At 39.9% G+C, this 52,092-nt stretch overlaps 4 protein-coding genes across 9 annotated transcripts; 3 read left to right on the top strand and 1 right to left on the bottom strand.

The window, feature by feature from the left end:
• Nucleotides 1-1,473: 1,473 nt before the first annotated feature.
• Nucleotides 1,474-17,203, top strand: dcaf11.L (DDB1 and CUL4 associated factor 11 L homeolog; the record flags this gene model as incomplete). Its single annotated transcript, NM_001087275.1, is given in 15 exon segments — nt 1,474-1,528; nt 3,828-3,994; nt 5,878-6,005; nt 6,348-6,466; nt 7,079-7,134; nt 7,210-7,310; nt 7,699-7,845; nt 9,832-9,886; nt 10,046-10,114; nt 12,581-12,638; nt 13,075-13,260; nt 13,334-13,487; nt 14,877-15,029; nt 15,132-15,238; nt 16,596-17,203. Coding segments are annotated over 14 exon segments (1,578 nt in total). The 3' UTR covers nt 16,683-17,203.
• A 1,271-nt stretch (nt 17,204-18,474) lies between these two features.
• fitm1.L (fat storage-inducing transmembrane protein 1 L homeolog) lies at nt 18,475-24,539 on the top strand. Its single transcript, XM_018259373.2, has 2 exons — nt 18,475-19,928; nt 21,440-24,539. The coding sequence occupies exons 1-2, from the start codon at nt 19,735-19,737 to the stop codon at nt 22,077-22,079; spliced, it is 834 nt and encodes a 277-aa protein (XP_018114862.1). The 5' UTR covers nt 18,475-19,734; the 3' UTR covers nt 22,080-24,539.
• Nucleotides 24,540-27,010: 2,471 nt separating this feature from the next.
• Nucleotides 27,011-37,437, top strand: psme1.L (proteasome activator subunit 1 L homeolog). 4 transcript variants are annotated; one of them, XM_018248108.2, is made up of 12 exons: nt 27,011-27,087; nt 28,250-28,361; nt 29,715-29,747; nt 30,156-30,218; nt 30,350-30,445; nt 31,729-31,774; nt 34,779-34,876; nt 35,036-35,104; nt 35,203-35,270; nt 35,754-35,808; nt 36,661-36,747; nt 37,238-37,437. In XM_018248108.2, exons 2-12 carry the CDS (start codon nt 28,323-28,325, stop codon nt 37,316-37,318), a joined length of 735 nt encoding a protein of 244 aa, XP_018103597.1. In that variant the 5' UTR covers nt 27,011-27,087; nt 28,250-28,322; the 3' UTR covers nt 37,319-37,437. The 4 variants fall into 4 exon arrangements, with proteins under 4 accessions (XP_018103597.1, XP_018103614.1, XP_041437680.1 ...); XM_018248125.2 differs by lacking the exon at nt 27,011-27,087 and adding an exon at nt 27,578-27,624 and having other exon boundaries at nt 28,212-28,361; XM_041581746.1 differs by lacking the exon at nt 27,011-27,087 and adding an exon at nt 27,606-27,624.
• A 146-nt stretch (nt 37,438-37,583) lies between these two features.
• Nucleotides 37,584-47,639, bottom strand: emc9.L (ER membrane protein complex subunit 9 L homeolog). 3 transcript variants are annotated; one of them, XM_018250500.2, is made up of 6 exons: nt 47,378-47,639; nt 40,306-40,513; nt 40,123-40,199; nt 38,384-38,453; nt 38,200-38,297; nt 37,584-37,876 (listed from the first exon to the last, which is right to left on the bottom strand). In XM_018250500.2, the coding sequence occupies exons 2-6, from the start codon at nt 40,498-40,500 to the stop codon at nt 37,696-37,698; spliced, it is 621 nt and encodes a 206-aa protein (XP_018105989.1). In that variant the 5' UTR covers nt 40,501-40,513; nt 47,378-47,639; the 3' UTR covers nt 37,584-37,695. The 3 variants fall into 3 exon arrangements, with proteins under 3 accessions (XP_018105989.1, XP_018105981.1, NP_001089747.1); XM_018250492.2 differs by having other exon boundaries at nt 47,403-47,636; NM_001096278.1 differs by lacking the exon at nt 47,378-47,639 and having other exon boundaries at nt 37,592-37,876; nt 40,306-40,504.
• Between the last annotated feature and the right edge of the window lie 4,453 nt (nt 47,640-52,092).

The following is a 52,092-nucleotide window of genomic DNA, read 5'->3' as shown; positions in this document are numbered from 1 at the left end:
TCGCTTGCGCTCTCTGCACTAGAAGAGCCGAATTTCCGGGTTGAAAAGCGTATATTTGGCTCTTAGTTACCAGGAGAGACATTTTTGCTGCCCCTGGCAAACAGGGGGGCGCTGTTGCCTGAGGTGAGTGCCTCAACTTGCCTCATTGGTGGAGCACCCCTGTAGATGTCACTACACTCCTGACATTCCCCCATTTTCTTTAGCATTTAATTGTGTAACCAGTGCACGGGGATGGATATCAGGTCCCCCATTTTGTTGCACAAACAAGATTCTGAGATGATGCAAGGCTTGCCTTAATAACAGTGTCCACAAAATGGCTCCTGTCTGCTTGTTATAATTCTGAATTCCCAAAGCAAAGGAAACAAGATTCAAATAATTTATATTTATAATTATTAACAAGATTTAAATAATTTATATAGTGTAATTAAAGTTTATTTTGCTTGACTAACAGTGATGATAGGATTTGTAACATTTTTGTTGGGTGATGGGTCCACTTTAAATCGCCAAAGCGTTGCAGGAAGGATAACCACTGTGCCAATTTCCATGATACCCTCAAACACAGGCTACGTGCATATTTTGCCCCAGGGTTTCATCTAATTTATAATACCAGAACATTTGACAAGATAAATAGAACGCCAGTGGAATATGCTGAAGAAGGCTCTTCGGCACTTTCCGTGGCACAAGCGGAAATTGCCGAAAACCCGACCCGAAAGTGGGAGAGTTTTAATAACAATACGGGAGAACGGAACGTGGCAGAAAACCCGAACAGTTTTATAGTAAGCAGTTTTCTGATAATAAAACACAGGGAGAACTATACTAATGGCGATTCAATAAGTCTTGAAAGGGCGCCCCGATATTAGCCCAATCTGCTATGATTCTGTGCCACTGCTTGTCTGTTTCACACACACATTCTTTATTTCTACGATCAAGTAAACCTTACTGCTGCCAGACTGAGTTTGCTTTCGCTTTTATGAAATGTTAAACCCTATTTTATAACGGTACATAAACAAGATTACATAAGTACGTCTTCTCGAACAAACGTTAGCCAATCAGCAGTCGCAGCCTTGATGTGAAAAACAAGAAGGCGGGGTTACAGGCGGCCAACCAATGCGAGGATTTCCTACTCCATCCGCTGGCGGACCAATGACAGGCCTGTCACCTGCTTTGGGAAGCGGAAGTGGAAGACGGGGGACATGTAAACAGTATGTGAATGTATAATATTTGTGCGTGCTCGTGTCACTGTATAGTCCAAGGGGGAAAGTATATTTGTAGGTATTTTAATGAACGCGCCCCTCGCTGGGGTAGTGTTAAATATTAACCGGGTCACATGGTTGTAGACTGCATGCGCTCACGGTCTTATCGGCTATAGAGTTTGCTGTCAGCTGTCATTTATGATTTCGTTTTTCTTTCGGGGAGTCGGCAATTTTGTATTTGATCTTATTAACAAATATTCACTGTGTTATTTGTCTACAGCTGTATGCGACAACGTTTGGCACGCAAATAAAGAACCTTTCGGAGGATAGCCCAGGTGAGTCGCTCAAAATGGAAACAGAGTTCAGACATATTAAAAAGAAAAAACTAGCTTGCCCTATGTGGAATAACAGTGATTTTATTTTTGAATGGCTAAAATAGGCTTATAATACACAAAAGCCATGAATATCTTGTAAATTATATCCTTATAAACGGTGAATAGTGATGTCATCAGTTATAAACGGTGAGTAGTGATGTAATTTCTGTCACATGACTCACTAAAATTTGTGTATTATAATTAATAAAGTACCCCCAGTTGTAAAATATGAGGATATTATAAGTTACCTCGGAGTTCCATGACCTGTATAAAAACACTCGGCCTTCGGCCTCGTGTTTTTATATGGTCATGAAACTCCTCGGTAACTTATAATATCCTTATATTTTACAAGAGGGGGTACTTTATTCACTATATATATATATATATATTTCCTTTGATTTCTTACATGTCTATAAGCAAATGACTCAAAAGTGCAATTCCACTCTGACTAAGGTGTTAAAGGAAAACTATACCCCCCAAACAATGTAGGTCTCTATAAAAAGATATTGCATAAAACAGCTCATATGTAAAACCCTGCTTCATGTAAATAAACCATTATCATAATAATATACTTTGCTAGTAGTATGTGCCATTGGGTAATCATAAATAGAAAATTGCCATTTTAAAAAATAAGGGCCGCCCCCTGGGATCGTAGGATTCACTGTACTCTCAAACATACCAACAAACCATACTTGTTAGGTCACATGAGCCAATTAACAGACAGAGTTGTGTCTTTTGCTTCCACACTTCTTCCTGTTACAGTTAGAGTTGTAGTATTTCTGGTCAGGTGATCTCTGAGGCAGCACAGAGACCATCACGAATTGGTGGCTCAAGGCAAGAGATGTAAAAGGACAATATTTACTTTAATATATATTCCAGTTTGGTAAGATTCTTTAATATGCCACTTAATATGATATGAACTATCTGTTGCTTAAGTGTTCATTTTGGGGGTATAGTTTTCCTTTAAGCGAATGGCAACAGGATATTCCCGACTTAACTGAAAACTGGGAAGAGACCTTAGACATGCTTTATGAGGGGATAATAAGTGCGAAGGATAAAATGACACAATTAAACTACTTGCACTGGACATACCTCACGAGCCAGAGATTGCATAAAATGCATTCAGATGTTAGACCGGTGTGTCCTAGGTGCTCTTTTTCACCTGCAGGGTTCTTTCATATGGTATGGGACTGCCCCTGTATACGAAAGTTCTGGGGGACAATTATATATCCGATTCAAGGAAAAACTGATATTCCTTTACCAAAAGACCCCAAGGTGTTATTGCTAAATCAACTAGAGGAAGTGGTCCCTGTACGAGCTCAGAAGACACTGATTTCAGTATTATGTATGTATGCAAAAAAGGCTATAGCAATGAGGTGGAAGTCACAGAGTGACCAGACACTAAAATAATGGGAATAGTTAATTGCAAAATCCATACCTCTCTACAAGCTTACCTATATGAGAAGGGGATGCCCCGGAAACATTTAACAAAATATGGGATTTGTGGGTGGAGATGGAGCCTGATGTAAACCCACCTTGAAGGACTACCCCTCCCACTTAGCTAAATCTAAAGGGAAAATTGAAACGAGCAGTGACTATGTCTGATTGAATCAATGCAAGGCATTTAAGTATAATTTAATAGAATGACAACACCAAGAGAGCTGGTTAGGAAAATTGTGAGAAACCAGAAGAACCTTATACCAGCCCTCTTCCTCAATTACTTTATGGTCAGAAACTGATTAGCAGGTGGCACCGTTGTAACCAAATTCATTCATATTAGTGATGTGTGAGTCAAAAAGTTGACCAGCACCTGACCGACTGTAATCCGAACCCGACCCCTATGCGACCTGGCATGGCACCTCAACCCGTGCCCAACCCGCCCCATCTGTAATCTCACAAAAGGAGCGGGACAGGCTCACATCTATAAATAGAGCCTGCCAGAAGCAAAAGTCGACAGGGAAAGGTCAGGGTGGGGAGAGCTAAAGGAAGAGCTCAACCCAAACATGCCCACAACCCAGAAGCTCTGTGCGTATGTCAGGCTGAATGCAACTGACCTGTGGGTTTTGGGCCAGTTCGCACATCACTAATTTATATTAACACTACATGTATCGATTGATATCTTGGAATTAAAAAAATAATAATAGTAAATGTAAATTGCTAAAGTGCTTAAAAATAGCACAATTTTACATTAACGTATTTTAAAGGTTTACTTATCCTGTAAGTGTGTGTGTACTAATATATTGTTTACTGTATATTGCAGTGATGGAGCATGGGAACACGCAGTAGTAGCAGTGCAGGAGGTGGGGAAACTCCAGGAGATTCTCCAGAGGACTCCCAAAATAGTCTAGGGTCTCATGGTCTTCAGAATGATGATGATGAGGAGGAGAACGTTGACCTGGCGCAGGTACTGGCGTATCTTCTGCGCAGGTAACAAGACCCCTGACATGTCCTTCTCCATAAATTTGTCCAACTACATTCTTAACAAACACAGAAGCATAGGTAGGGCTTTTAGTTCACACACTGCTTCATTTGTAAAGATAATTACTGGCTTGAATAGATAATGAAATAGACAATAAATTATATTCTAGTGGACTATTTTATCTTAGCAATATTGCATGATGGCCCTAGGTGGTCATCTAGACTATTGCATTTTATAATAATAACAGTATAATGCACTATACTGCAGATGGGTGGAACATATAGTTTGGTTAATATATTACAAAAGCTGTTTGTAATCCATATTAGAAAAGTTGTTTTTAACCCTAAAGTTGTTTTAATGCTTTAAGTGTCAACCACCATAGAAACTACTGCTCCATCACGAAAAAAAAACCCCATCATGCTGGTCCCATAGATTCTACATTTTCATGGTTTCTCTTTGATGTATGCAACGTGTTTACTGGTAACGTGCAAAATGGACATATGAAAAAAAACCTGTGGAACACAAAGGGGTTAAATAATGTTAGATCATTTGTAAGTAAACAACTTTATATTTTGTCACGGGATGTAACCAATGTGAATAGAAGCCATATAAATAATGATAACGGCTTTCTTGACAAATACCGGTAATTGTATTTCAATTCAGAATGCAGATTATGTCATTGCATGGGTAGTTGTCGGTGCCATTACATGATGCTTTATACATCCAGCAGTAGGGTTCTCGTGTTTGTTGCTTATCTCTTGTTATATTTTAAAAGCAATTAAGAACTTTTTGACAAGGTACATAGTAAGCAGGCGCAGCACAAAGCAGTTCTACATTGCTCAACCAATAGGCAGGGGTGAAAATCAAGCCACTGGTAAAAAATAATGTATAATTTTCTGTTTGGTTACTCTACTCATGCTACCTCCACTTCATCTAAAAACCTCTGATTTCCTTATTCTTTCAGTCTTTATTTGCATCTCATTTATATTTCATCCCTTTTCTTCAGTTTTCTCATATGTTCCCTCAGAACAGTGCAGCCATAAAATGATTGTATTGTTTACTATTGCCCTAGGACACAATTCTTCACAAACCCCCTTATTCACCTGCCTAAAAGAGACATCAAACACAATCATTTCTCTGATACACCAGTCAGTTATAATTTCTATAAGAACCTAATGAAAATGATACATTGAAACAACAATTTTACATACCCTGGCTCTGAGTTTTCCCATATTTGACATATTTTGGATAATACATTTTCCCTGATTAGACACAATTTTTTCTGGTCCCCTGAAAAAACATAAAATGGGGGTTTTACTTTTTACAACCTTGTTTTTGAACACAAAGATTCTGTTCATTAACATTTGCCCACACAATTCTCCATTTTAATTACTCACTTGCAGGGCAGGGACTAGCCGGCCGGGTGCCCTAGGCAACTTGGCCCCCATGTGCGTGCAGAGGGGAGGGAGGGGAGAGTGGCAGAGGGGAGGGAGAGTGACAAAGGAGAGGGAGGGGACAGCGGCAGAGGGGAGTGACATGGGGTAGTCAGAAGATAGTTACCTGCCCAGTGCACCCCTATAGTTGTGCCCTAGGCAGATGCCTCTTCTGCATACCCCTAGTTCTGGCCCTGCTCACTTGCAGCCCTTCACAATTTACACCAAATCATCCTTTGAGCAGTCTTTGCATCAACATGTTGCGTTAGAGCTAATGTGCACAGTATGCATTACACAAAAGTCTATACTGCGTGTAAATTTATCAAACTTTATTGATAAATCTGTCATTCCAGACCCTTCAATTCTACTGTCCTTCAACTTTTGCTTCCCTTCTGAACCCCAACCCCTTTCGACTGAGGCATTTTTTTCCTGACAAGTGGTGTCCTTTTCCATCTTAGGGGGCAAGTGCGATTAGTGCAGGGAGGGGGCCCTGCTAGCTTACACCTGGTGCAATCTATGTCTGACTCAGATGATGACAATGACAGTGCCTGGGAGGGCTGCTTAGGAGACCGCTATATTCCTCCTGGTAAGTTGTTTTGTCTACATACTTAAAATCTGGAAAATCCACTGTAAGTAACCTTCACCACACGCTCATGCTGAGTATGATACCCTTTTAAACCTTGATTGCTCATTATAAGATAATTATAATAAGATTCTTCTTATTCTTACTCTAAACCAAGCAAGCTCATCTATCTTGCTGCTAGTTAATATGTGAAATTCATTAATTTAAAACTTGGTCTTCTGTGTGTGAATCTAGTGTAAAAAACTAGAGTGTTTTCTACAGAATTGTGTCTCTGGTGGTGTGCATTGCTTCTTGAGTTGATATGTCTGAATCTCATTTGACTGTTTCATTTTCTTTTTCCTGAAGTTGATTCAGCCCCAGACACCACATTACTCGATCAAAATCAGATCAGAACACAGATTCTTCTGGCCACAGCGAGACAAAGCACACTAAGGCAACGTAGCATTACACGTCTGCTATTGCAGGTATGACTGGCCTATTTTTATTAGTTGATGTGGGAGGTATACACCATGTTACACCCCTAGATCTTATTGTACATTTTCCATATAAAAGTAAGGAGCATAGTGATATATACAGTATTTTGGACATAGACTATGAACATTGTGTCCAATAGGTGCAAAGTGCAATGTCTTTGCTTGTGCTGCATCCTAATATGGCTTATTCACACCCACTGTCGTCAGGTACAAACCTTTGCACCTCCAGTATGGGGGTGAAAAAGATTTGCACTTGTCTGTGATATGCTGCTGAGTAAAGCTTGCATCCACCATATGAGAGGGAGTATGTGGATGGTACGAGTGCTTGGATGGCCCTTACCAGCATGCCATTCTGCAGCTGAAATCAGGATCACATAAAGGCAGAAGGCTTGTATGGCTCATTTGCACTGTTCTTTCAATTGTCTGCTATACTGTTTTAGTATATTTTCTTTCTGGGATAGAATTCTGCCCAGTTCCTATGTTATTCTGCAAGATACTGTACATCAGAAATGAAGCAGTTGCACTGTGGAAATTTCTTAAACCTAGAATTTGCAGTTCCTCTTCTTTTTTCCCCCCATTGTCACTGTGTTATTATGTATGCAGAGAGAGCGGGCAGGATGCGGATTTACTGTGGGAGAACGATGTCGTGTAACATCTCAGTGAGTAGCAAGGGCTTGTGTGTTTGATAGATGAGTGATTGTTTATCAAGATAACTGCCTTCTGTCTTCTTTCAGTTTCCTCCCAAATCATGTATGTGCCACAGACTCATACTCCCAGAAGGCTTTCTGCGGGGTGTATTCCCCCAATGGATCCGTCTTTATGTCAGCATGCCAGGGTAGGTTGAAGTCTTGTCCTCAGCAAGTACTGCAGCATATTCTTATCATGCATTAAAGTTCATATTTCTTAATATCTCCATACTCTCGAGCACATCTGCTTTTGTTCATTTTTTAACCCCCCCCAAAACTTCCTAATCCTTTGATTTTATATTTGTGTATTTTTGATCTTTATGTTCACATACCATTTTCTTTTTATCTTTTAATTTTTTCTTTGTTTTTTTTGTTTTTGTTTTTCAATCTCTTATATGGAAACCTGTCCAAAAAGCTCTGAATTACTGAAAAGCCATCTTCCATATTTCCATGGTCCCCTTATTTGTCATAATTTTACCCTCATATAAATCACAATGTTTCATTACTGCCAGGTCACCAGTATATTTCTTCTCCTAGATCAAAACATTCGCCTATATGATTGTAGAAATGGTGCCTTTAAGAAGTTCCGCACTGTTAAGGCTCGGGATGTGGGCTGGAGTGTCTTGGATGTGGCATTTACCCCGGATGGAGGACATTTTTTGTACTCCAGCTGGTCTGACTACAGTGAGTATATAAGAAGAGCATAGAGAGAAGCTGAGGACAGGTCCTTGTCCTGCTTATTGTTAAAGGAAAACTATACCCCCAAAATAAACACTTAAGCAACAGATAGTTCATATCATATTAAGTGGCATATTAAAGAATCTTACCAAACTGGAATATATATTTAAGTAAATATTGCCCTTTTACATCTCTTGCCTTGAGCCACCATTTCGTGATGGTCTCTGTGCTGCCTCAGAGATCACCTGACCAGAAATACTTCAACTCTAACTGTAACAGGAAGAAGTGTGGAAGCAAAAGACACAACTCTGTCTGTTAATTGGCTCATGTGACCTAACATGTATGGTTTGTTGGTATGTTTGTGAGTACAGTGAAGCCTACGATCCCAGGGGGCGGCCCTTATTTTTTAAAATGGCAATTTTCTATTTATGATTACCCAATGGCACATACTACTAGAAAAGTATATTATTATGAAAATGGTTTATTTACATGAAGCAGGGTTTTACACATGAGTTGTTTTATGCAATATCTTTTTATAGAGACCTACATTGTTTGGGGGGTATAGTTTTCCTTTAAGCTTGGGTTAAATAGTGATGGTCAAAACTCACCTGTTTTGCTTTGCCAAAAATTTGTGAAATGGCAAAAGCATTGAAGTCAATGGGCTGTTTTTTGCACAGCATTTTTTTTTACTAACCATTATAGTCTATGGGTGGTTTTTCTTGGCAAAACACTTCAAAATATTTAATATATTTTAGGTTATTTTAGATGACTTAGGGACTTCTTCAAAAACATTTGTCAAGTCAAAACAGCACATAAAAGTTTCATCCAAATTTTTGTTCTGTAATTGCAAGTTTTTCTGCTTGATGAGGCATTTTTCAATATTTTGCCACATGAGCTTAGTGTTAGTAATAATTCGACTCCAAACCAATCATTGCTGCTCCCACTAAAGGTAAGAAACCAAAAAAATCAGAGCAGTTTCAGAAGCTGCTTCCTACATCAGTAGCTTAAACCTGACCGTTCTGTCTTGCCAGACCCAGGCAGAACAACGGGGGGCAATCCTGTTTCAGAATCAAATCACCACTGAACAACTTCTATCTTGAAAACTAGAAAAAATATGCAATATGAGCAATTTTACAATGTTTTATGGGTGGGTATATGGGTGTGCCAAAACTTGTGGTTGGGTACAACTATCAGTGATATGATTAACTTGCAGTGTGAAAGTAAGCTCTAATCTCTTGTATTGTTTTGGTTTTTTTTTTGTAATTTGTACACCCATTTATTGTACAGTGCTGATGTATATGTGTGCACTTGGAAATAATACAACCCAGTAATGATTTGCAAATCTTCCCATTCTTTTTATTTAAATGTTACAGTGTCCTACTGGGGGGTTGTAATAGTGAAGGCCATGTATGTATTTTGCAATTAACTCTAGCATTTTAAATAAGGGAAAATGCTAGTTTCATCTCAGCAGGGCAACCTAAGGCTGTACATCTTATATATAATATATATATTACCGTAAAACACAGTATCCAATCTAAATCTAGCTTTAGCTTCCCATAGCAACCAATCAGATCTTTGCTTTTGTTTTCTAACTTGTAGGTGACTGTTGATATCTAATTGCTGATTGGTTGCTATGGGCAACGTCACCTGTGATGTTTTACTCCAATGTTTTTTACAGCATGATCTATATACCCCTAAATGTGTTTCAGAAAACTGTTCTGTAATGTTGAAGAAAAAAAACTTTTCATGTAACCACCCAGTTGGGAAGTACGTGATATATGAAGCTGTAGGAGGTGCTATGAAATTGATACCATTTGAACTGAGATTGAAACCATTTAGAATCCTATTTGTACCATCCTGCTATCCGTTCTAGAGAATTTTTCTTTTAATACTTACATTTTCATTATTGCATCTGATATTAATAAATGACATTGTAAGTGGTAGTATTAACCCTAATATTAATATGACAATATTTTTCTTCTTCGATTTTAGTCCATGTCTGTAATATATACGGAGATACTGACTCACACACTGCTCTGGATCTGAGGTACTTTGCATACTACATACATATAGATACAAAATATTCCACACTTTTCTTAGCAGTTTGATACTTTGTTAACTCATTTTGGTATTTCTGCAAATCAAGTTTTGTCCCATTCTATGTCTGCTTTCCTATTTTTCATACCTGCTACTGATCTCTTTACAGACCCTCAGAACGTCGTTTTGCCGTTTTCTCCATCACTGTATCTTCTGATGGGCGGGAAGTTCTAGGAGGGTAAGTATATATTAAATATCTGCCTATTTTTATATTGCATGCATGGTAAATGTATGAACTTTGGGTTTTCTTTATGAATGCAAATTTACTCACAAGGGTACTTGCATCCATACATGCTTCTTAGCATCATGCAGGAGAACCAGTGTACCCCCTCAGCCTGCTCTAATAAATTGCATGTGTAGATGCATGGGAAGCCTAGAATTACCAGCAGCCTTGATATGCCAGTAACTGCAGGGTTTCCTTGTTACTATCAGCATGTGGCATTAATGCAATTTTTCATGGTGCTACAGGAAATGCATACTGATTTACAAACGCAGATTCTAATTTGGGTCTGTATTGTTGAATAATATGCAAGTTGCTGTGGCCACTACTTAGTGGGCAAGAGCAATGATGCAGGACTTCTGGGAGGGTAAAGTGCATTATGGGTAAAAATTATTTTGATATTCACTCCCAATATTTCCATCTCCACAGTCCATCCATCCCTGTACAAACCTCACTCTTTGATGGGGCATTATTATGTTGAAACAGCAAATGTCCTTCCCAAACTGTTGTCCAATGCAAATTGTTGCTGCACCTGTAATACTCCTGCAGGGGTGGGTGCAGATCTCCCTAGATGTCATCACTTTTCAATTCTGCAAATAATGACAACTTTTTTAAAAGAGTCGCACAAACACCATGTTTCATGCAGGCAGGGAGCTTATCCGTTTTTTTAGTCACCTCCTAACAAGGGCAAGGGTGAGCCCCCGAAATGTTGAGTCACAGGTGGTCACAATAAAAGAGATAAGTGTCTCATCTGCATGAAACATGGTGCTTGTGTGACTCAATTGCCACAAAATAGGAAGCACAGTCTTGTGATGGTGTTTCCCACTGCAACACAGTTGGCATTAAACATTTTGACTGGCACCATTCTCTTGGCATCTGCCAAATCCAGACCCAGCTATCAGTCTACCAGATGGTGACCTTTAAGCCATTTCAGCTGCTGCTTGTTATTGCACTTGGTGGAGTTGTGTTTGTGTGCAAATGTTTGCCCAAAATAATCCTAGGCTCCTCACCATTAGTCTTTTTTGCTAATGTAGCTTCCATAGACAGTTCTGAAGATAAATTATTTTAGAAAAGGTGTCTGGATAATACATTTTGTGTGTATATATAGCTTTGATGTATACATCTGTGTATGGCAGGGGTGTTCAAACTTTTTGTAACGAGGGCCAGATTTGGTGAGGTGAAAATTTTCGGGGGCTGACCATTCAGCTTAACATTCAGCCTGACACTGATATCCCTTCTGAGGTAGCTAATTAGCAATTTAGGCCCTAAATCTAAATCATACTGAAGGTTAATTAAAAGTTGAACAACCCTTTAATTTAGCCGCCATGCCCAATTCTCCTCTTCATCTAAATCTTCTGATCAGAGGTGATCATATAACTGGTTAAAGAAAACCCCACACATTCTCTGTAGCTACTGTTCCTTTAAATCGCTCATATTTGGCACTCTGACTGCACCTTCTGTTGCGGCTGGCCATAAGGTATCAGAGGACACTAGAGAACTAATCGCTAAAACTGGCGTCAAAGGCAGACAATGGTCAATATTCTTTTTTTTCACTTTAATGGGGATGCCACGTGTCCACATACTGTCATTCTTCTCGGAAGTTGCCGTGCGCCTGAGGGACCGAGCACTCAGCGTTGCTTTACTCCTTGCGTGGCTCCGTCATTTCACCTCAAAGGGCACTTACTTGGCTCTGTAGGTTTTGCTCTTCCGTGTCAGCCATTGGTCACACCACGCAGCCACTTCGTGTCAGTGTAATAGAACGGCGCGGTCGGCCGCTAACATTACATGAGAGAACTGAAGCCTCGGCCTCGCTAGAACTATTTGCTAAATTGACTGATGCCACCAGATGGCGCAACGTGGCGTCCACTGTGACTGAAAACAATGTGTGTGTGTTATGTTGCAGTATGACAGGGGCTGCTTTTAGAAGCTGTACATCATTTAATATGGGAGGGGAATTGGCTTCCTCACTAGCTGCTTTCTCCAGCCACTACACAATGCTCTGAAAGGCAGTGGGCGGGGCGAGAGCAGCTCGTTGTTACCTGCTGCGGCCAATTAAAAATAGATTGCGGGCCGCAGTTTGGACACCCCTGGTGTATGGCGTATATATATACGTTTGTGTATGTGTGGTGGAGTGCCATATTTGCTTTAGAGGTAGGCAACAGCCTTTCTGCATGTGGTGCTCATTTTCCCTTCTGGTGTGTGGGAAATTCTCATTAGATGTACTGCTAGAGGGAGTTATAGATAGTCATCAACAGGACAAATTACCTGTGCTTCATTGATATAACTTTTAAATATTTTTATCCCCAATTTGATTTCATAAATGCCAGGGCCTGTGTATGGGCAGCGTAATGTACATTCTGTGTTTGGGGTGGTATCTTAGCTCAGTGATATATCAAGTACAAGATTCTTGAACTGTCTTCACAGGGCCAATGATGGATGTGTATATGTGTACGACCGTGAGCAGAATGTTCGAACACTCAAGGTATAGTTTTTTTTTTTATTCTGTTTCAGTGTTTCTGTCTGATGTTTCCTTTCATTTTAGTTCCATTGTGACATTCCAGAACCTCTGTCCCCCCTTTCTTTATGACTTTTTATATATTATATTGTATATAACAAGTTCAAGTCGTTACACTACAATGACTGAACAGTGTTGCCTTAAAGGGCTGCCTACTGTGCTGGAGAAGTAATGGCAGGGAATTTTCTTGAATGTTTGATTGACTGTTTTATTGTAAATGACTTAGTGAAATTATGCCACTGGTACTATCCCTTTGTTTTGTTCATTTTACATCTATGCATACTGAAAATGATCACCCGCTATATATACCACGATGTTACTCTTAGTTCCTTTTCTATTTTTATATCTACTATGACCCTACAACTCCTCAAAATCTTCCATCTCTCCCTTCAATCTACTTTAGATTGCTTCCCATGAGGATGATGTGAATGCTGTCTCATTTGCTGATGACAGTTGCCATATAGTTTACTCTGGGGGTGATGATGCACTATGTAAAGTGTGGGACCGCCGAACAATGCGAGAAGATGATCCCAAACCAGTGGGGGTATTAGCTGGCCATCAAGATGGCATTACTTTCATACATAGCAAGGTAAGAGCAATATTCTGGCTCATTTTCCAACACCCGTGCTACAGTACTGTAATATACTTCTGTATTTCTTCAGGGGGATGCTCGTTACCTACTCTCTAACTCAAAGGATCAGAGTATAAAGCTCTGGGATATCCGGAGATTTTCAGGGCCAGAAGGACTTGAGGCCTCACGCAAGGCAGTTACTCATCAAAACTGGGACTACAGATGGCAGCAAGTTCCCAAGAGAGGTGAAAATTCCTTCTAACGAAGATTGGTTGTGTACCATATAAAAAATAACCGTAACTATAGCATATATGGTGATATTTGTAATTGAAGGATATGATGACATCCAAGACTGCCTCCTTATGGTCTTCTTGGTATTCCCATGGTTTAAGGGTGGCTATTAGACAGTATGCTAAAGTAGGCATGTTACCCAGGTATTTTTGGATATGCATGTATTTTCAAATCTCTCCTTCTTTGTGGCCTTTGGAGGACCTAACCTTTAAATTATTTTATATAATTTGTATTTATAATTATTTTAACTGAATTTGTATAATAGTGACATTAGATTGTAACTCCACTGGGTCAGGAACTTATGTGAATGCTGTCTGTGTAAATGTGTTGGCACTATATAAATAACAGATAATACTGCCTAAGTGCACAGCCTAGGGCAGTAGCAGCATCCTGGAGAAAGGAAACAGGACTCTAGGGCTCACTAGAAGAGTTCCCCGGGCCAGTGTAAAGTTAGCAGAATTAAGCACTGAGGGGGTACCTAACAAATTGATACCCCCAGTGATTAAACCTTTCCTTTAATAAACTCAAGTTTATTTCAAGTGGCTCATAATTTCAACACGAAGAGTGCCACATACATCTCCTAATACCCATTTGGATATCAGACAACGTAGCAATCTGCTTAAATAAACAAAGAAATATTCAATCATCTCCAATGGTGATATTCCATGATCAGAGGGGCATTTACATTGTGTTCAGTTCTGTATGTTAAATAACCCTTACATTTCATCTGTCACACAACATGTTGTGATTTTTTTCTATATGTCATGTCCTATTTCACACTTATGGTCTCACAGCATTTCACATGTGGCAGTTGGTCTTAGTAGGCAATGCAGCATGTTCTTATCTTCTCATTCATTTAAGTTTATTATCCATTAGCAGTAGGGATGCACCGAATCCACTTTTTTGGATTCGGCCGAACCCCGAATCCTTTGCAAAAGATTCGGCCGAATACCGAACCGAATCCGAACCCTAATTTGCATATGCAAATTAGGGATGTGAAGGGGAAAACATTTTTTACTTCCTTGTTTTGTGACAAAAAGTCACGTGATTTCCCTCCCGCCCCTAATTTACATATGCAAATTAGGATTCGGATTTGGTTCGGCCGGGCAGAAGGATTCGGCCGAATCCGAATCCTGCTGAAAAAGGCCGAATCCTGGCCGAATCCCGAACCGAATCCTGGATTCGGTGCATCCCTAATTAGCAGTTTTACTGAAATATAAATTATGTTGCCTTCCAGTTGTTTGCCCTGAATTAGCAGCCACAGGGCATCATTGTCGGGTTCAGTTCTGGCTTCCCCTTCTTGTTACCTAACAAATTTGTTCACAGATGCTTTATTCTTCTAGCTCTCAGGAAGAAACGTCTAACAGGAGACACTTCCCTAATGACATACCGTGGACACGGTGTCCTACACACACTGATTCGTTGTCGCTTCTCCCCTGCATACAGCACTGGCCAGCAGTTTGTGTACAGTGGCTGTTCCACAGGTCGAGTTGTAGGTAAGTGCATGGATTAAGAGAACACACGTGATGTGGCAACTGTGATTTTTTATGGTGCAGCTTAAAATTTTTCTCTTTTTTTTTTTCCCCCCTCTTTCTCAGTTTATGATTTGTTAACGGGTCAGATAGTGAAGAAACTGACAAATCACAAAGCATGTGTAAGAGATGTAAGCTGGCATCCATGTGACAACAAGCTTGTGAGCAGCTCTGTGAGTAACATATGGAAAAAAAACGGAAGGCATTGGGGGTATTTTGGAGTGCAAGATAGGAGCACTAAACATATATTAGTATAGGATTATAAAAGCTAGATCTATGGCAAGAGCAAAGAGCTTGCTCGCCTTACCCTAATCATATTATCTGCCAGGTTGTTAAGGACACGGCCCTGCAATCAGATAAGAAACATTCACTTCCCCATTCTGCTGGCTCTGTTATGAAGCTACTCCATGTTATTGTGCTTAAAATGGTTATATTATAAATTGAATGTGAAGCCAGAGTTGTTCTAATATCTACTGACTCTTTCTGATGTGGATACAAATCTTCACATTTGGTCACATACATTTGGTGCTCCTGAACAAACTGGACACTCAGAACTCAGAAGAAATCAAAAGATACTATTGCCACTGTACTTCATTTCACAGACAGCCAGTTTGCCTGGCTACATTTTTTTTATTGGGAATAAGCCTTTAAGCACTTGGAATCTTCATCATTTTGGGCTCGTTTAAAGACATACTGACACCAGAAATGAAACCATTTTTACATCTATCATAGTATTGGCCTTGTTTGCTACAATAATTTTGCCATAAAGTATTTGCTCAAAGCTTTTACATTACCCATTTGACGCCCTGTGATCGTCTATTGGGGGGCTGCCATATTCGTGCAGCAGGAGTCCGTTAGCATTAGAAACTTTAAGTAACAGGCTGAGATGGGACAGTCACGTTGGCAAAACAGTCAGGTTTCGGAACATAAACTAAAAAATATTTACAAAAACAGACCTCTCAGCAAAAAATTATCAACATGACCTATAGGTAACTTTTAATGTACATTCATATTTTAAAAAGTGTTTTTTTAGGGTCCGTATCACTTTGTCTAATAAAGAGTGGAAGACCTCTGAGCTTCTTGAACGTTCAGTCCTTTGAAAAGATTAAACAGAATACAAATTGCTAAAACAAGTATTCTATAAATACCTGCAGCAAATGGTCAGGAGAGATTCAGGCTTTCGGGGGAAGGGGGTCAGTCAACACTTTCTCTGGTTTGCCCTTTGCCCTTTTACAGTCAGCACTCACCACATAATTTCAGGTACACCACTCTCATATTTATCTAAACACCTCTGTGGGCAACCTATAATAAAAGGCTGTAGGATTTTCAGCAAATCGGAATTACTAAGAAACTCTGGTGCGATGTTAATTTTTAAAAAAGAAAAAAAAATTCTGTCACTCACTGTTGCTTGTTCATCAAAATATACTTCTTTAATGAACAAGTAACCGTGAGTGTTGTTTATTCTAAACCATCTCATTTATCAACTCCTGTTATTTTACCTTTTTTATTCTTTTCGGTCATCTTTTTTAGTGGGACGGTAACCTCCGTGTCTGGGAATATCGCCAGGCTGAGTTTTACCCTGAAGACCTGCGTACCCCTCCAATGGAATCTAGCTGATATGTGCCATGACAGAGATGTATATGTGTACACTAGAGGGGAAAGGACGGCATAGAATTGTATAAAATGTGAGGTGCTAAATCTCTGATTGTGTGAACAAATCTATATATATATATACACACTCAAAGTTAAAAACAAAATACATAATGGACAGCATTTTGATTCTACCTATTTTGCCACAATATATGCAAATCTTTGACTTCTAATTTCAGGATTTACTTTAAATGTATGTTTAAGTTCAGTGGAGAAGAATTTATGTTAGGTATGTACATTTTCAGGTGTGCAATAATTAGGCATGAATTCTGTACGGCATGTGTTTACATGCAGTTTATGTTAGTAAAACAGCATGAAAAAAAAGGTGACACTGTTGATATACTAACAGGTGATATTGAATGCAGGGCCGTTACATGTTAGGAAGATGGGGGGATGTTAATAATATGTGATACATAATGGGGGTGGGGGGCTTGCTGTATTTCTGATCGCTTTTAAGGATTCTCTAATAAACCTTTCTCAAACATTTAGCCTTGCTTTTTTTTTTTTTAACTCAGGGTAATAATATTTTTTTGCTGGAAGAGATACACTTGCCATCTTGTGGTTTATTATCTCTTGTCTTAAAGGAGCTTACATCATACTTTTTGTATATTATGAGCTAAAATGATATGGTGAGTGTACCTGCCAATGGGTTATGCAAGTGGATCCATTTAACCATGTGTGACTGGCACATGCATCTGTGTAAGAGGTATTTGGCAGGAGCTTTATGACTGGCACCTACTATAGATTATAATGGACTTTGATAGGTTCTTCCAGACTCTATACTAAGCCTGTGGATATTTTATACCAGCGAGTAATAGAGAGTCTGTGTTACAGGGTTTGCTAGTGGTCCATACTGGTCATGTATGATTGGCTTGCCAGAGATTTATATAAAGGACCTGTGTGAGAGAGGTATTCTGTAGAAGTACATTAGATTTGTGTTATTGGTACTTAACAGAAAGCTGTCCAGACCTGTGACATGGGTCAAAATCAAAGAAAAAGAGCCAACCATATCTTTATATGCGGATGATGCTTTGGTTTACCTGGTGGACGAGGGACAGTCCCTTACAACACTGTTGAGGCTAGTCGACCAATTTGGGGTAGTCTCGGGGCTTCAAGTTAATTGGCAAAAGTCCACTTACATGCGGCTAAACCAACCAATGCCCTCTATCCTAGCACTCCCAACAGAGCTAAAATGTGTGGGAAAGTTTAAATATCTGTGAGTGTGCGTCAGTGCAAACCCATATAGATACAGAGAGTTAAACATAGATCCGGTGGTACAACAGCTAGGTACTAACATTATGCACAGGTCGAGCCTCCCATTCAATTTATTGGGGCATGTAAACCTCATGAAAATGGTGGTGCTTCCTAAACTACTATACTGATTTCATAACTCCCCAATCCCACTCCCAAACAGCCTATTTACTAGACTTGACTCCGTAATATGCTCCTTTGTGTGGAATAATAAACGACCCCTATCTGACAATCTATGTTTTAAACGCGGAACAAGACCAGGTACGTTCTTACATGTGTTCTTGACCTACCCACTAGTCGATGCATTTTGGAGAAAAGTGGTGGCATTTGTAGTGGAAACATTAGACATGCCAAACGCGCGAAGCATGTATATTGAGCTTAGTGGAGAATATAGTCATTATGAGGAACTCCAGTACTTTTAGCCATCCATTTAAAATACCTATGACTCAATATACTATATTGAGTCATAGGTATTTTAAATGGATGGCTAAAAGTACTGGAGTTCCTCATAATGACCATATGTTAGTATAAGTCACCGTGTGCAAAATGGAGACACTGTCTATATCTTCCTAATTATATATTTTTTTGCCTCCTGCACCGCCAAAAATTGTTGGTTGAGTGAGACTAAATTATAATATTGGGTGAGTGCTATGCCATTTTTCATATTTAATGGAGAATATAGTCCAGGACGAATACCGGCGCACCCTCCTGAGGCTCCTTTATTATTATGCCAGGAAAACTATTATCCTAACTTGGAAGTTGCCTGCCTCACCCACCCTAAAGAGATGGAAATCTATAATAAACCAAGCACTCCCCTGCTACAAGCTAACAAATATTAGTAGAGGCTGCCCAGATAAATTTACAAAGTCTGGGCTGATATGACTGATACAAACACACCCCAGGAATCTATTTAGCAAAACCACCTACATATTTGGGAACATATGCTAACGCAAACCCACACGGCCTAAATCACCCACCCATCCCTGTTCGAGTGATTTATAATACAAAAATTAAGGGTTTGCTCTTCAATTGTGGAAACCATTGATTCAGAGATGGCTCTCATTTTGGTGAAGGGTCCCTCAACCCATGTGAATAATTAATGTACACTTTATATATTATTGTAAAATGATCCTTTATTTCTGTATGTTGAAGATGCAACCAATACATGAAAAACTTTAAAAAAAAAAAAGAGCCAAGGGCATACAAAATGATATGAGGCATGTTGGTGTTATTTTAAGAGTAATTGTGAGAGGTTTGCCATCACAATATTTATATGTTATATAGTGTCAATCATGCCTGAACTGGATAAATGCTTTAGCAAATAACAGAGAGTGACTTTATGCTGCAGAGAGTGACAGCATCTGTCATAGGGATGGGGTCCTGGTGTCGGTCATATGTGAGGGACTCAACAGCTGATAGGGGGAGGGGACTGGAGCCGTCCTTCTGAGTGGGTGAAGGGCAGGATGGCAGCTGTTGTGGAAAAGTGCCTATACTGGATGGCTTTTCTCATTTAAAGTTTGCCTATCACTCTGTTCTCAAGTCTTGCTCTAGTTGCTCTGAATGATCTGATCTTTCCAGAACTGTTCTGTGGCTCCTTCATTTCACCCTTCTACTTCAGACCAGTTCATTTTTTTCACTTTAATTTCCCCCAGCAAATTTCAGGATCTGTCTTGCCTGCCATTTCCCACTGTCTCTGTGCTCTGGCTAACCACTTCACTAGCACTATTCCTGCAAGTTTCTTTTTCAAATTTACATTCTGACCCTGAGGATGATTTCTCTGACCAACTGTTTGTGTGCCCTGGTGAGTTTATGTTCAGAGGTGTGTGCCCGTGTGGTGGGCAGTGTGTGTGTGAGGAGAGGATATCATTTATGGCTGGCAGTGCTCGTCAGTCTGGCCCCTCTTCTGCAAGGACTAAGCAACCCTAGAAGCATCTTCTCCAACAGCAACAATTTCTTCAATGTGTAAGTATATATATTTATGATGTGCTGGAAAATATAACCTTAGCATGAGCACACACATGCTTATTACTTTTGGATCTGAATAACTATACCTGATACATAGACTATGAACAGTGGCATATCCTGACATTCTATTGCCAGCACACATAAACCATCACAGAATGTTGTTCATTTACTAATAATGCAGCACCATTAACACTGTATAAAGAGATGTTTTGGGAAATGTTTGGAACTGGACAGAGCCAATGCAGGTTGCTTTGTACAGAGGGTTATTATAATATTCACAGCTATGCAAAAAACAGCTTCCAGACATAGATTTTTAGAAGTGAAGATATTTAAAATTAAGACCGGGAAACTAAAACATGTCCATGGACCCTGGAAATTCTATTCTGAATCATAAACATGTCCAATGTGAATATTGTCCCCCTCCCACCTACATGTGGAGAAGGGCTAATCTAGAGATCCGGTGTTTTCTATCACTTATTTAGCTCCAACATTTCCACAGACTTTAAATAGGACAAATGTTCAGTGGTCAGGCATTGGCCATATATTGAACAGAAAGGAAGTAATAACAGCTGAGGGTGACTGGCTGCTTATTATGTCCTTTGTGTTTAGCACACGGTAATGAATACAGTGCATGCATGTGTCCCTGTTGACCCAATATATCCATAAAAGCATTGATGACATCGTATAACTGCATGGCTACTGCTATTATTTTTTTAAATTGTATCAAATATTGCTGTACCATGGCAGCCCAGACACTTTTTATATGGCAAATTGGCTCATTCAAAGTACATTGCTTCAACTCCACAGTCTCCATCAATAAAAATGTTCACATGATAAATATCCCTACGGGTAGGACTCCACGAACGATTTTGGCGCGATCCAACGCGCATGCGACAAAAATAAGGTAAAATAGTATTGTTGCATGGTGTCGCAGTGTTGATCCGACGCGACACAACTGTCGTCTTACCCTAAAACATAAAGAGCAATGACAAAATAGGCAGGATATTTAGGTAATGTCATACTGATTCGTACTATTTTTGTCACTACTAGGAAGCCCCACAAATGCTAGAAATCGCCCTCCATTCAAAGTCAATGGAAAACACAGGGTCCTGTCTAATGACAGATTTTGTAATTTTGAGCGATACAGTATGTGCCTGTCACTTGACCAGGCATTTAGTGCTGATTATACTTTAAAATTTAAGGAGCATGAAATGAAGGGTTGACACAATTTAAATAATCCCTGAACAAAGCATTGTTAGGCTCTGTTGCTCAAAATGAGAGATATATCTTCCTTCCAATGATAATCAGGCTTTACTTCCCCTTAGCATAGTCCAGGAATTAGAATCTCCATTCCTTGTTTCCCCCCCTTCTTTCCCACCACATATAGAGAACACTTGCATTTGGACCCTTCTTCATTCTTACACCCCTATTTTATTCATTCTCTGTACACCCCTCATTCACACATGGTATTAAGGAGCTTGCATTCTAATTGTTCTACTTTTCCACAGGAAGTTTGTGCATTGCTCCTGTGGCTGGACCTTTCTTCTGTTATCTGGATTTGTCTTGTTGGTGTCATTTGTGCCCACTGGTCGACCATTCCTCACTGTAATGCACCTAACAAGGTTGGGAATTGGTACAGCATTATGCCAAGGGATACCCCACCTCTTCCAGCTGCTAGAGGACTTAACTGGTTCCTGTCACCAGCCTCTACCACCCGGTACACTTCTCCTAACAAAACTAATCGACAGAGCAAGCTGTCAATCCGAGGGGCACCAATGGCAAGGTTATCACATATCCCCTCAAACGTTCACGCTCACACTATGCAGCTTGTCGATGGCAGATGAGCTGGCTGTATTTGTACGGTATCTACGAAGAGGCTACCCAGCTAGCACAGCGCTGCGCATAGTCTTCCTATTGAATGCCAGCCTCCTGGGATTGTATAACTTGCTATTGGTGTCTACGGCTCTGTATGCTCCAAGTTACACACAAAGTGTAGTGGGAGCTGCAGCTGGCACCCTGTTTTGGCACTTGACTTATCGAGTTTGGTACCGTCGTACATTTTATTCACCAGGTCCTCCTGGTCATGGAATGTTCCCTAAAGTGAGTGGAGGAAGAAAAAGTTTGGACTCAGAAGGAAATTTGCAATAATATTTAAGATGGATTCTGCCTGTGACACCTTTCCAACTGGTGTGTGCTCCTTGTTAAATGGAGTGCCATATCCTTTGTCGATTTACAGATTACACTACATGCTTGGTATCCTCATCTCATCACTAAATACCTATAGACCACAACCCACTTGGCATCTGTTACGCCACATTGTGCTGTTTCACTCAGCAATTCAATCAAGATATTATGAATAAGGCCTAAGCCACGTTTTTTCTTGTTAATCAGGATAGCTAGTAGGTAGGAGCAGCGGGATTATTCTTCAAGCAGAGTGACTCTTCAGACAGTCTTGCAAAAAGAACATATGCTACTTTTTTGTGATGGATAGTTTCATTCTTGGAGGACTTCTCTTCTATGCAAACAAAGATACCCAATTAAAAACCTAATGTTCAACCCAGGATTCTGGGACTGTTGGTGATTCAGTGATCAAAACTCCCAGAGTGGCATAATCCTTAAATGAATACACTTCATATGTATCACTGAATTAAGATTTTCCACTCAGTTCTAATATGCTGGCTGCTTAACCCACCACAGCACTGCCTGCCTTTTGACATACAGTGGATCTATCTGATATACTATAGGTAGTTTGGCTTAGGAGTTGAACTACTTGGTCACTAAGCTCTGGCATTTGTGGTGAGTATTCTAGATGTTAGAAAAGGGTAACTGCCAAAGCACTGTGATACAAACAACTACTCATCTGATAGATGTACAGGGCTGGCCATAGGGTGGTGGAGGCAATGTTTCCAGAGCAACATATGCTTGCTGTTCCATAAACACTGCCTACAGCTTTCCCTGTCAAGGGACTCTAGTGGCCCATCTGCCTCCAGCCATAGTGGAGCACTACAGGACTACAGGATAAGCTTTCTTCTAGCCCCTGGACCTGAACATAGAATCCACTCGTTGTTATTATTATGTAGGCATCTGCTCCATAAAAACCAGCATAACCTGTTACATATAGCAAAAAGTCATGTTATTATTACATGGGCATCTACTCCATAAAAACCAACATAACCTGTTACATATAGCAAAAAGTCATGTAAAGGGATATGTTTTGGCTTATGTTAAAAAAAAACCATATGACCTTGTCAGCTGCTAAAATTAGTTTTGTCAGTGCCTTTTTAGTTTTACTTTGTCTTTCAGTGCTTTATTAGCCTTAAATGTTTGTCTAATACCATTTCAAACTTCTAACAATCGCTTGGTGCATTTCGAAATTATCATGGTACTGTACAACACAGCTCAAACAAGGGACATATAAAATCCTGTTAATTGCTTATTTTGGTGAATTTGCGTGTGAAATCTAGAATAGTCTACATTTATTGTGGGTTGGCTCCTAAATATTAAGATAATGAACTTTGTTTTATTACAACTAATTTTGTTTGTCTTAAAATAAACTTCAAATATAATGTAGACAGGTAGAATGTCTGCAACTCTGTAACTTTTGTGTTTTTTTGTAATTATTTACCTTTCTAGTCTGTCTAATGCAGCATAATGTTGTATGTGTATGTACTGATCTTACGTTACCAGCCCACATGTTCAGCAGCCGTATAACAGTAATGATCCAAATTTTGAAAGATGTCCACAGGACAATGTTGTATCTTGTATTTTGCGAACCAGTGGTACTGCACATGCTCAGTGTGCTCTGGGCAGCTGTTGATACAGGGGTCTTCAGAATTTATTAAAACATTAGCGAAAGTGATATTACATCTGTCATAGTAGCTGATGCTATAGGGCTGATTGATAATAGATAAGGCAATTTAGAAACTTTTTTACATGTTAATTTTATATTGTGTGTGTGTGTGTTTATATATATATATATATATATATATATATATATATATATATATATAGGTTCCAATGGTTCCAGCACACCGACGCTGAGGTAAAATATACCCAGGTGCTATTCCATGCCAAATATTCAGTAATCCACAGAATCAGGAATGCACACTGGGAATTTAAAATATCTTCATCTTTATTTAATCATCTTTAAAAAGAAAACAGGTCAACATTTCGGTCCCCTGCGGCATCATCAGGCACAAACCCTCACTACTAAAGGCCTGAGTTGCCTTGGGCTGGTACAGAATCCCAAAACGTAATGTACAGCATGTATACACTAATTATTTGTAGGACTTCATTTCTTCTGTACCTAATTCAAACCACATTTGCAGAAGGTTATCAAAGCAATTTACTGTAATACCTTATAAAATGTCATGAGAAGTGGCTTTCAGGGACTGTATGTGTTCTAATATGTGCAATATATGTAGCTGACTAAAATACAAAGTGTGTACAGAATGTAACATGATTTGCCCATATGTTTAAAACTGTATCAAAGTACAAATAGCCACTTATGTCATTAGCCTATTGTCTCACTGTCACTAGCTTTTCTCTGTCTGAGCAACTGTTTGTTCAAATTAAATGCAAAAGTTAATAAAAAAAAAAGTAAATCTATTTTATATTTATACCCTTCATAGGGGGCTGTCATAGTGCAAATTGGTAACCAGGCTTATTATTATTATTATGATGATCAAAACTTTGAGCAGGGGAAAAAAATATAGTTTTACTATGCCAGGGAAAGTTCTTTCAGATCTATGATGGCCGATTGAGCATGACTGAGTTGTTTGCAAAAGGAAAATAAGTGTTGAGTTGAAGGAGCACCCTAATAAACCATGTTAATTTCTGAAATACATTAATGTCCTTTCACACTCATCTAAAAGTGCAAGCGGCCAGCTTAAAGTAGTACAGGTATAGGATCTACTGGAGCTTTCTGGATAACAGGTTTCCACATAGGGGATCCCATTCCTGTACAGTGCACCGTGAATGAGGCACACTTAAACATTCACACAAATAGGTGCAACCTCAACACAATACTGACAATACCAGGCCTGGCTGAAACAAAAATGAATGTATGTATACCAAGCCTTTTACTGATACATTTTTTTTTTTAATCTAATTCTAGCTGTATAGAGTTAATAAAGTGTGGCAGGTAAAATAAAGACAAGGGTATATATAATGTACCAGAGCCAACTACAGTAAAGGCCTGGATTACAGGAAGCTTCTTACTCAGGGAGAAGTGTCAGTGATTGAATTATTTGCCAGGGAGATTGTACTAGGCTCTTGAATGTCAAATTCAGCAACTCTAAATATGGGTGGTCCAGAGATAGAAGGTATGTTTAAACTTTAATCCATTCTGGCATCAGCAGCGGAAAAGGGAACATGTTTCTGTGCCGGGGTGTTTCCTAACATTCAAAAATAAACACAAAAAGCTATGGAATAGTAGCTTTATATCCCTAAACAAGGAATAGTTCACTTTTAAGGATAATTTAGGTATATTATGGAATGTCCTGTTCTTAGCAACAGACCAACTTCAAATTGTCAGAGACAGTTTTGTTGCTGATCTAGGGCAATCAGGACTATGTCATTCCTGTAGAAACGGGTTACATAGCAGAGGCTGAGGAATTCAAATATTTGTATCTGTGCCCACAACATGCTTATTTAAAGCTAAAAAAAAATCAATAATTGTATTATCTCTCTCTCTCTCTCTCTCTCTCTCTCTCTCTCTCTCTATCCATTATGCAATATTTAGCCAGAGCCATCTTTTGACTAACAAGCAGACAAGGTCCTTAAAGGGGTTGTTCACTTTTCAAATGACTTTTAGTATAATGTAGAGAGTGCTATTCTAAAACAATTTGCAATTGGTCTTTATTTGTTTATTATTTAGCTTTTTGTTCAGCAGCTCTCCAGGTTGGAATTTTAGCAGGCTGCTAGGGTCCAAATTACCATAGAAACCAGGCAGTGGACTGAATGAGAGACTGGAATATGGATAGGAGAATGTCAAAATGGAAAGATAAGTTATACAAACTAACAATAACAATAAAATTGTAACTTTAAAGAACAATAGTGTTTGGCTGCTGGGGTCAATGAGCCCCATTTGAGACCTGGAAAGAGTCAGAAGAGAAAAGAAATTGCAAAGTTGTTAAGAATTGGCTAACCTATAATGTATTAAAAGTTAACTCAATGGTAAACCACCCCTTTAACCTGACTAATATTCATTTTACACATACATGGATGACTGAGTTCAAAGGTTATAAAGGAGTTGTTTACCTTTAAAGTAACTTTTAATATGACATAGAGATATTCTGAGACAATATGCAATTGGTTTTCATTTTTTATTACTTGTGGTTTTTGAGTTATTTAGCTCTCCAGTTTGCAATTTCAGCAATGTGGTTGCTAGGATCCAAATTACTCTAGCAACCATGCATTGATTTGTATAAGAGACTGGAATATGAATAGGAGAGGCCTGCATAGAATGATGAGTAATAAAAGTAGCAATAGCAATTCATTTGAAGCCTTACAGAGCATGTGTTGGTTAAATGGGGTTAGTGACCCCCATATGAAAGCTGGAAAGAGTCAGAAGAAGAAGGCAATTCATTCAAAAACTATAAAAAAGAAAAAATGAAGACCAATTGAAAAGTTGCTTCCAATTAGCCATTCTATAACACACTAAAAGTAAATTTAACCAAGTAGTATGACTTCCATGCTAGTAAAAGCTGAGAACACACCACACCATAGCACATTCCATATTAATATTCAGTAATCATCGTGAGAAGCACCCTAGCTCACAAGGGCACTACTGAATCTCAACAAGGAAACCAATCACACACCCCAAAACCACACACACGTGTGATTTACACCTTTATCAAGCTATGGGCTATTCACTTAGGAAATGCACTATAACCTCCAAGATTTGTCATTCTGAGCTATTGTTATGGCCCCCTTCCTCCCTGTGGACTGCTGATAAATGGGAGTTCTGAATCTCGTACTGTGGACCTAGTACTTCCTCGTGTACAGCAGCCATTAGAGGGTTAATTCTGAATATTCTTACTTGGGGTTAATTAGCATATAGCCTGCTAGGAAGCCCAGTGGGAGAGCTTAGGCCTGAAAAGAGAAAGAGCAGAACGAGCAGCAGTGGCAAGGCACTTATTTTTATACAACAAAGGTAGAGTGATTTGTTGGACTTTATTTCGCTGCTGGAAATCTCAGTAGGGGACTGGTCCTATTGAGGAGTTAAAGTTGAGGCAGATCAAGGGAATCCAATAGGATTGGACAGGATGTAGGGAGAGTTATAAAAGTTTTTGCCCCAGTCTCAGAACTCTGAAGGCCATACTAACAGTAATGAACATGGCAGCAGGCCCGGACTGACAATCTGTGGGTTTGGGCAAATGCCAGAGGGGCTACTGTAAGGTGCCATAGTCATTATTTAGTGGGCTGCTGGGGGCTGTTTGGGTCTCTGTGTAATTGAATTGCCAGGGCCTATTTTAAATCCCAGTCCAGACCTGCATGACAGCATGAAGAAAACTGGGCAGGTGGCAACCCTAGCACTGATCCTGGGCACCTCTTCTTTCCAATGCCAAAATTGTGTCCTAATACAGTATTACAGTAATACAGTAATAAATCCACTTCCTCTGTGATTGCACCTTCTAGAATGGGTGGGCCAGACAGGAGCGCCCCTATCTACAGCCAGTAGCACTAACAGGTAGGGGAACACAGTTTTTAATTTGATTTACCTCTGACATTTCTGCAGCCAAAGCTTTCTCAAAAAGTTTGATGCATTTTGTGTGGTTGAGGGGTGAAGTTCATTTGTAAGTGTGAATGTTTAAGAACTGGTAAGGTTTTTTGTACTTTTATAAATATTACTTTGTATAGAATTTTGCTTGACGTTTGCTAACTTTTAAAAAAAAAAAAATTACATTTTCGCCACCTAATCAGGGCATCCGATGGTTAAAAATGAATATTCAGTCAGTTGACACACAAGGAGATACTTTCCCACTGCAGCAATTTTAATTTTACAGCAGTGGTGTAACTAGATGTTACTGGGCCCCACAACAAATTAATTTTAGGGCCCCCAACATATCCAGATGTTATCATTTTTTACAAATATATGTTGAATTGCTCATTAATTAGGGCCTCATGGGGCCCCCTATACCCCTAGGCCCCCCTGTAGTCCCAGGGTCTGCTTCCTCTGTAGTTACGCCCCTGTTTTACAGTATATTTTGCATATTTTCCTTTTGATCTTGCACTATTTTCCTATTACCATCTCCTCTCCCCTCCCTCCATCTTTAGAAAAGCCCCATTCTTTTTACTTTCACTTTCAACTAAAGGCTCAGACGACAAAACCAGACGCTCACAGTGAGACAGATAAACGACCTACAGGCTATCTGAACATTCTACAAGATGACAACTGTACATATACCACCATCTGCGCAGGAAAAAGTGTGTATTTCTATATCCTATATTTGCTATATTAAATAGTAAGTGTAACCGTGACTATGCAAAACCCTGAGTGTGTGTTAATGTGTTTGTGTCTGTGTACTGTAACTATGTAACTGCTGGCATTGTAAATGTAAGTAAATGTAAAGTACATCAAGTTATATATGCTTGGATTTACAGGTGTATTTTGTATGATCAGGCCAGGGCTTTGATTCTGTGTAATTAAATTCGATAGTGACTGTACATTACAGAGACAAGATGAGGCCTGTGGTTTCATTTTGCCGTGCTGGATTGAAACAGTTCTACTTACGGAAGTTCAGTGTTAAAGCTATTAGCAGGGATATCTGGCACCAATGGTGTAACTGCCTGAAATAATATCTTCCTAGATACTGTTTTTGTTCACGCTCTTGTAAAACATGCAGTGTTCCAAAACAAATGGCGAAACCTGAACTGTAATAACACAGACAACAGTATTTTATAGTCAGATATAAGAAGATTATATATCCAACAGATGTCCGATAAAGCGTCTTGAAAAAATATAGTGTGTATGTATTGTTAAGGTTGAATTATTCTTTAATTAATATCCAGCTACCTCTAGAAATACAGTAGATATCGGTACACTGTGCACGGATACATACATAGTCATACAGTCATTTATAAGGATAATTGAAGTCGACAAGAACAGATAAATACATTGCTCTTTTATTGACAAAAAGTGTTGGTAGGGGTTGGTAGGAGTTACTGTACAAAAAAAAATGTAGTACCTCATGCATTCCGTATACATATCTAATGAAGATCAATGGAGGAACCTAGTGGCACTTCTAATCTATTAAAGAGGAGGGGGTGGGGTTATCTTATTTCCTATAATACACCAGAACCACTGTGCCTAAATGTAACTAATAAGCAACCTTATAAGAATGTCTTATGTAGTTCTTGCCTTGTGTCAGGCCCAGACTGGCAATCTGTTGGTTCTGGCAAATGCCAGAGGGGCTGCTGTAAGTTGCCATAGACAGTCACTATATATTGGGCTGTTTTGGCCTCTGTGTACCTGAAATGCCAGGGCCTGTTTTGAATCTCAGTCCAGGCCTGCCTTGTGTATACTGTACTATGGATTTATAGTTTAGCAGCATATTTGCAGTTAGGAAAGCATAAACAGTGACAAAATCCACCTATAACCCGGCTCCTCTTCACCTGCACCAACATGATCTCGCAATAGCATTAATCACTGCTTTGATTACGAGTGTTCCCTTTGCTTCTTCACTACTAAAATTCTATTGTATACATTCTATATACTGTGGCCATTAGCTTTTTTACTAGATTTTTTATTGTGTGCTAATGCAGATTTCCATGTTGCAGGTTGCTGCATTTCAGAAGCAGTTTTCTAAAGAGGTGAGACAATAACACAATTACATGTATGTGTGTGTGATGGGGTTTTATTATTTTTGATGTTCCATAAGTATGGAGACCAGGTCCCAATGCCATTATCCAGAAATTAAACAATAACGTTTCTGCTATGGCCCATCTGTTTTTGGTCAAAAGTAAGAGATTGTCTAAATAAGAGCAGTTGGTCATGGGTGTGCAGTGTTCATCTCCTGAATTATTGTTTAATGCCTACCAATATCCTTGGTTCATGGTTGCTATCTAGTTGTATCTCGGCACCTTCCTTAAGTCCTTAAGAGTTTATGTTTTCTAGATTTCCAATCAGCTCTGTGAAGTGTTAATTTATATTACAGTTACGCATCAGCTGGTTTCTCTATAAAATACAGTATATATATATATTCTCTTTTTTTCCTGCAGGCAGATAATCTAATTACAGTTGGAATTCCACAAAAGATAAATGAGCTGGACCAGCTTCTGTCTGTAAGATGGGATTGAGGGTACAGTACGGGGGTGGGGGAAGAAGCTACAGCTGGGGACCCATTTTTTATTGAAAAAAATAGTTTCAGTTCAGTACTGATCAATGTTTAATTTGTGGTATATTATCCCTTTAGTCTCCAGAGCTGAATGTATCAGATCTGAGTACACTTCGAGCTGAACTGGACATACCAATTCCTGATCCAGAGAAAGAAAAGGAGAAAGAAAAACTGGTGAGTGAAGGGTAAATGACATCTTGATTGTATCCAATTATTAGCCATTTAGAAGAAAAAGAATGGTAAATAATACACAGTTAAATGGACCCCCCCCTCCCAGTGGTTTCTTATTGGCAGAAGCATTTTAGTTGCTGAGTGGCATTGTCTAATTTAGAAATGCAGATTGAACAGTAGTGTTTGATAGCACCCCGGTAACTATCTACCTCTTACGTACTACAACTTGAGATCCCACCCCCAGACAGCATCAGTATCCAAAAAGTATATATCATGGCGCACTCCATAAGCCAGGATACTATTAAAACTCCATTCTTTATTTATCCATATAAAAACATAGGCAGTTCAAGGTCGCAATCATATCACAGAACCATACGCTTGACATGTTTTGTAGCCTAACAGCCACTTTCTCAAAAGCACAAATGGTTCCATTATTTACACAAATTTAAATACCTTCAAAGCCCACCCAGTAAAACCATTAACCCTTTACCCTCACTTTGCTAGACAAATTAACCCTTGTGTGCAAAATTACAAAGCATAGCATATAGTGATTAGGTCCATATAAAAAATGACAAAAAATAACTGTTGGGAGTTCCACAAGGATTTACATATTCATGGAAAAGATATATAAAATTATAAATATATAGTGAATAAAGTACCCCCTCTTGTAAAATATAAGGATATTATAAGTTACCGAGAAGTTTCATGACCATATAAAAACACGAGGCCGAAGGCCGAGTGTTTTTATACAGGTCATGGAACTCCGAGGTAACTTATAATATCCTCATATTTTACAACTGGGGGTACTTTATTAATTATAATACACAAATTTTAGTGAGTCATGTGACAGAAATTACATCACTACTCACCGTTTATAACTGATGACATCACTACTCACCATTTATAAGGATATAATTTACAAGTTATTCATGGCTTTTGTGTATTATATAAATATAACTCGCATCAATAATAAAAAGATAATTCCCATTCACGATTCATACCTTCATAATCGTTTTCAGGTGAAATGGGAATTATTTTGTTATTATATGGAGTGCTCCGTGATACTGTACTGTATATACTTTTCGATCAGAAATGCAGGTTGGCCTAGAGAAAAAATGAAAGCTTGTGTAAGGAATTTGTATGAAACTCATGGCCCCCCAATTTTTACCATCTTAGGCCCAATCATTTATGGCCTGCCCACAAATCTGGGCCTTTTTAACTGCCCTTGTACTGTATGGGGCTTGCTCAACTGATATCTGGTTGAAAATCTTCCTTTTTATCTTTAGAAGAAAGAAAAAGATGAGAAAAAGAAAGATGATGAAGAAGAGAAAGGTAAAAGTGTAAAACCTTAGGATTTTTTAAAACCAAAAGAACAATTAAAACCACCAGAACTTTTCTTTATAGGGCATAACACTGATGTGCCCCTTCTCATATCCAACGACCCAATTCTTATGGCACTAAAGTAAGAGATTTAAGAGAGAATCTGGGGAGTTGAGAAAGAAGACAGGTTACTGCTAATATATTTTCAATGGTTCCATGAATAAACTGGTTGCAGAATAAAGTTGCACATGGCACTCACTGTAGTGTGGTAGCAATTTTTTATTCTTCCCAGATGTACTTCTTGCAATCATTTGGCACTGTTCTGTTTGAGTTTTTACACATGGGAAAAAACCTTTTTCATACTGCATATTCTTTCAGCCCTTTGAGCATGCACATCAAAGGGCAAATATACCCTCCCCCCTTCTTTATGACTAGCGATGCACTGAAATCACTCTCTTGGGAGTGGCTGAATTCTTCATCAAAACTGAAGCCAAACCATAATTTGCAAATCAGGGCAAGTAAAGGCTAAAGAGAACTGTGCACACTGTGCGGTTTAAAATTTAACTTCTTTATTTATGTGAAAAAAAGTCACAGGATTTATATGGTTTGGATTTAGTTTGGCTGGGCACTTGGATTCGCCTGAATCTTGGCTGAATCCCGAACCGAATCCTGATATGGTGCTTCCCTATTGGTGACTTAAGTTCATTCAGTTGGTAGAAAAGGTGAATAAAATAAACACTGTCGGAACTTCCAAATATAAATTATTTATTTTTCACATACCTACCTGATTCTACAGATTGAAACTGAAAGGAATCCATGATACCTGTACAACCCATTTTCCAGAACCCCTTAGGCTCAAAGTTTCATTCCCATCCCTCACCTTCTTCCATTAAGAAGTAATGGATTTTGAGACTTGACATCCCTCCAGAGAATTTGTGTACCACCCACTAAGAACCATATATGCATTGACCGACCTGGCATATCAGAGACATGTTCTTTAGTGATCCAGAGACCTGTGATTTCAATTCATGGGACTAAAGTTGACTTTTTGCCTTTGGGGCAGTTATTTGGATAATTTTACATTTGAATATTCTATTTAAAGGGGTGGTACATTTTGGCTTGTTATAGAATGGCCAATTCTAAGCAACTTTTCAATTGGTCTTCATTATTTAGATTTTTAATTACATGACTTTTTCTTCTGACTCTTTCCAACTCTATAATGGGGAGTCACCCCATCTAAAAAACAAATGCTCTGCAAGGCTACACGTTTATTGTTATTGCTACTTCTTCATCACTCATCTTTCTATTCAGGCCTCTCCTATTCCTATTCCAGAACCATAGCCATATCAGTTGCATGGTTACTAGGGTCATTTGGACCCTAGCAACTAGATTGCTGAAAATGCAAACTGGAGAGCTGTTGAATAAAAAGCTAAATAACTCAAAAACCACAAATAATAAAAAATTAAAAAAACAATTGCAGATTGTCTCAGAATATCACTCTCGAAATACTACATGTTGACTCAAAGGTAAACAACCCCTTTAAAGGGAAACTGTCATGGGAAAAAATTTTTTTTTTCAAAATGAATCAGTTAATAGTGCTGCTCCAGCAGAATTCTGCACTGGAATCAATTTCTCAAAAGAGCAAACAGATTTTTTTATATTCAATTTTGAAATCTGACATGGGGCTAGACATATTGTCAATTTCCCTGCTGCCCCAAGTCATGTGCTCTGATAAACTTCAATCACTCTTTACTGCTGTACTGCAAGTTGGAGTGATATCACCCCCCTCCCTTTCCCCCCCCCCACCAGCCAAACAAAAGAACAATGGGAAGGTAACCAGATAACAGCTCCCTAACACAAGATAACAGCTGCCTGGTAGAGCTCAGAACAACACTCAATAGTAAAAACCCATGTCCCACTGAGACACATTCAGTTACATTGAGAAGGAAAAACAGCAGCCTGCCAGAAAGCATTTCCCTCCTAAAGTGCAGGCACAAGTCACATGACCAGGGGCAGCTGGAAAATTGACAAAATGTCTAGCCCCATGTCAGATTTCAAAATTGAATATAAAAAAATCTGTTTGCTCTTTTGAGAAATGGATTTCAATGCAGAATTCTGCTGGGGCAGCACTATTAACTGATTCATTTTGAATTTTTTTTTTTTCTTCCCATGACAGTATCCCTTTAAGTTGATTTCAGGCCAGTATTCAACCAATCAGTCTTTTATGAAGGATTAAGTATTCTGACTTAACCAAAAGTATGACTTAAGACATCCCTATAGTAAAGCAGTTTGTGCAATGTTTGTCGCCTTGAACAAGCACAAATCTATTAAATAATGTGTTGTTTCATTCTAACACAAATACCTGAATGTTTGCATCCACAATTACTTTTTTTATATAAATATTTATAAGGCCCTTCCAAATCACAGGTCACCTGGGTTCCCCTGTATAGAGGAAGCAGACTTAGTACAGGTAGGGCCGGATTTACACAGCGTGCACCCCTAGGCCTGCTGTCGGTCGTCGCCCCCGTCTCCTCCTTTTTATTCATCAAATTTTCATCATTGGGACCGGAGCAATGGGGATTGGTGCACGGGAGATTTTAAAAACTTGCTCATCCCCAGTGTTTTTGAACCAATGTGGTTGTGGTTGGGAAGCCACCCCCTAAAATCCTGCCGCCCTAGGCCTGGGTGGCCTCTCCACAAATCCAGGCCTGGGCCCAGGGTCCTCTACTCAGTCCTCAACTGGAGTTATCGGAACATGTCTATCAGGCCATGAATGAAATAATGTGAGGAGCCTGTGGAAAGCAATTGACTGCAGACCACATATTTGAGCCAGGGTATTCTGCTTCATCAATATTTGAAGAAGCTGTGAAAGATTTTTGTTTCGGCCACATGCTAGAAGATATTTCATGAGGTTGTGATTATTGATTTTTTTTTTAATTTTGAATCCAGCCATAGCAAATTATTAGTGATATAAGCATTTTCATGACCATTTCTATTATTCTTTTTCACTTTCAAGGCCCTCCATGTGGCCCTGTTCCCAGCAATGAGAAAATTGCCAGTCTTCAAAAAAGAATTAGGAGTGAAATCCAGGAATCAAAAGAGAAACTGAACATGGTAAGAGAGGTGGGCAGTACAAAAATCTCAGGATGGATTAGATAAGATGTAGTACATAATTTCAGTGCAGTCAGTGAGCCAAAGGTTAACTTGTTATTTATAGGAGATATAGGGTTGATGAGAATAATGTGCTTAGAGCAGTGTACTTTCTAATTTTAGGTCACTCTGTGGCTGCAGCTTCAGATTCCCCTGATTGAAGATGGGAATAACTTTGGAGTAGCTGTACAGGTAATCAATGCAGCAGTTTTAATTAGACTGGTGACCACCTATATAATAGTTATACTTTACTATTCTAATTTTTGTTTTCCTTTCTCCATTTTACTTAGGAAAAAGTGTTTGAACTGATGACAAACGTGAGAACCAAGCTTGATGCATTTCAGACCCAGCTTTCAAAGTAAGTTTATCTACAAGTCAGTTATGAAAATGAGCCACTTAAAGAGGAAATCCTCCCCATATTTACAAATGACCACTATACTTACAAATAACTTTGAAATCTATAATGGATTTGCTTAGAACTCCATGTCAATGCAGGTACTGTATCTCTGGGCTCCCTAACAAGCTATTTGGACAATCCAACAATGGCGCTAGATTTTTATATAAATGGCCCACAGAGGACCACAAGTTGGGTTGTTTCTCACTACTTACTATTAGAACAAACCATAAAGAGTCAAGAAGATATGTTTTAGCTGCTGTAGCCATGAAAATATAGCAATTTCAACAAAACAAACAGTTCCTACACCTACACCGTAGTAAGAAAATTGTATATGTGATGCCGTTATGGCTTTAATTTCTGATTTGTAGCTGTATTTCTAGAAAAGAATTAATCACTGTTAATGGAAACCTCCCTGTCTTAAAATGCAATTGTTCCCACCATCAGATATCTCTCTGAGCGAGGTGACGCAGTGGCTAAAGCAGCGAAAAGTCCTCATGTGGTAAGAACCTTTGGCTACTTGTAATATTCCAGTGAATGATTGCATTATATCCTATAGCGAGAAGCCATTCAGGATCGGTCCTTGTAGATATGGAATTCTAGAGATTAGTGCTGCTACTTAGTGATGATGTTATACAAACAAGTCTTCTGAACCAATGGATGTTTTGGGGGCCTTATAGTATGCAATTGTAGTAGAGTATGTTACTTTCTGCAGTGGGTTTAGAGCAGTGGTCCTGCCTTGGGTGTATATAAGTTTGGCTTGACACTACCAGTTAGTATGTATGTCATTAGGTGCAAATCAGTTGCATCCACACACTTTGCCCTTATTCAGAATAAGGGAAGCAAACGAGGTTGCAAGCACCTTTTTTAATATTCATTTTTCTAGTGATTATATGTAAAGCAGGTCTTGCCTTAACTTATAATATGGTTAGTATTTATATAGCAATAGAAAAATGCTCTCATCTATTTGTTCTGGGCCAACTGTTTGCTCCCATTGAAAATTCATATTAGCTCCCTTATGTTTGCCTTTCTGACCTCCTGTTTATTCCCATGTTACATATCAAAGTGTGAAAGAGATTTTAAATTTAGACCACTGCATACAAATATTTTTAAGTGTCTCCACAGTCAAACAGGTTTGATTTTCCCATCATGGCAAGAACTGCACTGGTGCATTGATGTGGTCCTATTCCAACAGCCTAAATTGGTGGCCTTTATGATCTGACCAGCCCAAAGTGGACATATCAGGGAAACATCTGCTCATTTAGTGACCTCGCCAGTTACATCGTACTCCCCACAACTTGTTTCTGTAATGCAATGAAACATTCTCCCTCTTAACCACATTTTTTTTTTACAGGGAGATTATCGAGCTTTAGTACATCAACTGGATGAATCTCAGTATTCAGAGCTCAGACTCACAGCCCTGGAGATTAGGAATACCTATGTAAGTGTTACTGCATAAAGTGCATCTGCCCAGTAACTGCCTCAGCCTGTGGAAAACCACAGACCAGGAATTAGCCCCAATGCTGATATTGGCTTTCTTCTTTGCCTGCACCTGGAACGAATACATCGGCCAGGGTGCAGGCAAACATGGGGGATTTTGGTGCTGAAATGTGAGAGTTTGCAATTTTAGGCTAAAATCTACCACAGTCGTTCTGAGTGCAGAACGAGTGTGTTCAGCACTTGGATGCACCTGTATGAGTGCAGCACTATTGGTTAGATACAGGCTGCATTTTGTTCTTAACTTCCCTGTGGTGAAAAGCCCATAAGTATGAGCCTTTAAATTGAATTCTAACCACTAATTGCTCTTATGAAAAATCCCCTCCTCATATCAGTAAGGCACAGAATGTAACAGACATATGATCTAGGAATGCCTTGCATTTATGAGTTTGTTCTAGAAAATAAAATGTGATTTTTTTTTTTCCCCCTTTTAGGCTATTCTTTATGATATTATTAACAAGAATTATAACAAAATCAGGAGACCACGTGGGGACGGCAAGAGACTTATCTACTGAATGTACCTGTGATTCTTACTTGCCCGGTCAGCTATGTGGCCTCACTATAAAAAAAAATGCAGTCCCTTGCATGATTATGTAGAATTTCTTTAACTATAATAAAGTCTGGATCAATGCTATAGATTCTAATCTGATTAAAGGATGTGGCTGAAAGGAGCGAAGAAAATGATGTACATACTGATTGAATATGAGGAGCAATGAAGAAAGATTTGGAAGATGTACGCAGTGTGCTAATTGTGTGAGAAACCACAAATGTAGCCGTATACATACTAATAACTTATATTTACATTTATAGGTATACACTTGGTGTATGCTCTTTCATGTCCAAAAACTGGAAGCCCTGTAACAGACTGATCCACTCCTACAAAATCTGAAGTTCATGCACTGCCATTGGCAGCTGCTGCCAGATGTGCTATCTCGACGTTTAGTTCTTGATTGGTCCAGTCAGCTCTGATATCTTCGAGATGAGTGTCAAAGTCAACTAATTTGTTGTAAGCCTTAGCTTGCATGAGCTGCCTGGTGATTCTTTGGGTCTCTTCCCAGTGACCCCACATGACCCTGAAAAGACAAATCAAACCATACTACAAGGGCAGGGGTAATTATATACACAAAATAGATTCCCTTTTTATTAAACACACACACACTTATCTGGGCATCACAAGGGTGACCCCGGAACACTTACTAGCTTATGAGCCATGCAAATGTGCAATATTCAGAATTCAAGATGGACAAAATTTCAAACAGAAACCTCAAATGAGTGCAAACCAGCATGAACATTGCGATTGCCTTATAAAGGGTTTTCTAGCCTGTTTAAAATGGTGCGAGAACCATTCTGGGAATGTATATCTTTTATAAAACAAGTCTCTTGGGGGCATACTTACAATGTCTTCTCCTTTGGAACCCACTGCTTATTGCTGTTTTGATGCAGGACTGTTAGTGGGGGAATTCCAGGATTCAGTGTCATACGCTCATTATCCAGCTACAAAGTCACAAACGCAGATTAGCAAAGGAGTATCAATAGATTTGCTAGCTGTATATGAGAACCACAATAAATACAGAACTTACCAATATTAACACAGCATCTTCTTGGTACTCCGCTATGAGGGATGCTGATCGTATTGCAGTGCAACTGAGACTGAGCAAAAAGCAGAGTTAGCGAGACAAACGTGATGCTTGAGATAATGTGAATGATGACCCTATTCCTAATATGCCTTTTACACTGAGCAACTGCTCTGCATAATCCCAAACAATGCTTTATATTCCCATCTACAGTCTAATTATTTAAAGAGAAACTATACCCCCCTTTTTGACATGAGCTCATTAGTGGGCTTATGTAGAAATGTATCTGAACTTCTGGGTATAAATACAAATTTTTTTTTTTTTTTTTTTTTTTTACACAAAGTGATCTGATTTTACATATTAGAAGACTCTCTAATATCTTGAACTAGTTATTTCCCAAGATCCCTTAGGCAGTGCTGTCCAACTTCTGTGGTACAGAATTTTCTAACCTACATGGTGGAGGGCTGATAATGGAAGTCAGTGTTAGCCACTCCCTGTTTTACACCACACCCACTTTAAACCATGCCCATGTTACCACAAGAACTTTTAAGACCATGTCCACATTAATGGCACACCATTTTAAGTCATACCATTAAATCCATATGCCTCATCCTCCCCTATGGATAGCACAGCACCCTCCAGCACATGATTAAACATCTCAGCCCCCTAACAAAGTATTTCTAAATGCTAATAGTAAGACTTGGGGGGGGGACTGGCAAACAGACAAACAGCAATCACACTGACAAGCTTTTATGGTTTCAATCTGTGTAATCAGGTATGTCTGTGTAAGAATAAAAAACATTTATATTTAAAGGTTCACATAGTATTTTTAAGTCCAACTGAATGAGCTCAGGTCAAACGGGGGATTTTTTCCTTTCGGGATTGAACCAAATGCCTATAAAATGTTAAAATTATGCAAATTAAATCCTGAACTTGGTGCATTTCTGATTCTAATAGTAGATGTATTTCAATACAAACACAGAGAACAAATAGAAAGGAAGCCACAGAATAAACATTAAGGCTACAGTGATTGTAATCACTAAACTAGTAACTGGGACCAGCTCTCTTTTATAAAAAAAAAAAAAAAAAAAAAAAAAAGAACTGGACTATTGTTAATTCGGCAAAGTGTGCTGCTAAAGAAAAAACTATTGCTTGTGCAGATCAATCCCTGAGGGTCCCAGGATAGCAATTAGAATCACGGGGGTGCAAAGAAATATAGAACCCAACAGTAATTTTTCCTTGCAGTGTCATTTGTTCCACCAATGTGGCCCTTGATTGATAGATATCTGCCAACTATGTGGCCACATATGTGTGAAAGAGGCAGCCAGGCATACATACATACATACATGGACAGCTGAGCCGTTGATTCATTATAAATGGACTAACTCTGCTGTTTAAATCTGCCTGTGTACGGTCAGTTTAAGCATTTGTATGACTGAGAAGTCAAGTGTGACCCAGACATTAATTTTCCAGTAGACTGTTCAAAGCAGGTTGCTATGGATTGCTGCACGGGGGTAACTTGATTTATAGACAAGTAGGGTTGCCACCTTTTCTGGAAAAAAATACCGGCCTTCCTATATATTTATGTCTTTTCCCTATTAATAACATTGGGATCAACTGGCATTTTTACCGGCCAGGTGGAAACCCTATAGACAAGTAGCTCCACACCAAGACATACAGCACAAAATGTACACTACACAGCACAGACAAAGGGGTACAGACAAAGTATTTTCAGAGCTTGTCACCTGGTGTCTCTCAGGCCAGAGTTTGCTTGGTAATAACCAGCAATTACCAGTCCTTGGAGAGCACTCCATGAATCGATCTGTATTACAGCAAGAGAGAGAAAAGAGAGAAAGCTACAAGTGTTTGGAACAGTGTGAAAGCAATTTGGAATGGGTAAGAAGAGTGCCTATAGAATGGTTGCATACCTGTGTTAGAGCCACTTCTAAACTGAGAGACAAAGGCAGATAAAGGTGACAGATTGGGACACAGTCACTCAGAACGACACATCCATGTTGTGATTTGTGACCCAGGAGAGCCCCACACACGGTACTGTGAGGGTAACGTGCTGTGTGTAGAAACATCTTGACATAAGCACGAGTGGTGAGCTCAACTTCACACATTTTCCTGCAAAGCCTAAAACAAATGAGAGCACACAGCAGAACTTAAAGCAAATGATACATGATATCTCAATTTCTGCAGGCTCTGTGCTTACATAAGTATTTGTCACTGCTGTACAATATTTGTTTAAACTGTTAAAGGAAAAATATATGTAAATTAGCTTGGGCATGTCAGTTTATTAGACTACCGTAAAAGTCTAATTGCTGCCCCTTTACTTCCAATTTCTGTAGTGCACATGCACCCAGCTTCAAGCGGAGCACGGGATGCCTGGAAAGGTACAGCATCCTGAGAAACTACCCAACAAAAAAAAAGCCACCACTACACATTTTACCTTAACCCTGGGTAGCAATTTCACAATTACAACTGTTTGGGGGGTTGCCTAGCATTGTAACTACCATACAGCAGTCCTCCAAGACCATGGGAGGGGTTGTGGGGTCTGTTGTTTGGTTCCCCCTCCTCAGCCACTGCCCATTGCAAACAAGCAAATGAATATGTAAGCATCTCTATGATCAAACTGCGTGTTAGTTCTGAATAATTTGTATGATTAAAGGATAAGGAAAGCCACATTCATTGGGGGTGCCAATATGTCAAGCACACCCCAAGTGAATTCAATCACTAATTGTTTGACCCTAGGCCTGCTCCATTTAGGAAAAGAAGTGTACCTGCCAGGACAAAGTAGTGTAATGCAGCAACACAGTGTTTCTTACCTTTCCCATGTATTCCTAGTTCAGGCTCTTCTGAGTAACATTACGGTATTTTAATGTACTTTGCAAGTCTGGCCATACATTGAAAGATCTGCTAGTTTAGTGAGGTCACCAAACAAGTCTATGTTTCCTTGATATGCCCAACTTGAGGATGCAAACAATCAGAATACAGCAACAGGAATGGCTAGGGTAAGGGCCGCATCAATGAGCCAATGGATTTTTTAAATATGCCTGATCGATATCTGGTTGATTTTCGGCCTATTAGTTGGGCACGCCTGGCAGAGGGCCCTATACATGAGCAGATAAGTTCAATTGGTAGCTGAAATCTGCCCAGGTATGACCATTTTTAGGTGAGGGCACACTGAGTGGATCATCAGCTTTTCTCAGTCTGCTCTTTGTACATAGACAAGGGAAAGCAGATCCACGGTCATCCACTCTATCGTGTAGCCCCACTGACAGGCATGCTGTCCGCCTGTGTGGATCCGAGTGGATATTGGTACAGAAATACAAAAGTTTGCATTTTCGACACAGTAACTGTAAATGCAGCTGCACAAAGGAGCAGATGATAGTGGATCCACATTCCTCTGCCTGCATACAAAGCACAAACTGAGGATAGCAGATGATCTGTCAGTGCTCCCTTGCCCTAAAGCTGGCCATAGACACAAAGATCCGTTCATACGAATCGAGGATTCGTACGATTTTTGGACCGTGTGTGGAGAGTCCCGACATTTTTCGTCCGGCGGAGATCGGTCGGTTGGTCGATCAGACAGAAAATTTCTGTCGGCTGCCGATAATATCTCTGCGTGTATTATTATTATTAACATGTATTTATATAGCGCCAACATATTGCGTAGCACTGTAAAGTAACTGTGATTATACAACTACATCACATGAATTACATACATAGAATATATGGAGTAACAAACATCACAATCAATACAGGTACAAAGAGGTGAGGAAGGCCCTATGCATAGGCATACAGTCTAAAGGGAAGGGAGTAATACACAAGGTGTGGGAGTGGGCAAGATCGAAGTAAGTGGGTGAGAAATGTGGTGTTGTATGTGGTGTTGCGTTTGGTAGTTAAGCAGAGTGAGGGTAGGCTTCTTGAAAGAAGTGCGTTTTCAGAGATTTTTTGAAAGCAGAAAGGTTGGGAGAAAGTCGGACAGATCGTGGGAGAGCGTTCCAGAGGAGGGGTGCAGCCCTTCCAAAGTCTTGAATGCGAGCATGTGAGGAGGTAATGAGAGAAGAGTTGAGTAGCAGGTCAGTAGAGGAGCGAAGTAAGCGAGTGGGTGAGTATATAGAGATGAGTTCAGAGATGTAGGGTGGAGCAGAGTTGTGAAGTGCTTTGAAAGTCAGTGTCATTAATTTGAATTTGATTCTGAAAGGTAACGGAAGCCAGTGCAGGGATTGACAGAATGGCGAGGCAGAGGATGAGCGGTTGCTGAGGTGTATGAGCCTCGCAGCAGTGTTCATTATGGACTGGAGAGGTGACAGTCTCTGGAGGGGGAGGCCAATTAAAAGAGAGTTACAGTAGTCTAGACGCGATATGATGTGAGAGTGAATAAGAATTTTGGCAGCGTCTTGGGTGATAAATGATCGTATTTTGGATATGTTCCTTAGGTGGAAGTGACATGATTTAATAAGTGACTGGATATGAGGAGTGAATGACAGGGCAGAATCTAGGATAACCCCAAGGCACCGGGCCTGGGGAGAGGGGGTGATAGTGGAATTGTTAACTATGATGGATACTTCGGGGATGCTACTATTGTTTCTTGGAGGAAAGAGAACCATTTCAGTTTTAGAGAGGTTTAATTTAAGGTAGCGTTGCGACATCCAGGTAGAGATAGCGGACAGGCAGGAGGAGACGCGAGTTAGGAGTTCTGGGTTGAGATCAGGAGATGAGAGATAGATTTGAGTATCGTCAGCATAGAGGTGGTAGTGGAAACCATACGAATTTATTAATTTGCCAAGGGAGGAAGTATAGAGGGAGAATAGTAATGGTCCCAGGACAGAGCCTTGAGGAACTCCAACAGAAAGAGGTAGGGGAGAAGATGATACTCCATTGTAGGAGACACTGAAGGAACGATTGGTGATGTAAGAAGAGAACCAGGACAGGGCTGTGTCACGAAGGCCAAGCGACTGGAGGGACTGGAGGAGGAGAGGGTGATCTACAGTGTCAAATGCGGCTGAGAGGTCAAGCAGTATTAGTAGTGAGAAATGATTGTTGGCTTTAGCGGTTAAAAGGTCATTAGTTAGTCGAGTCAGTGCAGTTTCCGTGGAGTGTTGTGGCTTAAAACCAGATTGTAGGGGGTCCAGCAGGTTATTGTCAGAGAGGAATGAGGTAAGTCGGTTGTAGACTAGGCGCTCAAGTAGTTTAGAGATGAAAGATAGCAGAGAGATAGGTCGGAGGTTGTCAAGATTGGAGGGATCAAGAGAGGGTTTTTTCAGAATGGGGGTGACAAGAGCATGTTTTAGTTGAGAAGGAAACAGTCCAGTTGAGAGCGAAAGATTAAATAGGTGAGTTAAGGCTTTGATTAGACAAGGATTGGTATTGCGGAGAAGTTTCGAGGGAATTGGATCAAGCGGGCAGGTGGTAAGGTGAGAAGAGGCCAGAAGCTTTGAGACTTCCTCATCAGTGACAGGGGTGAAGGAGCACAGGAGAGACTGGGCAGTGTGCAGGGAGGGTGGTGGAAGTCTAGGGGGGTTGAGTAGTGTAATGTCCCTTCTGATAGTGTCAATTTTGTTTTTGAAGTGCTCAGCAATATCTTGAGCAGAGACAGATGTGCATGGAGGGGGTGGAGAAGGGGAAAGGAGAGTGTTAAAGGTGGTGAAAAGTTGTGCTGGTTTTTTAGAAAGGGAGTTAATGAGTGAAGTAAAGTATGTTTGTTTGGCTTGGAAGAGGCTGGTGTTAAAGGAGCGCAGGGCGGATTTGTAGCTCCAAAAGTCTGATTCTGAACGGGATTTGCGCCAGCGACGCTCAAGTGCACGTGAGTGTCTTTGGAGCGCTTTTGTATGAGCAGTATGCCAAGGTTGAAGTGGTTTGGGACGAGAACGTTTAGTTTTTATAGGAGCAAGCTCATTTAGGGCAGTGGTGAGAGTACTATAGTAGACAGAGGTAGCCACATTAGGACATGAGATGGCTGATATATTAGAGTGAAGAGAGTCAAAGGAAGAAGAGAGATGTGACACGTCTACAGCTTGCAAGTCACGGTAAGTACGTGTTTGGGGAATAGCAGGGGGTGAGGAGGGAGTTAGTGAGAGTTGAAATGTGAGCATATTGTGATCAGAGAGGGGAAATGGGGAGTTAGTAAAATTGGAGGTTGAACAGAGTCTGGTAAATATGAGATCCAGAGCATTACCATTGGAGTGAGAGGGGGAGTCTGAGCACAAAGATAAGCCTAGGGAGGAGGTTAGTGAAAGAAGTTTCGAGACAGAAGAGTTGTTAATGTTGTTAACGGGTATATTAAAGTCACCTAATATGATGGATGGGATGTTAGATGAAAGAAAGTAAGGAAGCCAGGCTGCAAAGTTGTCCAGAAATTGTGCAGTTGGTCCTGGTGGTCGATATATAACAGCAATGCAGAGTGAAACAGGAGAAAAGAGCCTAATGCAGTGAGCCTCAAATGAGGAGAATGATAAAGAGGGAACAGGTGGAAGAACTTTAAAAGTACAGCGGGGAGAGAGAAGCAAACCTACCCCACCTCCAGGTCTGTTACCAGGTCTAGGAGTATGAGTAAGGTGTAGGCCCCCATAGGACAGGGCAGCAGGTGAGGCAGTGTCAGTAGGAGAGAGCCAGGTTTCAGTAAGCGCAAGTAGGTTAAAGGAATTTGCAATGAAATGGTCGTGTATAGCGGTGAGTTTGTTGCAAACAGATCTGGCATTCCAGAGAGCACATGAAAGATTAACTGGGTTTTTGGGTATAGGAGTAAGTGTTCTGTACTGATTGAATTTGCTTCGGAGAGAAGGAGCTCGTGGTCGTGATATAACTGGGATGGGGTAAGGGCCAGGGTTTGGGGAAATGTCCCCAGCTGCCAGCAATAGAAAGGAAAGATAGACTAAGTGAGAGTGGGATTTATAAGTCCTTGGTTTGTATGAAAAGGAGGAGTTTTGTGGAATAGCTAAACAGAGTACTTTATAAACTTCATGTGTGGAGAGGGAAGGAGAGGAGAGTAGAGAGGCTGAGATTTGTATAGAACTGGGATTTGATGGAGGAGGTAGTGAAAAATGTTTTATGAAGCATGAGAGTGAAAGGAGGAGAAATGCAGGATAAAGCATGTTTGGAGTAAAGGCTATTCCACACGGGGAGATAGCCTTGCGTTTGCGGTCGCGGCGACAGAGCGCCGCGCCAGTCGCCGCGACCGGCGCAGGCGACAGTTTTGTATGGGCGCCTATGTAAAAACGCCTGTGCTAACCACACGAGGCGATGCGCTTTTCAACAGTCGCCTGAAAATGCCTCGCCAGGCTTTTTCAGGCGACTGTTGAAAAGCGCATCGCCTCGTGTGGTTAGCACAGGCGTTTTTACATAGGCGCCCATACAAAACTGTCGCCTGCGCCGGTCGCGGCGACTGGCGCGGCGCTTTGTCGCCGCGACCGCAAACGCAGGGCTATCTCCCCGTGTGGACTAGCCCTAAGAAGTAACAAACTAGCAGGTACAAGCAAATCTGTTTTCTTCTTATCCCAGATGGTTCACTGTTGATTGCAGGGGAATCCGATTCCTTTTGCCTTGTCAATGCCAACTGCCTTGTTTAACTGTCATTTCTAAGCACTTGTGAAACTTTAGCACTTAGGAAAGGTTAGCACTCGTGCCATGCCCCAGACACGAGTGCCATCCCCAATACTGGGTCTGAATTTATATGTAGCTGATTGGGAAAACCAGAGCCTAATTAATCAATTAATCAATTAAATAGCTAGCAAAGGGCAGAGTTTTACAGACACCAGAACCAGGTTTGGGGCTATAAAAATATCTCTTGTTCACGGAGGAGGGGACACAGATGTGTGCTTTAGATATTTATCAAAGAACTAAAGTAGAATAGGCCTGACAGACAAAAGTTATTGGGGTTAACAAATACAAGTAGGGATATAGCAGAATTACCAGAATAAACAGTTGCAGTATATGGATATGGCAGTGTATGGATATAGCAGAATTATCAGAATAAACAGTTGCAGTATATGGATATGGCAGTGTATGGATATAGCAGAATTACCAGAATAAACAGTTGCAGTATATGGATATGGCAGTGTATGGATATAGCAGAATTACCAGAATAAACAGTTGCAGTATATGGATATGGCAGTGTATGGATATAGCAGAATTACCAGAATAAACAGTTGCAGTATATGGATATGGCAGTGTATGGATATAGCAGAATTACCAGAATAAACAGTTGCAGTATATGGATATGGCAGTGTATGGATATAGCAGAATTACTAGAATAAACAGTGTATTGCCGATCGTGCGATTTTCAGTGGGAGAATGTCACTAGTGTTGTCAGACATAACTATCATACGATTGCTGTCAGGGGCAGAACATTGGCTGATCTGTTCTTTTGTACTTTATTTGATCTGAATGGTAATATTTTGATCTGAATGGTTAGTGGCAGGTCGGGAGATGGGAAAGTCCGATCGTACGTTGATTCGTATGGTCGGATCCTTGCGTCTGTGGCCAGCTTAAGTGTGTATAAGGGATGCCTTGGACAGTTCAGGAACATGGTGGTGAGCACAAGGGAAATCAAATCTGTTTGGCGCCCCAAAGTAAAATTAATGAAGAACCTGAGACCCTGGTCATGTATATTTTATACTGATGCACAGAGTACTTTTCTATATCTTTGAATGTGTTAATGACAACTACAACACTCTACATCACACAGCAAAGGGTTCAAATTTATTTTAAAGTTGTATAAATGAGCACAGAGTAGCATTTTTTATATACAAGTACTGTGTTATGTCATAGAACTATGCAGGGGATGTGCTGAACTGTAGTCCTCTGCACTTTCATTTTTCTTCCCCCCTCCCCTACTTTTAAATAGTGACCATAAATGGAACCCCAGGGATGCTGCCTGGAAGTGATATATATTTGGTATGACATTTGTATAGTTATAATGAGCATATATATGGCTGCCCATGAAATAATCCCTACAGGAGCAGTATTACATGATACACAGAAAGGAGTACCCACCCAAAGTGAATTAGGAGAAGCTTACCCTTCCCCTCCTTATGCACCAACTCTCCTACTGCAGTAGCAGCAGCGGCGGAAGAATACTAGTCAGGTTAGGCACAGTCAGCTTCCTATCCGGCATAACATCAAGGCGGTGACACTGTACCACGTGACTGCTAAGGACAGCTGGGAGGGAGGTGCATTCCTTGCAAACAGGAAGTAATGGCATCAATAAGGAGGCTTGATGGTCTTCTTATCCAATCATGTCACAGAGCCAAGCTGCTACTGGCAGCTGCGCAATAATACTATTAAAGGGGTTGTTCACCTTTCTTCGCGCTACGATACCCATAAAGCAATTAATTCTGTCTCCCTAATCTTGATAAAATTTATGTGTAAGCAGTATGTGAGCGTTTGACGTCATAGACTTTTTCCCTTACTAAATGCTTATTGGCTACTGAAAGAAGCCTTTTCATTGGCTGTAGACATGTGGTTTTTACAAGTTTTAACTGCAAAGCAGCTTTTAAGGAGAACGCTTTACCTTGCCTAAATTCCCCTGTGTTTGATCCATTACATGGAAGCTGATCACTAATGCAAACGTCTTCTACGTGCTTGCAACCTCCCTCAGAATATTTCACAGCAGACACTAACTCCGCATCGGATCGCACTAGAGAAAAGGTAGCAGATCAAATATACATTGGCGCTTCTTTAATAAAAAAATGTGTATGCGATGTCATCGCTTGTAAAATAAATACATGCAAATTAGGAGTTGGACTAAGATACTGGCGTGTCATTGCGCAGATGCAGCCCTGTGACAAAAGGGGTCGGTGACCCCCTCCCTTGGTGCTTCAACTAACTCCTGTTATAGAAAGAAATTCTAACTTCCCAAGTAAACATCTTAAAAACGATTGAGATTTTTTTTGAACAAATACATTAAATTTTTACCTAAAGGGATACTGTCATGGGAAAAATTTATTTTTCAAAACACATCAATTAATAGTGCTGCTCCAGCAGAATTCTGCACTGAAATCAGTTTCTCAAATAAGCAAACCGATTATTTTAGATTTAATTTTGAAATCGGATATCGGCTAGACATATTGTCTGCCTCCAGTCATGTGACTTGCTCTGATAAACTTCAGTCACTCTTTACTGCTGTACTGCAAGTTGGAGTGATATCACCCCCTCCAGCAGCCTAACAACAGGTAACCAGATAGCAGTTCCCTGACACAAGATAACAGCTGCCTGGTAGATAAACAGCACTCAATAGTAAAATCCAGGTCCCACTGCGACACATTCAGTTACATTGAGTAGGAGAAACAGCCTGCCAGAAAGCAGTTCCATCCTAAAGTGTTGGCTCTTTCTGAAAGCACGTGACCAGGCAAAATGACCTGAGATGGCGCCTACACACCAATATTACAACTAAAAAAAATACACTTGCTGGTTCAGGAATGACAGTTTATATGGTAGAGTGAATTATTTGCAGTGTAAACAGTGTAATTTATAAATAAACACTACATCATAAAAATTATGACAGAATCCCTTTAAAATGACTTATTCTGTTCTGATAACATTTTTGCGAAGGCGGAAAACCATTTAATATTACAGAATGCTGGGAATTGTTGGAAACGTAATAAGGAACTACATGCACAGGTCCTATTATTCTGATACGGCTTATGCCTGGATCATTTTTAGGTGCTGACTTTTTCTTTCTTCCCTGAGTGCTCAGCATTCTATCTCGTTTCAGGCAATTCAGCCAATGAGTCCCAGTTTTGTTGTTCAGTGCTTCATTAAAGGGGATGTCCTTTGAGTTAACATTAGTATGTTATAGAAAATCATTTTCTAAGCAACTTTTCAATTGGTCTTCATTTTTCAGATGTTATGCTCTTGGAATTATTTTCCTTCTATCTCCTTTCCACTTCCATATTTTCCCAATTTACATTACTGCCAGTGGTACGGAAACTAAGGACGTTATATCATCTGCAGTAGTGTAGATTTACTATGGGCAACAAAACGTGTGCCATCACCCCAAAAGTACTGTGACCCATAATAAAGCATTTTCAAAATGCACACAATTGCGCTTGCACTTTGACAAATGTGACATTTCTGCATCACAATGACCTTTGCACACGATTCTTTAGACTCAAGTTTGTTGCACCTATTGAAACACCACACAAATCTGGAATAACTGCCACATTCAAGGTCAGCAGACTACACTGGTAACTTAAAGGGATTCTGTCATGATTTTTATGATGTTGTTTTTATTTCTAAATTAAACTGTTTACACTGCAAACAATTCACCCTACAATAGAAAATTTTATTCCGGAACCAGCAAGTATATCTTTTTCAAGTTGTAATATTGGTGTGTAGGCAGCCATCTGAAGTCATTTTGCCTGGTCATGTGCTTTCAGAAAGAGCTGGCACTTTAGGATGGAACTGCTTTCTGGCAGTCTGTTGTTTCTCCTAGTCAATGTAATGGAATGTTGGAATGTGTTGCAGTGGAACCTGCATTTTACTATTTAGTGCTGTTCTTAGATCTACCAGGCAGCTGTTAACTTGTGGAGCTGCTATTTGGTTAACTTCCCCTTGTTCTGTTGTTAGGCTGCTGGGGGGTGGTGGAGGAGGGGGGCGATATCAGTCCAACTTGCAGTACAGCAGTAAAGAGTGACTGAAGTTTATCAGAGCACAAGTCACATGACTCGGGCAGCTGGGAAACTGACAATATGTCTAGCCCAATGTCAGATTTCAAAATTAAATATAACAAAATCTGTTTTAAAATGGATTTCACTGCAGAATTATGCTGGAGCAGCACTATTAACGGATGCATTTAGAAAAAAAACTTTTTTTCCCCCATGACATTATCCCTTGAAAGAGCTGAATTTCTGTTCTTGAACCCAGAAATTCAGCTCTTGCAATTGCGCTCTCTGCACTAGCAATGTGGGCCCCTCCAGACCCCCTCTGGCGCCTGAGGCGGCTCCTGACCAAGAAATGGCCCTGAATGTGGTGGGTACAATGGTGCATGGTGGAAATACTTGGAAACACAAGGAGCATGTTGGAATGTGGGTACTTTTAATGAATGGTGCCAATCTGTTTGGACAATTGCATCAATTTTGGCAAAAGTGCACTTGTGGCTGCATTCTTAAATGAACCCTACAGTCTCCTCCTCCTTATATGAATCTGATTCATAGAGGGCAAATTCAGCTTCAAACCTTCTTGTGCCCGATTTTATGATACCTTACAGCATTTTTGAATACCAGAAAATATCCTTTCGATATCATTGCTTACCCAATTGTCTGCAACATTCTTCACCAAAACCTCCTGAAAAGAATAAAGTCTTCCCCCTATCTTTGAGGTAGGACCGGCACATCATCATGCTTGTTCTGTTTATAGATTTTTCCTTCCACGCAGACTGAGGGTAGTTTCTTCTACCAGGTTCATACTGATGAGCCTCGTTAAACTGTTGTTTGTCCTGGTAAGATCTAAAGGATTTCTTCCCTCTTTTCTCCTGAGGTATAAAGGATAGCATCCAAAGAAGTTTCCGTTATATATTCTGCAGCCACTTTGATCATTTGCAAGTCCTTTACCATCACTTCTCAGGCAGTTTTCTTAAGCATAGCATCTTCTAAGTTATCCAACTAATCTTTCCTAGCTCTGGCAGTCAAAGTAATTGCCACTGCTGGCTTACAAGTAGCCCCAGCCACGTTTTCCATTTGTTATCCTGCCTTCTTTCCATCACATCTTTCAGGGAAATTGTTTCATCTGCTGGAAGTGTGGTTTTGTGGCTACACAGGTAAAAGCCGCATCTACTTTCGGGGACTCTTCCCAGCACTGGACATCTTCAGCTTCAAACAAGTGCATCTTGTTCATTCTTTTAGTAAGGAAAAACAGAAAATATTGGTTCTTTTTCTTTTTGCTTTTAAACATGACATCTTGCTTAGCTGGCATAAATTCTTCCATATCCAGATGAAGTTCCTGCGAGCTCTGTTAGGGGTTCAACTTTTTCCAAATCAAACTCACTGTCCTTTTCAGGCCCAGCTCCTCTTTACTGTCAATTTCAGATCTAAATCCATGGATTCCGCAGTATCTGATTGAGAACCATGGATCTTGGCTGATCTGCGGGCTGAGTGACACAACTCCATGGCACTATCTTTCCCCTTGGAATCAACAAAATACGTTTGCATCCAGTTCATAAAATGGGAGATTTAATCAGATGAACTTGGACTGGCTGCTGAATTGAGACACTCTTAATAAAGCCTTTTTTGATATCAAGAGTATCATGATACAGGCCTGTAACAGTTAATATAACAGGCCAAGGTATCATGAAAAAAACATTTCTCCTGTAACAGTTAATATAACAGGCCAAGGTATTATGAAAAAACATTTCTGTCAGTATCAGAAAGAGATAGTAGCCAGGCCTCTGCTCGGTAAGGTCTGGAATCAGCCATGTGTAAGGTGATCACAATCTGCTATTCCTCTGAAGAAGCTGTCCTCAGCGAAACGCGTCAGGTGTGAAATCACTTCCAGTCAAAGCAGTGAGTGGATGTACAGGTGGAACACACAAAGGAGGGGGATGCTGGCAAACCCCTGTGATCTGCATTATAATGCTGGAGAAAGTTTGGAATGGGGATGTCCCTGCTTTTTACTGTTTTTACAGAAAAAAACAAATGCTGTGAAATTGATTCTTATATGCTGTTATGACATCAGGGATCTTGCTAACCCCAATTGAAAGTCCACATGCTAAG

The sequence above is a fragment of the Xenopus laevis genome, chromosome 1L (genome assembly GCF_017654675.1).
Source record: "Xenopus laevis strain J_2021 chromosome 1L, Xenopus_laevis_v10.1, whole genome shotgun sequence".
Classification (NCBI taxonomy): Eukaryota; Metazoa; Chordata; class Amphibia; order Anura; family Pipidae; genus Xenopus; species Xenopus laevis.
The sequence above is the reverse complement of the archived record's forward strand: the minus strand, read 5'-3'. Positions and strand labels throughout refer to the sequence as shown.

Excerpts from the sequence above, each read along its gene's own strand:
- fitm1.L (XM_018259373.2), top strand. The coding sequence starts at position 19,735 with ATGATTTCTCTGACCAACTGTTTGTGTGCCCTGGTGAGTTTATGTTCA. Across the intron at positions 19,929-21,439 it reads AGCAACAATTTCTTCAATGT|GAAGTTTGTGCATTGCTCCT; the intron begins GTAAGTATATAT and ends ACTTTTCCACAG.
- psme1.L (XM_018248108.2), top strand. The coding sequence starts at position 28,323 with ATGACAACTGTACATATACCACCATCTGCGCAGGAAAAA. Across the intron at positions 34,877-35,035 it reads CAAAAGAGAAACTGAACATG|GTCACTCTGTGGCTGCAGCT; the intron begins GTAAGAGAGGTG and ends TTCTAATTTTAG. Across the intron at positions 35,105-35,202 it reads ACTTTGGAGTAGCTGTACAG|GAAAAAGTGTTTGAACTGAT; the intron begins GTAATCAATGCA and ends CATTTTACTTAG.
- emc9.L (XM_018250500.2), bottom strand. The coding sequence starts at position 40,500 with ATGTGTGAAGTTGAGCTCACCACTCGTGCTTATGTCAAGATGTTTCTA. Across the intron at positions 38,454-40,122 it reads TCTGGCCTGAGAGACACCAG|TCTCAGTTGCACTGCAATAC; the intron begins GTGACAAGCTCT and ends CTTTTTGCTCAG. Across the intron at positions 37,877-38,199 it reads GTTCCAAAGGAGAAGACATT|GGTCATGTGGGGTCACTGGG; the intron begins GTAAGTATGCCC and ends TTGTCTTTTCAG.